This window comes from Mytilus trossulus, chromosome 2 (genome assembly GCF_036588685.1).
Source record: "Mytilus trossulus isolate FHL-02 chromosome 2, PNRI_Mtr1.1.1.hap1, whole genome shotgun sequence".
Classification (NCBI taxonomy): domain Eukaryota; kingdom Metazoa; phylum Mollusca; class Bivalvia; order Mytilida; family Mytilidae; genus Mytilus; species Mytilus trossulus.
The window spans coordinates 86,674,296-86,744,964 of record NC_086374.1 but is presented as its reverse complement, the minus strand read 5'-3'; the positions used below and the strand labels follow the sequence as shown (position 1 = coordinate 86,744,964).

At 31.4% G+C, this 70,669-nt stretch overlaps 1 protein-coding gene across 1 annotated transcript; it reads left to right on the top strand.

The window, feature by feature from the left end:
* Positions 1-43,546: 43,546 nt before the first annotated feature.
* LOC134706067 (uncharacterized) lies at positions 43,547-70,189 on the top strand. The gene is made up of 14 exons (XM_063564776.1): positions 43,547-43,639; positions 45,663-45,778; positions 49,468-49,554; positions 51,129-51,204; positions 52,644-52,708; positions 53,901-53,960; positions 55,129-55,219; positions 56,911-56,975; positions 58,170-58,229; positions 59,398-59,488; positions 61,310-61,347; positions 62,513-62,563; positions 67,812-67,935; positions 70,104-70,189. Exons 1-14 carry the CDS (start codon positions 43,606-43,608, stop codon positions 70,187-70,189), a joined length of 1,044 nt encoding a protein of 347 aa, XP_063420846.1. The 5' UTR covers positions 43,547-43,605.
* Positions 70,190-70,669: the final 480 nt, after the last annotated feature.

The following is a 70,669-nucleotide window of genomic DNA, read 5'->3' as shown; positions in this document are numbered from 1 at the left end:
TCAATGTTAAATGTATGAAAAATGTAGAGAAATTGATTTCCCTTCCAATTTTCTATGGCTTATATCTCGAAAACAAGCACACTGACCCAATTCACTTTTTCTGCTTTCATTGTTTCTTTATTTATATACTTTCAATTCATAATAGTCTTTTAAAAAGCTTGTTATTTTTAAACAAAGTTGAAAGAATGAGACTGCCAGTAAAATTAAATTTAGCCTGAATTTCTCAAAGCTCACTAAAATTGGTGAAGTCACCTATTAAAAATAAGACAAGGCATGTTTGTCTTGAACAAAAAACGTACTTAAGTTTTCATTTAATATCTGTTTTCGCTGTATAGATATCCAATGTCAATTGATTTAAAGAAAATGATTGAAGTCTTGTGTATTTTTTCAGTCATGATAGGTTTGTATGTAATGATGTTTCGAGCTAACACAAAACTCACCTGTGATGGATTACATGTCACATTGAGGCAATGGAGAGCTTGTAAACAAAACAAAACGTTGATTAACATCTAATTATTTAACTAAGTAAAATCACTCACATATTTCATGTCATCTTACGAGTTGTAATTGAAGACATCGCTGATAGTATTATATAAGATTACCTTTTCTCATAAGTCCATTATTTATTCAAAAAGCAAAACAACCACGAACTAGGGAAGGAAGTACATAGTGCCTTTTTAAATTTTTTCCACTTTCCCGGTTTGACAGTTTGCGTGTCAGCAGAACACATCTTTTCGTGGTGCTGACAGTTGAAGTGATTAGTTTGCATCGTTTTTCGGTGATTTTAATCGGAACATTTTTTTGGCATACAAATAAGGTTTTTGTTAAAAACTCAAAATTCGAAGTCCAACCTTTTGAACAGGTATATACCCTTTTATAAAACTTTAATTTCGCATCACTTCCGATTGAAAATAAGGGAAGGACCACATATATGTTATCGTGTTGATACATTGTAACTAAAAGTTTCTTATAAAGAATTTTTAGCTAAAGCATAACACTAAAAGACACATTCAATTAACTAATTTATACTTTTATTGAATCAGAACCTCGAGTTTCAAGAAAAAGAACTTCAAAGTAATTATATCCCAAACTGAGAACAGACAGTATGTATTTTGATCCTGTCATTGCAATCCGAAAAATAAACCAGTGTAATTAGATATAGTAATACATTTGGTTTTCCTCATACATTGAACAGATCCCAGAAAATACTTTTTGGTTGTTAGACAAGAAAGACATCCCAAACAAGTTTCAAAATTAAATAATTAACAAAAATTTTCTGTATACACATATGTTGAAAATGCAATTTGAAGATGATACAGAAAAAATAGAGATTTACCTGTTTTCTGCACACAATCAGCTGTATCACAATAACAGCCGCCATGTGATATGACAGAAGCATGATCGACACAATATTCATGACCGTGTGTCTGAAATAAAAATAGGAAAGATAGGAGTGAAAGCTGTTAGTAGATAAATATTCGAAATTGACAATACATACGCGACAAGGGAATATATCTACTACAGGATATATATCAATATCATCAATTCTTAGTAATTTTTCTATTATTCATTGGTACCAACTATTATCAATATTACGTAACGATCATTTAAAGAGTTAGAATTCACAAAGATGACAATTAAATAAACAAGTAAAATAAAACCTATTACAGCGTTCTGAATTTTTGTGATATTTGTTTTTATCTCAATTGAAGTACTCGTTAATTGGAAAATATACTATTCACAAGTTAAAATTTCTTAAAATGCGCATTTTTAAATAATACAATCGGAAAAATACCTATGTATAAAATCTAGAATGTTAAAAAAAATCAGTGCTCGTAAAATCACGAGTTTCTGTAAAAATCCGATCAAAGAATAATGAGCAGAAATGAACATTGATGTGTAGAAAACAAAATAGAGTTTAGGCTCAACATACTGATACACAAATTCGATTTGTATTGGTTATCAGGTATTAAAATAATAATAAGTCTATAGTTGAATCAGCAATCTTAATATATTTGAGATATGTCATTGAATGATTACTTATCATTTCTGTAAATGATTCCAAAAATTGAGGTTTATCTCTTTAGTTTGCATATCATACTGAGATAAACATAAACTATTTGATTTTTGAAGAACAAACATACCACATGATTAGCACTGCAAGAAGAGACAATCTTATGCTCTTCTCTTCTGAGATGACAGTGTTCCTAAATAGAATTTGAAAAAACATGATAAAACGATGTAAAATCTTGCATCAAGATTAAAATAACCTAAGCATGATGCATCTAAATGTAAATGTGTATAGCGGTACGGAAACTTTTGTGGAAAATAAAGAAACATGTATTGAATTAATTTTTTTTTTTGAGAAAATAACGAAAGACATATAAAGTCCATTTGTATGATCGAAATTGTTATCTCGTCCTAGTAAAGTTTTGACCAAAAGTTGATCTAAATCTGAACAACGCTCACTCATTCTGTACTTTACTTGGCCAAAGTTGAAATTGATGTAGGAATTCTCTTACTGAATAGAATAAAGAGTATTTGCAATGAAACTGTGAATGAATAACATAGTGTGTATCACTAAAAAATTGTGGAGAGCGAAGATTTACTTCCACCAAAAAACCCCGAGTATTTTAATATGAAATAGTAAAAATTCGGTTTAAAATGCCATTAACAGCTTGAAATGATAGCTTATGGTACGCTGATTCCAAAACTTTTTGGTTTCTTTACGATTTATTTTAATAAGGGAGATAATTTGTTACTTTTGAAAAAAGGTCAATTCGGTTGTATTTAACTGTTTGATTGACACTGATTCCACCAATATATGGTTCTATATATTTACACATTCAAATCGTACATAAACATAAATAATGAACAGGGTCACATCCGGTTCCTTTTTCATGGTCATATGGCTTGCAACTAAATGCAAAAAGTCCCATGGCTTAATCATGTATACATATAAGGTCAAAATCTAGAATGCCAATTTAACCTATGACCTTGAGCTTAATGTCAAGGTCATCACCCAATGGCCTCAAATCGAAACACCCTATATCTTAATAATATTTGGTTCATGAGTATTATCACCATATGCATATTTTTAAATAAAGAAAAAAACACGAATTAGATGTAAGCGTACGCTTTAAACCAATATATATGTGTTACGACATATCGCAACAAACAATTAAGCAAAATTATGTTGTGGATATCAAATATCGTAATTGAAAGTGGTAAAAATAAGCCAAAATCAAAACTTATGAATGACCTTGACTTTTGACCTTGACCTTATTTTCTTTTTACTAACCAAGGACCTCAAATCAAAAGACCTTAGGTCCTTATTATTTATGGTTTGAAAGCTATAACTACATTTTCTTGAAAAGGGGAAATAATTCAAATATGTAGTCTGCAGACCGCTTTGGTCAAAATTATTTAAAAGATCAAGAATATATACCGAGCAATTTGGTGAAACAATTTTGTCGTAATCAGTAACGGTTGGAAAGTAGATTTTTACAAAAGAAAAGACGTGTTTGATGAGATAACACTTCAATAAAAAGTGTTCGGCTTAACAGGATCAGTTTCAAAACCGTTATAACTGTTAAATATTATCCGCAAAAAAACATAAGCGAAATTTTGCGGGAAAAAATTCACCGTCAGAATAAACTGATAGCTTATTGTACGCTGATTTAAAAAATGTCTGGTTTCTATACATTTTTTTTCAATAGGGAAATTATTTGTTACTTCCTGTTTGAAAAATGTTACTTCAGGTATTATTTAAATGTTTCTTGACACTTCTTCCACAAAATGTTTGGATCTTAGTACTTTTATATTATTCCATACATGTCCTAGACCAAACAAGTTGTCGATTTCGATGATATCGACAATGGCGGTTCGATATCGAATTGCTGTCGACGAATGCAGAGAGAATGAAAACAAATACTGTCGATATTGTCGATATCGACAAGAACAACACGATATCGAATCGATACCGAAAAATTCTGAATATAAAAATATATGAACATATAAGACTTCGATATCGTCGATATCGACAACAGCGATACTTTTAAGTCTATCCCAGATGATATATGGTATATGGATATACATTAAAAGAGAAAAAACATAATCTTAAAAGAAGTGTTGACAATCAAGGACTCATTGTCCTTCTTCTTAGATAGTCCTGTCAGGACTATCTAAGAAGAAGGACAAACAGAGGAAAAAAGACAAACCCGGCAACAAATAATACATAAAAAAAGGACAAACAACATTTGACGTTGCAATTAAAATGAAATGAAAAACGCAGACTCCGAAATACTTGGGCGACCATACCATAAATTCTTATTGCATTAATATCTATGTATGGATGAAAGTCAATTTAAGATATTTTACATGATCTCTTAAACGCACGTCTGGCGTATATACTAAATTTAGTCCTGGTATCTATGATGAATTTATTTACAACCACTTGGTCGATGCCACTGCTGGTGGAGATTTATTTCCCCGACGGTATCACAAGCCCAGTAGTCAGCACTTTTTGTGCTGACATGGATTGTCATTGATATGGTTATATTTCGAAATTTACTGTCTGCAAAATATTGAATTTTTTGAAATACTAAGGTTTTTTACCTCAGACATAGATTACCTTAGCTGTATTTGGGAAACTTTTATGAATTTTGGTCCTCAATACTCTTCAACTTCGTACTTTATTTGGCCTTATTAACTTTTTTGAATTCGAGCGTCACTGATGAGTCTTTTGTAGACGAAATGCGCGTCTGGCGTATATACTAAATTTAGTCCTGGTATCTATGACGAGTTTATTTAAATGCGTTGCTAACATAGACAAAAATCGTACTTAAACTGGATATAATAAGAAAATTGATGGATTCACTTCTACCGGAGGAAAAACATATAATTGCACATAGTCCCCCATTCGAATGATACAATCAATAATAAAAGTATCCTCATGCGTTTTCAAAAGAAGATCGTCACAGTGTTAAATGCTTTATACGATGTAGTTTTAGTACTTGATTATCAATATAGAAAATGACATAAAACAACATCACAGAAAAAATGTCAATTGTGTCAAATTATTAAAAAAAAATCAAATTTCCTTTGCTCTTTTAGCTTTTGTCACCATTGTATCTTCATTGTATATATCACATATTGTTATATTCAGAATAATCGACAACAAAGAAAGAGATTCCGGGCCGTTATTCAACCTATAGAATGTTTCTCGATATCGACAACCAAGACAGAGGTTTCAGCCCATTGTTCAAGTGATGGAATGTTTGTCGATATCGACAACAAAGACAGATATTGCAGGCTGTTGTTGAAGTGATTGGATGTTTGTCGATATCGATTCGATCTCGTCGATAAAGTCGATATCGACAACAAAGACAGAGGTTTCAGCCCATTGTTCAAGTGATGGAATGTTTGTCGATATCTATTCGATATCGTCGATATCGACAACAAAGACAGATATTGCAGGCTGTTGTTGAAGTGATTGGATGTTTGTCGATATCGATTCGATCTCGTCGATAAAGTCGATATCGACAACAAAGACAGAGGTTTCAGAATATGAAATGCTTATCAATATCGATTCGGTATCAACATTCACGACAAAGGATTCAGACCACAATGACATAACAGCATACATACGAAAAGTCGTTTAACGTTATCGAATCAACATCGTGTCTTGGACATACCTCTATTTATTAGGTACAAAAAATAGCTACTTCCGGTTTACACAAGGTCATTTACCGTTGGCTTTAATAAGGTTAAATTACTTTAAATCTAATGCAAAAAGTCCCATGGCTTTATCATGTAATGTGAAAGCAAACGTCAAAATCTAGAACGACAAATTCAAGGTCATAAACCAAGGACACCAAATAGAAGGCCCATGTCTTAATTATATTTGGTAAATGATTTATATCACCATTCACACATTTCTAAATACAAGAAGGGAGAAACTTATAGATAGCAAATACACTTTATCTTTAATATAGGTATACCATTTTTTTTCAAAAATGATTTTATTCGAAGGGTTTAATATTTCGCAGTGGTGTCATGTCATGGCTTTGTTTGGACTTGTTTGTTTGTTTTTTGACCTTGAATGGTTGTCCCTTATATTATATTAAATGTGCATTTGCATTCAGATTTCGCAGATTCAATTTATTCGTTCATAGTGTATTAATTTACGTTTTTTGATTGAGTTAAGCCTGCCAATTGATATTTTATCGTGTGTTTTTCTATGTCGTGATGTTATGCTATTGTTTTAGAAAATGGGAAAAGGTTTGGTACCATTAAAACGTTTATTTCCGCTGCAAATGTTTGCACCTGTCCTTAGTCAGGAATCTGGTGTACAGAAGTTGTCGTTTGTTTATGTAATTTATACGTGTTTTTCGTTTCTCGTTTTTTTAGATAGATTAGACCATTGGTTTTCCCGTTTGAATGGTTTTACACAAGTAATTTTGGGGCCATTTATAGCTTGTTGTTCGGTGTGAGCCCAGGCTCCGTGTTGAAGGTTGTACATTGACATACTTATAATCGTTTACTGCTATAAATTGTTAATTGGATGGAGAGTTGTCTCATTGGCACTCACACCACATCTTATTATATCGATGTTCATAGTATACAGAAAAACAGAAAAACAAGCAACCAAGGACATAGTAAAAAGAGGGACGTAAATTCATCCCGCAACAGTATGCATACTTTAAACCACGCACTATCTGCCAGCGATTTCGCTGATGTGTTCTAGTAACATTTATGTCAAAATGAAAAGTCATGTTTGTTTTTCGTAAATTGATGGTCAAGATTGAGGTCGTTGGATTTTTTTGTTTTAAATGACATAGTACCCTACACCTTCTACCATTGCAGCATATACTATACATCATTACACCATTACACCTTACACGTTTCTGTAAAAAATTCTACCATTCAATGGCTGTATTATACGGTGCGGGTGTTCTTATAATCGAATACTGTACGTTGAATTATTATTGTTTATGTCTTCATCATTTGAACAGTGATGGATGGCATTTTCATTTGCCATAGCTCATAGCTCATTTTGCATAACTTGCAGTCATATTTTTCTAACATTACGAAGTAGCAGTTTTGCTTACTTACAGTGCCATGACAAAACTTATTGAGGCAAGGATACGTCATACTATCTACAAAAATATATATGATTTTAAATGATGACAATAAAAGAAAACGATTTAAAAAATATATAGCACCCCATTATTTTCAGTTTGAACCTTGAGGAAAATATCAAATCACCAAAGACATTATTATAACTACATGTTTTTTGTAATAAACTCCCTTGTACAAAGCCCCAAACAGAGGGTATGTTCACGAACAGCTTTAAATTTGTCATATTATAAATTTTTTTAAAAGTTTAAAATTCCAACACATCGTAGCTTAAACTATGCTTAAAAACCTTCTAAAAAATTCAAAAAATATTTTTCATTAATTCTACATTATTCAAACACTCCAAAATTTGAAAAATCGAAAGTATAAATGGTGTACGGTTATGTTCACTAATGTAAAGCTTGTAATTTGTGTAAAAGATAAATTAAGGTGATGGTGCACTACATGAGAAACACCACAATCTCTTCACTTTTGGAGTTTATATGGTTCCTTAATATTCTTTTTATTTTTGTTATCTTTTTTGGAATTTTGGCAAAGATTCCAACATCGGCGAACAACTGTTGTCAATTTAGATTACATACCACTTGAATACACAGTCATTTGCTTAACAATATTTAAGAATTGTGGTGTGGTGAGATTTGAAAACTGCTTATAAAAAATTCAACAAAAGAGAAAAAAAATGATAATCTTTCGGAGTATTTTATTCTTATGAAACTTAAAAAAACCGTTTAAACACATACATAAATAAAAAAAAAACTTACATTGTTGTAAGAAACCATCTATACATGACTGATTATAACATCTACATTTAGAGTCACTCAAATTTGGGCACACATTCTACAAGTATATTTAGATACCTTCACAATATGAAATAAAACATGAAATAAAAAGAAAAATCATGAATTATAAAATAAAAAAGTATAAATCGTCAAAAGCAATCTATTAATTATCAAAATAATAATTGATGACTTCACGTTAAAACCCCAATGAGACGCGACATTAAGTGATGTTCATTTCGGTCTATCAAATAGTCAATTCGTACGCCTCGTATCTATGATGACTTTATTATTTGTTCATTAAGCCCTGCTTGCGTCCGTCATACATTTGGTTAATATATACTCATTATCGTTTTACACAAAACATGTGAGATTTCAGTAAAGTATATATTCAATATTGGTGTCAATGGCATTTGTTGTTCAAAATATAGACATGTTATCGTATCGTATTTGTCACATTCCGATTTTGAACGACATATGAAGGTACAGATCCAGAAAACCTATAGGTTGCTTTTATGGGCTCTTTAACGTCTTCAGTTCTTATATAGCTCCTTATTTTTTCATGGCGTCGTCCTTATATTTTCGACCTTTGAGTTTGAATGTCCTTTGGTATATTTTGCCTTTCTTTCTTTTACACACTGCCATATAACATTGTAAAGTCCGATTTTGTCGACCTTCTGATCTGGTTCAACAGATGAATTAGCCATTATTTAACAACTTATTGAGTATAATTAGTGTTAATTGCGTATATTTGAGTTGGAATCCCGCTTGAAGTAGGTGTGTTTGACTCACATCTTGATAATGGACAACAATTGCCAGTTTTAATGCCGAAAGACCGTGGTTGACTCTGCGTATTAGAATTAAAACTGATACCAGGCGTATATTTTGCATTCGTTTTCGATAACGGTTGAAATGGAATTGACATTTTCTTTTCGTTAGCATTTGAGAAAGGAAAAAGCATCATAACCTATTATTTCCAGATTATTTAGATTATCATAAAGGATGAATTACTTATGACGATAAGACTACAATAAAGTTTACAGATTAGTTCTATTTTTTTAACAATTGCAAACAATTAGTTACATGTTCTAATGAAAGTAGGATTAGGCTTACAATATGATCATCATTTTGTTCACAACTGCCATGAAGTTCACCATCTGATGTGTCAATATCACAGTTAAGTCTATGTGTATGTTGATCACGTCGGTGGTTACCCTGCAATTTAAGAACATGCAAAATTGAGCGTGATACAGGAAAAAAATATATTCGACCTGTTTTTATAATTTTGTACCTAAAATAAAATACCAAAACGTAACAAAACAAAAAACATATGATTCAAAATGATAAAGGCCTGTACGTCAGGAATGTGACTGTTGATTTTTTATGTCACAGTTTCATGGTTTTTGGTATTGTTTGAACGTTTACCTACAATAAGGTGACTCGAGTTTCTTCCTCCATCTTGGATTTTGAAGAAGCAGATAATTTTGGTCTAGATTTTCAGAGTTGTATGTACTTTATGTAAAAGACTGTTGATACAAATATAGGAAAAAAATGTGTTTTATCATAATTACAGTTGTTATTTCTCAAAAACACCTTTTTGTGTTTGATAAGGTTTTTTTTTCAATTTTGCTAAATAAGGGGAGATAAGTCAGATAAAGTAACTTTTATAATAGGCAGTGTTGTGAATTTACCTATTTTGATATGTAGCAAGAAAACAATTCGGTGACTTCAATCTTTCTTTTTGATTATCTGCAAGCATGTTATCAGAGCAATCTTCTCACATTTCATCTTAAAGTTCTAATAGTACTTTTTTTCGCACAAAATTTGATTTTCCAAGCATTATCTTCACAAAATCTGACAACTTTGCACAACCTGTAGCGTTAAATAAGTCCGGTGACCTAAACTTTATAATATATTTTTTGTAAAAAACATGATAAAAACTTCATTTTGACAAGTTATCAAAACATTTTATCAATATTTATTAAACCACCCTAGCCACCGTAAGGACTCAAATAAACAAATATTATAGATAACAACAGAAAAATAATTGATCGTTAGTTTTGGCTGTAAAAATATTGGAAAGTTTTTTAATTATCTGATTTTTCTCAGCTGTAACATTCAGAGATCGTTTAATTGCTTTAAATATGATTTAAAAATAAATGATCAAAGCAAAAAGAAAATATCACCACAGAAATACATTTTTCAATATTTGGCAGTGTTTTCTCGTCGTATAAGCAAATATCCACATTTTTCATTTAAACTTACATGATGATGGTCATTGTTCTGAAACAAAAACAAATACGTTTGAAAGTGTAGTAAAAATATCAATTCATATTCAGAGATATCAGAAGATACATAATTTTTCAGGCATAGGCCATGATTTTTTTACGTTGAAGGCCGTACGATTGCCTATAATTACTCATATCAATTTTGGAAGATAGTTGTCTCATTGGAAATCACACATAATCCTACGGAAGCCGATAAAGGCCATTCAAAAAAAAAATTTATGTCATAATTACGACATAGCATGTCATAATTTCGACATAACATGTCGTTATTACGACATCGCTATGTCGTAATTTCAACATTAAATGTCGTATAACGACATCGCTATATATAAAAGAATATGTATTATGATTGCCAAGAGACTAAATGACACAGATATTAACTACTATACGTCATCATAATGCCCCAAATAATTATAAAAGCCCCCGCATATTCAGCTATAAAAGAGGGAGGAAAGATACCAGAGGAAGAGTCCCCGAAATGCTGTGTTGCCGACAGTGTTATTATTCACTTATTAACTCCCTTGGTAAAACTCCAAATTTCATATCTAATGCATTTTATTGTTAAATAATTTACATGAAGCTTAATAAGTATAATATGTGTTAATTGCATAACTTTTGCTTTTTGAATTCATTAGTTAAAGATATTTTTTTATATTGTAAAGTTTAATATTTGCATCGGCGCAAAATCTTTGGATACCTTCTTTGAAAACCTTCAGTGAGAAACTTATATATTTTATAAAAAAAATTCGTAAGGGTTCCGCGGAACCCAGTGTCTCGCCTACTTTTGCTGTAACTCCCAGGCTCAACAAAAATGAGGAAAACAATCAATAAAAATATTCCTACTGATACTATCTTTTGTTTGTAAGATGCTTCTGTCCAAGTTTGGTATACATTTCAGGATTGTTTATGAATCAAATAAATGTTTTAAAAACTTAAAGTGCATTTTATGTTAACTGGATTTATTTTTTTACAAAATTTACTTCTGGATACTACCTTATGATCATAAACCAGCTTCCGTCCAAGTTTGGTACAAACCCATGATAGTTAAAGAAAGTTATTAAAATTTTAAAAATTTAACCACAGAGTGAATGTAATTTTTCCCCGCAGAAAAAACAAAGTCCATTTATAAGCAAAAAACAAAAAAAAGGAATTTTATTTCTGCAAACTTTACTTCTGGATACTATCTTATGATCATAAACAAGCTTCTGTCCAAGTTTGGTAGAAATCCAGTATAGTTTAAGAAAGATATTCAAATTTTAAAAACTTTAACCACAGAGTAAATGTTATGTTTCCCTGCAGAAAACTAAGTCCATTTATAAGTAAAAAACAGAAAAAAATGGAATTTTATTTTTGAAAAATTTACTTCTAGATACTATCTTATGATCATAAACAAGCTTCTGTCCAAGTTTGGTAGAAATCCAGTTTAGTTTAAGAAAGTTATTAAATTTTCAAAAACTTTAACCACAGAGTGAATATTTGTGGACGCCGCCGACGACGACACCGACGACGACGGAATGTAGGATCGCTTAGTCTCGCTTTTTCGACTAAAGTCGAAGGCTCGACAAAAACCATTATGGTTAATTTATAAATATTTTTCAAATGGCTGTACAGACAGATTAAATAGATGATACCATGTGAATATGCGAGCCTAATTTGCCAGCTAAGCATCCCATCTCCCTAAAACGAAGCGCATACTACATGGCTTCTTGTAATAAGGGTGAATTAAAGTATCAATAGCTCTAATGCTACTTTCAAATGTTGGGCACGATATTCCTACAACACGTTACACTTAGAATGCGACGTCGAAGAGTGTCTTTGACTTCGATTAATTTTTGCAAGTTTCATTCGGTTTTTGTCGAGCCTTCGACTTTAGTCGAAAAAGCGAGACTAAGCGATCCTACATTCCGTCGTCGGCGGCGGCGTCCACAAATATTCACTCTGTGGTTAAAGTTTTTGAAATTTTAATAACTTTCTTAAACTATCCTGGATTTGTACCAAACTTGGACAGAAGCTTGTTTATGATCATAAGATAGTATTTAGATGTAAATTTTGTAAAAATAAAATTTTATTTTTTCTGTATTTTACTTTTAAATGGACTTAATTTTTTCTGCGGGGAAACATTACATTCACTCTGTGGTTAAAGTTTTTAGAATTTTAATAATTTTCTTAATTTATCCTTGGTTTGTACCAAACTTGGACAGATGCTTGTTTATGATCATAAGATAGTATCCAGAGGCAAAAATTATAAAATAATAAATCCATTTATTCCGTATTTTACCTTTAAATGGACTTATTTTTCTGCAGGGAAACATTACATTCACTCTGTGGTAAAAAAAAAAAATTGAATAACTTTCTTAAACTATCCTGGGTTTGTACCAAACTTGGACAGAAGCTTATTTATGATCATAAGTTAGGAAATTTTGTATAAAGATAACTCCATTTTTTCTGAATTTTACTTTTAAATTAACTTAGATTTTCTTCCAGTTAACATTACATACAGTCTGCAGTTAAAGTTTTCAACACATTTATTAGATTCATTAACTGTCCTAGATTTTTACGAAACTTGGACAGAACCGTCTTACAATCAAAGGATAGTATCAAGAGGAATATTTTTATTGATTTTTTGCCTCATTTTAGTTGAGCCTGCGATTTACAGCAAAAGTAGGCGAGACACTGGGTTCTGCGGAACCCTTACAAATTTTTTATATTGGTGGTTGATTCTGGTTCTGTTCGTTTTGTGATGTCATTTTTATCAAAAAATTACCTCGAGTTGTGGAAATCGATATAAATAAAGGCAACAGTAGTATACCGCTGTTCAAAACTCATAAATCCATGGACAAAAAATAAAATTGGGGCAACAAACCAAAACCGAGGGAAACGCATTAAATATAAGAGGAGAACAACGACACAACACCGAAACGGACCAAGCAATAGACAATACACCACGAGAATAACAAATATAACATCAAAACCAAATACATGAATATGGGATAGACAAGTACCGTGCCACGTCTTATCACAAAAATAAGAGAAAACAGAAACGACTCAACGTTAAAATGCAACACACACACAGAAACGAACAATATTATAACAATTGCCATCTTCCTGACTTGGTACAGGACACTTTTAAAGGGGAATAAAAGTGGTGGGTTGAACCTGGTTTTAAGGCATGCCAAACCTCGCACTTTAATGGCACAATTAAATATAACATTGAAATGAAAACAAAATATTACAGGACTACAATACAAATAAAAAGCAGAACATATTAGACAAAGAAAAGCATGATTAATAGATAACAAAAAGCATCAGGTTTAAAATTCAATACGCCAAAAACGCGTCTAGTCCACACGAGACTCACCAGTGACGAAAAAAATACAAAATTGTACAGCACTGAAGATCAAAAGTTGAAAAGGTTTTGCCAAATACGGCATTGTTTGTATGCCCAGGATAAGAACATTCATATTATATAAAACAATTCACACTATTGCAAACAGTAAATTTTAACAAATGAATATGAAAGAGATATACATAATGGAACTGAAGTAAAAACTAATTACAGAAAACTAAACCTGAATACATAACGTCCAGATATACAAGATCGAAAGTGAAAAAAGTACAAAATTGTACAGCACTGAAGATCAAAAGTTGAAAAGGTTTTGCTAAATACGGCATTGTATTATGCCCGGGATAAGAACACTATTATATAGAACGATTCATGCTATTGTAAACAGTAAATTTTAACAAATGAATGTGAAAGATATATTCATAATGAAACTAAAGTATTAACTTATTACAGAAAACTGAACCCGAATACATGATGCCAAGTTCAATACAGCATAGACACACCAGAATCAGTCCAGGCGTTAACGCAATTAAAAAAATGACGTCACATACGATGGCGAAAAGGCAAACGTTATGCTACATTGTTTATCCTTTAAGTTATTTCAACTATGCAGTACTGTCGCAAGTAATGTAGGAAGGAAAGATGGGACGGAAGTACATGTATACGGTTTTCATATTTTTTTTTATCATAGGATGCTTAACATTCAAGTTGCATATCATCTGTCATTGTAAAATTTCTATATCTTAATTCATCCCCAATACAAATATATCTGACACTCTGCAAGTAAATCGAACATTTTTACCCTTGGTTAAATTTGAATAGAATTGTATTTTCCCTGACACATAAGTTGTCGAAATACAACCCTTCAATTACTTGAACCTTGGCTTGAGAATTATTTCCCAAGTCATCTTCAGATATATACATGTTAAAATATAGTAATCTATTCCTGGGTCGTCCGCGAAAACGGCAAACAAAAATATAATCCCGTTTTTTTTTTAATTCGATGAAACGGTTTTCGTTGCTGCTTGGGATTCGTCTTTCAATTACCTCCATTTCATGCACAAGTTTATATTGACGAAAAGTTCCGGCTACGCTAGTACAGGAATTACTTTCATCACGAAATAGCAGGACAAATCGCGAAGTAAAACATTCCGTGAACTGGTATTAAGTGTTTTGATATCGGCGATTGCACCTAACTGAAGTGATGACTTTAAATGATCTATTTCGGAGTACTTCCATAACATTAATTTCAAATAATTTTACAAAATGGGATTTTCCCCCCATTTCCAAATTCCTTTAAATAAATCGTTAAAAGCTATACAATTAATAAAAAAAAATCCCCGGGAGGAGTCTTTAGCAACATGTACTATTTTTTTTAGCGGCAGCAATCATTAACTTCTTTCTCAAAATATCATAACACGATTTGTTTTGATTATCATAAACATTTCATTGAAACTTTAGCACATTTAACGTCGGAAATAAGCGTCTTTAGAATTTTAGACGTTTTCAGACATTTGGAAAAATTCGCTACCGTTTTGTAATGTATAGAAGCATTTTATTCCTTTAAGACCCAAATATGTAGTTAAGAAGGAAAGAATCTTGGCATTTTTTACTCTTCGTATATCTAACTTTTTTTTTGGTCAATTATACAAAAATACGCCTTAACTGCTTTGAAAAATAAAATATCAACTTTGACAAAATGGCTACCGTTTGAAAAACGACTGTGAAGAGAAGATTTTATTGAATCAGCAATATTTATCACATGAGGCAAATATATGTACTTTTGTTAGATATTATTATTGTCTTACTATTTTTATTCATTTTCTACTATAACATGCAGTCGAGTCAAATGAAATTTGGTAAATAACGGCTTTAACGCTTTAACGACACATGTCGTTGTTCCTGTCAAGAATCAAAAAGATCAGAGAATAAGAAATAGGATCACTATACATAAGAGTTAAAACAGTTTTTCACAAATGTAACGTTGGATGGGGACATCTTTTTTTTTTACAGAGCTTTCTTTTTTTAATCCTCATATATACTATACTGAACGGCTTTAGAAATGCAACACTAGATTATTTTTGTGTTATTTTTGAATGAATGTGTCAACGTCAAAAGCGATGACTGCATGTTACTAACTCCAAAATGATTGTCAGAAAGGTCAACAAATTCTGTCTGACATTTTTTGGGTTCTGTTTTACACCTTTTGATTTTGCATTTGTTCAACCCATTAATTGGTTTTGGCAATTATGCGGTTGGAACTTGAGGGCTTTACATGTTTTCCTTCAGTCAATTTTTTGGCAATGCAGTTCATGGGAAACATTTATGGCATGAATCTGTACTCAATGGCACTTGGCAATTTGGTTATCAGTTGACGTTACAGCCGTAAACATGATTGGCAAATGACGTTGCATAATCAAATTCTGTTGATGTTTCATTGTCACTACACGTTGATCTGATCATTGATGGCCAGCAACAAATCTTGTCTACTAGTATCGTTGTCGGAAGGACAGTAGAACGAGTTTCTGAAGTCATACGGTATGGTTGCAGCACATTTACGTTTTCATGGTTGCAGTATTCTAAAGGGCTAATTCAGTTCTTTGTTTGTTTTATTTCTCAGACTTGGCAAAATGGAGATGCAACATTTAAAAAAAAAACAAGTCACAGGCAAAGGATTGAAAGAACTGTTTCACAAAGCAAAAAAACTGAAACAATCTTTCATGTGACCAAAATTTCGCTTTAAGAAATTCGTGCGACTTCAAAAATTCGGTATGTTCAATAACCACAGGTAAGTCAGATTTTGATTTTTTGTAAGGAGAAAGAAGCATGATAAGCATGAAAAGTAGTTGTAAGAGAATCAAACAAATTTGGTAAAAATATTCAAAAAAATGAGTGTTGCGTTTCTAAAGCCGTTCAGTATAGATATTACTTAGGAGATGATCAAGAGCTGTAAAAACATAATTCAAAACATATATTGAATTTGTTTTAATATTGGTTCGTGTTTTCTAACATTTTCATTTTGTTTTGCGGGTGAAATTTCAAAGATTCTGTTTTAAATCCTAGAGGTTGTAGGAACATTGCGCGTGCCCAACGTTTGAAAGTAGAAAAAGAGCTATCAATACTTCAATACACCCTTATACCAAGAAGCCATGTAGTTCGCGCTTATTTAAAGGGAGATGGAAAGCTTGGCTTGACTTGGTTGTACAGTTTCAGTCCTTTAATAATTCCACATTCTTCCAACATATGTGACTGCATAGCTATTCTACGACCGGTAACTTTTTAATCTTAACGACTTTGTGTGACTGTACAGCCTATGGGCCTCGATAATCTAAATTGGTATCTATAACATATATAAGTTTCTCACTGAAGGTATCCAAAGAAGGTAACCAAAGATTTTGCGACGATGTAAATATTAAACTTTACAATATAAATAAATATCTTTAACCAATGAATTCAAATAGCAAAAGCTATGCAATTAACAAATATATACTTATCAAGCTTCATGTAAATTATTTAACAATAGAATACATTAAATATGAAATTTGGAGTTTACCAAGAGAGCTAATAATTGAATAATAACACTGTCTGCCACACAGCATTTCGGGGACTCTCCCTCTGGTAGCTTTCTTCCCTCTTTTATATAGCTGACCATGCGGGGGCTTTTATAATTATTGGGGACATTTTGATGACGTATAATTGTTAATTTCTTTGTCATTTAGTCTCTTGTCAATCATAATACATATTCTTTTAAATATAGCAATGTCGTTAGCTATGTGATGTCGTTATTACGACATGATATGTCGAAATTACGACATGATATGTCGAAATTACGACATAGCGATGTCGTTATAACGACATGTTCTGTCGAAATTACGACATAGCGATGTCGTAATAACGACATGTTATATAGCGATGTCGTAATAACGACATGTTATGTCGAAATTATTACATGCTATGTCATAATAACGACAGAAAATATTTTTTTTGAATGGCCCTTATCGGCTTCCGTATAATCCCCTTATTTTTATATAAAGACATATTAATATGCTGTCATACATCTGTTTGTATGGTAACTTAAAGCGTTATGCAACTTTATATTTTGATAATTGTAATAACTGTCATAGTTATTCATACATAAGTTAAAATATTGAGATTAAAGGAGTTATGTTTAAATCAATTTCGATCTCGAACATTTAAATTAACGACATTGAAAAAGTCACGGAGAGATAAAATATGGATCTGTTCTCGAATATCTTTACCGTGCAATTGTATCTAAGAAAAACAATGATTTTATAATGAATCGGATATACTCTTTTGCATTTATATGTTTGTTATTCAGCAGTTTCATGAGTAAAACGCACAAAACAAAAACAATTGATGTATTATCCCTCTTCTTGTTCCACTATTTGTTAACTTTGAGGATTTTTCTCTATTTCTATCATTAAGCATTGACACTATTTTAAAATGACTGAAATATGTTCCAAATAAAAAAACTTTAGTTTGCAATTTGTCAACATAACAAATAAAGGCAACAGTAGTATACTGCTGTTCGAAACTCATAAATCGATTGAGAAAAAAACCAACAAATCCAGGTTACAAACTAAAACTGAGGGAAACGCATGAATTATAAGTGGCGAAAAACGACACAACAGAAACACAACATTAACATGTAACCCAGACAGAAACCAACTATAATATAACAATGGCCATTTTCCTTTCTTGGTACAAGACATTTTAAGAAAAAAGGTTTGATTGAACCTGGTTTTGTGGCATGCCAAACCTCCCGCTATTATGGCAACTTAAATATAACATTTAAATGACAGGACAACATTATAAATAAATAGGAAAACATATAGATCAGAGAAACACACGAATAAAAGCTAACAAAAGGTACAGGTTTAAAAATTAATACGCCAGACGTATGTTTCGTCTACACAAGACTTCTGACACGCACATGAAAAAAGTTCGAAAGCCAAAACATGTAAAAAGTTGAAAAGCAATAAGGTTCAAAAGTTCCAAAAAGTTATGCCCATAAGTAAGTGTATTTGAATAACAAAGTTTTCAAAGGAATAAAAAACCAAAAGTTAACAACATTAAATGGTCTAAGTGGTCTGTGAAACATTAGGGGTTCAACATTGGTATGGGGGTCAAATTTGGATAGAAACAATAAATAAAAAAACTGTATAGAGGTTTGGAATTCAAGAGATCTCACATTTACTGGAAACGTTTTCGCTATAAGAATGTTTGTATGTCTATGCTTGGATACGATATTAAAATGAGAGGTATTCCAGATTTATACGAAAAACAAATAAATAGTGTTATATGGTCTTTTATTTGAGACGGGAAAACAAAACAAATCGCAAGAACAGTGTGCTGTTTTCCGAAAGAAAAGGGTGTGTAAAATATTAATATTAAGAGACTTTATGAAATCAAAGCAGAAAAGTATGTGCAGTATTTTTAACTAAAAACACAAAAATATAATGTAATAGGTAAATACTGGATAACGTAACATGAGGCAAAATATGATTTAGACTTTTTGAAGTGTTCTCGTTCGAACACTGCTGGTTTTAGTCAAATAAAAATGTCAAAATCTATAAAGAACTTTTAATTTCCTGGCCTGACTTACAGAAAACCCAAAATCTGTCACGAAAGAAGACCTTATAGAAGAAAACATTTTCGGCAATTGGTAATTCAAGTTCAAGGGCATGCCTTATATTATGCAAATTGTGCCTCTAATGGAATAAAAATAGAATAAAGATATACAGGACTTAAAAGATGAATACTTTAAAACTTCTTTCAAAATTTTTAACAACGTAAAAGATAAAAGGAACGGGATAACACAATAAGTATAGCCACATTACAGCTTCGTTAACGCCTCAACAATTGATTTTTAAAAACAGACCCTAAAATGTAAAGTCATTTTGATAGACCTATGAAAATAATAAATTCTTCTCGAATTTCAAAAGATGGAGTTGTCATTGATTCCCCCAAAAATGTGAATTAAGGATATTAGATACTAGTACTTTAATGAGAATAATATAACTCCAAATAGTCAGTTTTAAAAGTGGAATTTACACTTTCGGAAAGAACTACCGTAGGGAAATATCTGGAACAATGAATTAGAATTTGGCAAATAGGAAAACTAAACAACTTCAATGGACCTTTTTTCATATTTCATTTACACGGAATAAAAATTACAAAAAAAGAATCCGTCAAACGGAAAGTGTCACGTTTGTCATGAAAAAGAATCATTGTGTCATATTTTTATTAACTGTAAACTGGTGGATGACGTTTGGTGGAAAAGTTTTGATAAAAAATATGGGAATTTTGTTTAAAATTGAGTATCGAAAAATAACAAAAAACAAAATCTAGTATCATAAATGCCGATACATCATATTCTCACGGTGCTTCTTGTTAAAAATGGGATATTTAGAAAACTAGAAACATCGCAACATATCAAAAGAATGGGATAATTAATTCGATGATTTTCAATATGATAAAAATGAAATGTAATTTTTGTTAAAATCTCATTACCCAAATTTCGAACAGTAAAGCCTTTTCAACTATGTGCGACACTTTTTGTATATAAGTATATATCTTTCAGGGTCAGACCTAGTGTAATGACCTCTTCAATACCGAATAAAGTATCATACATTGCTCTAAACTGCCTTTATGTACATTGCATTTTCTATTGTGTATGTAAATTATGCATATTATATATACTGAGCTAAAAAAGTTAAGCAATTTTTTTTTTTCAATTTTTCTTCTTTTTTTCTGCATTTTTTTTCAAACATCATTGATTTAATCCTTAGTTTTACCTGTAATTTTTAACAGTCTTACTTTTTTTCTGGATGATTGAGTTCGCGCCATTTTAGCTTTCCACGTGTAATTGATGTTTTACCTTGTGTATCTGTACTTTAAAAACAAAATTTATTTTTTTTGTTTTACTAACGTTCAAAAACACACCATTGGTAAAAAAAAACACCAAAAAAAATGAAAAAATTGCATGTGGCGTCAATCTTGCCTCCCGGAAAATGACCGTCAGAAGGCTATTGCAATGGTTGATGTCAGAACGAGTGTTTGTGATGTCGTGGCTTGATTAAATGTGCATAAGTACACAGTTTAGTGACTAACAAACAGATATCGACAAATTGCAACTGCACGGGATAGGTCGATATTTCGTAGACCAAGAAAAACTATCGTCAAGGGAGGAGCGCCACTTTCGCTTTTCATCAACACGTGCTAAGTTTTTTCCGGCCACATGAGTAGTGCATTGACTAAGGGCAGCTGCGAGTGTGCCTGCCAATCCTTCATTGGTGCACTTAGAGCATGGCCGAGAAATTGATTTTGAATAACACTATACTCATTTTCGCATTTTGACCCTCCCGCGCTCCATACAAAGAAAATCCTAATGAATGTGAGTGATAAACATACATGATGCTTCTGACATAATATAATTATTTTTTTTATTATTTAAATCATATGTTCTTACAATTTTGTAATAAAATAAAATTTCATATTTTTTTGCTAAACTTTTTTGGCTCAGTATACTTGTAACAAGGACATATTGTATCAACAGGAACATATTATTTGCAAATAGTTACTCTTCATATCTTTGAAATAAACCCTTTTTGGGAAATAAAACCTTTAATCCAACTTTTATGAAAGAACTACACATTTTCTTAAAGTTAGTTTTTAACAAGCAGCACGTGGCCAAATATCACTCGAACAAAAAATCAATGTAATAGAATTAATATAACAAAACAACTGCTTAAAGTGCTATAAAATTGAAACTGCCTAATAAATACAGGTAGCTCTTTTGAGAGAAATAAAATCAAGAGAATTTAAATTTCATGTGAGTGATTCTACAACTGGCAGAGTTACCCCATTTAAAAGCAAACAGACTCATTCTTTATACTTACATGTACATGGGACGAAATCTGAAATAAACATTCAGTATAAAGTTCACTATACAGGTCAATACATAGATAAATGTTAGTTTTAATCACGTACATATAAAAAAACAACGTAGTTACAAAAACGTTGACTTAGGTTAATCTACCAAATAATGTTACGATGTAAAATCTCTTAAGTATTACAGAATGTAAGTATCAAACTACTGGGACGGAATTATTGAATTATCACAATTATGCAATTGAATTTAAATAAGGTCAAAACATTATGTTAAATTAAATGAACAATGATTAAAACTATTTTTTGTTTGATAATCGTATTTTACGGAATGCACAATTAGTTTAATTATTATTTCCATATGCTCAGCTAACGACGCTAGACATTTTAATGACCTCCAAAGCTTTTATTGCGATACATGTTTAGTTTATATGTACTTATTTCGAAATATTTGAAGTATTACTCGCTGCAGAAAAATCTTTCTATAAAATAAAGTTGTTTTAAAATAACTGATGTACTTGCGCATGTACATGTGTCTGAAGACATTTTATTGAAATTTTCAATAAAAGCTTTACAAAAATGAGTTGACCAAATTAACGTTGAATATGCTATGTCACTTTACAACCAAGGACCCATTTTAACAAGCGCATGCACTTTCTCAAATATATTTTTAAAATATTAACATTGTTCTCGGACAACATCCTTATGTTATCCGAAATAACAGGGTGCAATCAGATCCACTCTATTGATGTTTCCTTTCCATTAAAAAGAGTTTTTGAAGAACCAATAAGTAGGTATGTTTGGGACACTTGTATCATCGTTTTAAGAAATAATTATCATATATTTAAAATTCCTGTTTTTCTTCGAGCAAAATAAAAGTATTGACGAATTGTTTAATGGTGTATGGTAAGGTGTAAAATTTTCCATCATTCAAGATTTCAGTTAACGAATATAACAGATGACAAAATTGTAATTTGAGAGGTAATAATTTTGTTGTAAATAAGAAGATGTGGTATGAGTGTCAATGAGAAAATTCTCGTTTTAAGTCATCATATTTAAACTTAATTTTTAAAAAACGTCAAAGTACGGACTTCAACATGGAGCCTTGACTTATACCGATCAGCAAGCTATTTAGTGGCCTCAAAATGACTTATGTTAAAGAACAAGACAGAAAAATCAATGTTCCAATGTATATTAAAAAGCTAACTAAAAATTAGTTCAAATGTATATCTATTATCTGATTTCCAGTAAGTGGTAGCATTGAAAAATTGTTAGAATATTTTGAATATAAGTAGAAAAACCCGAAAGAAAGAAAAAATATCCAAGAATGAAAATTAGATAGAACTTGCAGTGTATTCTCTCCTAAAATAGTAATATAATGTGTGTCCATACTTAAATGTTATGGACTATGAAAGTGAAACATGGGTTGCTGACTAGGAATAGATAAATCCAACAGTAGTATACCGCTTTTCGAAAGTCATAAATCGATTGAGACAAAACATATCCAGTTTCCAAACTACAATCAAAGAAAGCACATCAGTTATAAGAGGAAAACAACGACGAACAAACAAAAAAAACCCCACCAAAAACGACAATGCAACACCCATAGAAATGAATTATAAGATAACAATTGTCATTTTCCTGACTTGATTCAGGACATGTGAAGCAAACATGGTGGGTTGAACTTAGTAAAATGGCTAGCCAAACCTCACGTTTGTATGGCAATGTTAAATAAAACAATAAAATGACAGCATTTCATGACACAAAAGCAATTGAAAAACTGAATGTGAATTCAAATATACAAAAAAAAAACAATGATCAAAACAAAAAGAAGACAAAAAAATAGAAGCACAAAAAGTTTTTTTTTTAATAATGTGTTAGTGTTATTTCGCCATATAAACTAACATACACATTTTTATATACTTACAGTAGTTTGACGCTGGGTCTGAAATAAAAGACATACGTTTAAAAGTTTAGAGAAAACATCAACTCATATGTTTCATATTTAAACTGCAAAAGACACATAAACGATAACTCCCGTTCACAGGTTTTAATCCATCACTTTCTACACAAGGAAATGCCTCTACGTCAGAAATATGACTTTTATTATCAATTTGTTTGATGTCTAAGTGAAATTGATATTGACATTTGCTATGACACTTTCCGTTAAGAATATTCCTATGAGTTCTTTTTTTTGGTTATTTAACTTTAACATAGTCTCATTACAGTTTGTATCTAATGATGTTTAGATGAAATACCTAGATAAAAAAATCTTAAAGTTGTGAAAATCTAAGAGTCCTTCTCCAGTAAAGCGACAAATCTTTGAGAAAAAATGAAAATTTGCAGCAAAACTTATGAATAAAAAACATAGAACATCCAAATAGTATATACTATATATCATATACACTTCAGCACGTAATGTTTGGTTATTTATGAATAATCGAGATAGTTAAGATGAAAAAATGTCAACAATATTTTAAACATCAATTTATTAGTTTTGAAGTCGTTATCCCATGGCGTGATTTCCAATATTAAAAATGATGAAACATTTTAAAACATTTCTTTTTGATGTTTTCGTTATCTTTAACGTTCGTTTTTTTTGTGAGTTGAAAATAAGGAAACGTACAAATCACAAAAACACGGAACTCCGAGGAAAATTTAAAATGGAAAGTGACTAATCAAATTGCAAAAAAAACAACGCCCAAAGACATCAAACAAAAGGATAACAACTTTCATATTCCTGACTTGGTACATGTTTTTTCTTAGGTAGAAAATGGTCGATTGAACCTAATTTTATAAATAGCTCAACTTCTCACTTGTAAGATTGTCACCTTATATTGACAACTATGCGTGAACAAATAAATCAGACAAAAAAAGGTAAAAATGCCAATCATAAAGATATAGCAGTTATTATTGCGTTATAATCTTAATTGCTATAAAATCAAACCAATATCTAACAAAGAAGCAAAAACAGGCATATATCGAATTAAACAACCTCATCGTTTTAACATGTATTCGACCTGAATATGCATAAATCCTCCTCCTCCTCCTCCTCCTCCTCCTCGTGATCATCATGATCATCATCATCATCATCATCATCATCATCATGATCATGATCATCATCATCATCATCATCATCATCATCATCATCATCATCATCATCATCATCATCATCATCATCATCATCATCATCATCATCATCATCATCATCATCATCATCATCATCATCATCATCATCATCATCATCATCATCATCATCATCATCATCATCATCATCATCATCATCATCATCATCATCATCATCATCATCATCATCATCATCATCATCATCATCATCATCATCATCATCAACGCATAAATGCAAAAACACTATGTCAATAAGTTGTCAAATATTTATTACCATGGATTATCCTTGTCATTATAATACAACTGTTTCAATATCAAATGCACGAGAATGCATTCATCTAGTGATTTGAATAGTTTGAATATGTAAGCATAAGTCATATTTTAAATATTGTATATAAGTATAGGTCATTCTTTCTTAAATATTCATATAACTATAGGTACTGAATTTTAGTGAATGTTATATTGAAATGGGTACGTTTTTAAGGCAAAAATGGCACACCCCTACCAAAAAAATATCGGAGTTACAAGGTGGAATCACTTAGAATGATATTTGTTAGAGAAAACACCCGTCTTGCGTGCAAAAACTACAAGCCTTGTATATAAAATGGGTGACTTATTCAGTATCTGTAATACTTTTTCCTTGTATCGAAAATAAATTCAATCAAAATCAAGAAGTGACGAGACGTGTTTAAATCGGACCAAAGGATTAAACACATCTTTTATCAATTGTTTGATACTTTTTAGTCACTACGTAAACAGTACTGCAATTTTTGAGAGGTATATTTGATAGGTTGTTGTTTTTAAACGTACAGTGGTAAATATTCAATGTATTCCTTTCTTGCTATCCCGTTTGAATAAGTTTTCTACAGGTACACCCAAACTTCAAAACCAAATCTTTATATCCATGGAAGAATTTAGTTAAGATTTTTTTTGTAATTTGTGGCAAAGAAATCCCTGGCTTAAGGGGCCTTCTGGGTATAAATGAATTTTTTTTCCTAATATAGGATTTCGCTATATTTTTTCATAAATGAACTTTATCATATACTTGAAATATGAAATAAAAAATTGGGTCACCGTTCATTTAAGCTAAAATCTGCCTCTGGAAGAAGCATACATTTTTGTTAATGTCATTTTTTTCTGTTGAACTAATAGGAGAAAAAGAGGAAATATCGAAATAAAAAAATAACCTAATATAAGGAATCGCTTAATTTTTACAATGTACAGCTTATTTGAAAACAATAATAAAAAATATAGGTCACCGATGAGTTAAGAAAGATATTTCAAATTTAAGGCCAAAAAATGGCATTTTTGCACCAAAGGGAGATAATTTGGAGCTTTTTCAATTTTTAAAGTCATCTGGGGCCAAACCAAATCAATTTTTTGGGTTGTTTTTTTGTACCATATCATAAAGTATCAACTAATAGTGTAATAAATAAAATGTGTACTGAAAAAATAAAGGTTTAATTTTTTGCTAAAATTTTTGTACCCACGAGCCACCTTAAGGATTAATCAGTAATACATAGTTTACTAGAATACTTCCGTAAAGATAAAAAAAAAAGACGTCACCACAGACACGGGCATAGCGAACGAGTGGTGAAATGTACACCGTAAGATGGTGTCAAAGGTAAATCAGCTTCCAAAATAGGAAAAATAACAATAGGGAACGAAACATCGTCCCTTTTGTCGTTAATTTTATTTTGGAGTTTCCAGCTTAAAACTAAAATATATAAATCTAGAAAATGACAGTTATTACAGTTTGAATTGGATTTAATTAAAGTAAGTTCCTTCTGGTAAATTCCGTCGGTATATTGAGAAAAAATCTTGATTATTCAACAAAAAAATATCATCAAAAAGCTATAAGTGTTGTTGAATTTATCAATTAAATATAATTTAGACGGCCTTTACTGATTTTGGTCATACACTGTGATTCATAACCGTACGACAACAAGTCTGCTATTAAAGGGCGTAATAACGGCAAATAGGAATACATGTCGATTAACTTTGTTGCCGAAACGTACAGGTCAAGGAGAAAATTATCAGCTTCAATCATCTCATCATACCTCCAGTAAGTATAACTAGCATATTTACCTTTCTCATTAGAGAAGAGCTTTAAATGAGTTGCAGCAAATATATTTGCATTCCGATTTACCAAACGACCATTTTATTAACTAGGAACACTTTTGTGTGTTCTGCAAGATTATAAAGAATATATTTCCTGGTAACTGACGGATTTTAAAACAGCATATACTGTAGAAACATTAACTTACTTTCCTGGGATTAAAGGTTAGTGGTTTTGCCTCTATATAATCTTCATGGGGATTTAGGTTCGTGGTTTGTAGTAAATTTGAAGTGATGTTATATGTAGGTTAAATTTTCGTAGGGGTTTTAATTTCATGGATTTTATCTTTTCATGAAATGAACGAAACTAAATCTTGCACGAAAATGTCTGCTTTTACAGAATAAATGTAAACCTCAGATATGTGTACGGCCTCAAATATGTGCCCGTTTCTTAAATATATGCCCCATCGTGACGTCAATCGCTAATCTATGTCCCTAAAATAATATTCTGCCTCAAACCTATGTCCGATTTTTAAACGTGACGTCATTCGCAAATCTGTGTCCGTTAAAAAAGGTAAGGCCTCAGATATGTGTTATGTTTGAAGTCTATTTCCAGTTTGTTTCGCCATGCGCAAATTTATGCCCGTCTCATAAGTTTAGCCTTATAATTTTTTTTGCTTTATTAAGTAATTTCCCATCAATCAATATTAAGTTGATATGTGTTCTCAATGCGTGTGCCATACCTCAAGTAAAGTATACGTTTAAGTAAATCCGGCTTAATTATTTCGCTGGTATTTATAATATTGTTTAAAGAATCTTTAAAGTACGGTCTTATATGATTTGCGTTTTATTAAGTCATTTCTACATGTTTGTGGTTAAAATCTTTACATACGTGCGATGCTATAGTTTGTCGTCTTTAAGAATGAAACTATACATATTTATTTGACTAAAAAGACAGTAGAGAATGAACATTTGTTTGCAACATCAACATTTTCATCATTTTGTTTTTGAATTCGTTCATATCTCTGTTTCATTGACATTCATACCACTTTATCTATGTTTTCTATTACAACAGGACATGGTGTACTTCTTTAACTGTCATAAATTACTCTATAGTTTCTATGGTCATACAGTTTTTGCTTTTCAATCAGTTGCTCCTTGTCCAAACATTTTCTATGAATTGCTTTTTAAGTTTTGAGATTTCTTGTATATAGTGCGTTTAGATTCTTGGTCATAAACGTAAAGCGACAAAAAACTCTTTATCATTCTGTCCTATCACGGCACTTTCAATTCGTCAACAATTTTCTATGATCCCCATTTTTGGTGTTCTTCTATGGCCTTCGCAATCTGTACAATGTGAAACATATTCGCTCAAAATACTTCTAGATTTTGATATTTTTTGTGCTTATTAGAATATAGAATATATTATTAGTATATCCCTCATTTGGAATAGTGTCCTGCTCCGCCATCATTCCATTTATACAGTAACGTCATATACTTGATGACGTTTTGTTATGTATTACGTCGACTGTGAAAGGACATAGATTTGAGTAAAAAAATGACATACATCTATCTGAGACAATGCAGAACATATATTTGAGAAAATAAAGGACATAGATTTGGAACGTATATGACGCAATATTAAAAAAGACATAGATTTGGGAAAGGACATAGATTTGAGGTCGGACATATATCTGAGGCTTACATATATAAATGAATATTTTGTCTCTAGAAAACTTGATGGATTTATTGTTTTGTTGTTATGTGAAGTAATTCACAAGTTCAATATAAAATAAAACTTTTTTTATAAAACGTTAGTTTATGAAACACGAAAAAGGGAAATGATTTTTACTAACAAAATCGACAATTCGAAAACATATAAATAAATTTACTTACTCTACTACCGCTGTGTTGCTTATGATAACACATGTGACCCAAACAATCTAAAGATATTTGATCAAAGGAGAATGGCGTCGATAATTCCAAAACTGCATTCACTACAAAGTATAAAAAAATAGTAAATGAATGATTATACAGTTGGGGGCAAACAAATCACTACACAGATTACGCGAAAAAGTATCTACGCGGGTTTCTACGGAAGTTCATTTAGAACCTTCCTAAAATAAAATTTAAATTCGGATTTACGAATTTAAATAGTTATCATGTAAAATTTGTTATAACAGATTAAGTTTGTTATAACAAATTGGTAAAAATCGTTTTAGTTTGTAATAACGAATTAAAATCGTAAAAACGAATTGTATAATTAGATATAACAGATAATATTTTTGATAACATATTTGTGGAAATCGTTATCCCAGTATTGTTGTAATAGGTTATTTCAGATTTAAATTTGTTATCATAGATTTTAGCTCACCTGACTCACAGGTTTAAATAAGCTTCATTACTTTTACTAATAACTTCAATGCTGAAACCTTTTTGGAAAAGTGAAACAAACTTGACCACCATCAATTTAGTTTCAACACACTTTTTCTTGCAAAATTAGCCAAAGGGATTGTACGGTATTTTCATTGACGATACACAGAAAGGAAATTGCCGGTCTGAAAAGACTTTCAATAAAAGTAATGAATAACAATGTATTGGTTACGAATTATGAGTATTTAACACATTTTATATGCCCACGCCGCTAGGTGATTTAGGGATTTATTTGTCTGTCAGTCCAGTCCGTCCGTCGCGTACGTTCCCATAACTGGTTTAATTTTGACTCAGCCAAATGTTACAAATTAAACTTATGCACAATGCTTATAACTACAAAACACAGACAAGACTTATTTTAAAATAAATGGTGGCTCTTTTACAGTTTGTGCGTCATGCCCCTTTACAAAGACTTAGTGCTAAATCTGTAGTTTCCATTCTTTATATTTAGTTTGCCTCAACCAAATGTTATTGAACTACATCACATTGTTTATTTACACTAGGCACATACGATTAAGTTTGAAATGGGGTGGCGTCACCTTTACTGTATATAAGTTGTGCCCTTTCAGCACTAGTAACAAAAAACATTTCCATAAGTGTCTAATCTCTTTTTCTAATTTTAAAAATAAAACTCATTATAGCTAAATTGTCTTGGTGAAGTTTGTTTCACCTTGGTCAAAACGTTTCAGTGAAGAAGACTTTAGTAATAAACTGCTAGGGACACAAAGTGAGAAGAAAAGCTCATTTAACCCATTGGCTCGGCCTGGCTAAACTTTTTTTTCTTGAGAGTTTTGATGTAGTCCTTGGCTAATAAACTTCAAATCAGTTTGCGAGTCTACACAGACGTTCACATTACAAAAACTAGAAGGTTTAGTGGTTTTTTTTGTTTATAATTGTACATTCAAAGGTCACTAATGTTGTTGCAGGTTTTGTCCAAGAACTTTTGCTAAAATGGCAAATAGAATGCGTTAAATGATTGTGGTCAAGTTTTAGTGTAGAAGACATTAGTTAAAGTAATGAAGCTCACTCAACCCTGTGATCCAGGTGAGCTAAACATCTGTGATACTGATACCACAAAGTCGTAATTAGTTATAACCAATTTCACAATTTCTTATAACGCTTTGTATTCGATATTGCAAATAACAAAATCTGTAATAACGATTACCACCAATTGGTTATAACAAAATTTATGTAACCTGTTATACAAAACTGTTCAAAACGTGAGTTCGCATTTTTATCTAAAATTTTATTAGTACAGACAAACATGTGCATCTAGGAAAGTTTAAAGCAATAGCATGTCCTTAATAAATAAATTTCAAATACGTTTCATGTTTTACAAAAAACTATTAACAAGATTTGCGGTGCACATATTTTTCGTTACCCCGGAAGATCCAAAGGAAACTAAGTTGGAAGCGAGTTTTGAGAACTTTCCAAAATGTTATAGTTGAAGTAAGCTGTATTGATTGGCATGGACAATAGACGGACAATAAATATCTGACAATAATTGGTAAATTAAACTGGGTATCTGAGAGGACGTTATCAAGTGAAACTCGACTGTTTTTATATTTTTGTTTTATCATCTTCTTTAATTAAATACAATTTTTGTTTTCAAACAAGCAAGCATATCCTTTTTAATGTACAAGTGCTGTTGTATAGATTAGGAATAAGAATTATTATTTTTGTTTGGATCGAGACAATATGTCAATTCTGATCTTAATTTTATGATAAAAGTGCAAAAAAATAAACGACAATGGAACATACATAGAAACGAACTATTAGATAACAACTACCATATTTCTGACACGCTCATCATAGATCTAGAGAAAGCACAAAAAAGACATCTAACCAGGTTTCGAGGGTAAATATTTTTCATTTTGTTCTGCATAAAATAAAAAAATAAAACACAAAATAATTGTCTTTGTACTTTAGTTTTTTCTTATTCACTGACAGATGTACCAATTGTAATTTTGTAATTATAGTTTAAGCCTCTTATCACTAATCTTACTATGTAGCTACGGAAGTAGACTTAACGAGGTCTGCTAGGGTGCACCTTGTAATAATGGAGATAAACTTATCATAGATACCAGGATTGTCTTTTATATTTACGTCAGTCTCGAGTCTGTAAATGGAGATATTATCTCTTTTTTTCTGTTAAACCAGTATACATACACATGTAAAACAGCTAAAATGATTTCTAAGGGATACTTTTATTTAAGGAATGATAAGATGAGACATTTCGTATAAGTATAATCTGAAAGACGGTCGAGGCATATAACTGTTGAAAAATATTCCATTCAGCCGTTTGTATTGACCATTAAAAAAATATTGTGCAAATGAATTTTCGAAACAAGAATATAATTTTGTACTAAAGCTCATTATCAAAGTCGCACAATTTTAGCCGTAAAAGGAGTTCCTATTGGAAATTGCATTGTCTATATTTTCAGAAGTGGCAGCTTTATATTATGGGATGCACAATGATGTATGAATAGTATTCTTTAAATGCTATATATAAATGGGTTTTTACAAAAAGACTAACGAAACTTTAGAATATGACTGCTTTGTATTCTAAAAGAGATCAATTTGAGATTGTCCGCCTGTTACTGAACATATTTGTTATCCTTTATGATATAATTTACCAAAAAGAAATATAAAAAAATGACATAATTTATGCAAAAGCAATCTAATATGACCAATAAATCTTCTATGTTAAAACTTTCAATATTTTCTATGAATGCAAAAGCGTATATTTGATATTAAAACCTGAACAAAATAGTATTTTATCGATGTTAAATTGTCAAACCGGTGCTTAAATTGAAACTCTTAACCATAAAATATTTGCTCACATCATCTAAGATGCAGTCGCTACCACTTAGAGTTCCAGACATAACGAAGATGAAACAGCAGCTGATGAAATAGTTATTTGATGTCATTTATTTAGATTCTGTACAGCTAGTTTCTATTCCAATACGAAATACATAGTGATCGTCGTTGTGTTCACTTCACTTATAAGTACCATTGTTGAGCTCTATCGTGGCGATCAGTTTAGTAGAAAACCACCGACCATAGATAAAAAAAAAACTGATATACCAATTCAACTATGGTCGGAGTCGAGTGCACCCGCACGAGCGGGGCTCTAACTCACAACCTCAGTGTTGACTGGCTAGTGAGTACGGTAGTAGAATTACAAAGACCACTAGGCCACCGAGACCTCTTAATCAATCAGAATTAAAGAAAAATACATTGTATTTTTTATAATGGATTGAGGTAATCGTTTGTAGTTGTCATGATTGATATAGATAAAGATAATGAGGCGATGGAAGTATCCTATTTTGATGTTTAATTGGCCAGTGATTGCATTTTGTTCTGTTTTTATGTTTATTAAAAACGGACAAAACTAATTAATCAATATTTTTGCTGTTTATTATCAATTGATTAAAAATGTCAATCCTTCCTTTACTTCTTTACCTGAAGTATTGATAGCATGAAATATTTCATGTTGATTATTCGTTTATTCTTGATAACAAACGTCCAGCGACCAATTTAAGTGTATTGACAGTTGAACCGTCAAATATGTCTTCAATTTAGCGAAACAGTAACTATTAAAAGTAAAAAAAATCTAGATAATAGTACAGAACAAAAACGTTAAAATTAAATATTGGTTGTGGGCATCCGTGTTGTACACGAAGACACACATTCCATCAATATATGTATTGTATATCAGGACAAATAAAGTTAAAGTTATACTCTATAAACCGATGTTTTACCTAAACAGAGCAGATGGTTATATACACAATTATTTTTAATTTCTTAAAATTAAAGCTGCATGTATTTATTATAACAAAACGATTGACTTATGTAAATGATTATTACAATTACACAATTGGTTGTTTGAAGGTCTTGGAAACTACACTAGTATCTTGTCTCGTTATCGATTCGTGCAAACGGACATACAGTTTCACTGAAGTATCAATCACCAAGTCCTGATTTTATATCTTGACTGGAACAGTCACGTTAAGTCATGATTTTTTTTGCTCATTCGATTTATTATTTTAAATAAAAACAATATTTCACATACATGATTATTGAAAAACTAATTTGTGTCTAGTTTATGAATGTGTTTCTATGCCTCGTATAAAGGTACCATTTATCAACATTATTTGCACTAAAAGGCTTATTTAGCCAGATGGTCAACTTCATGATCAAAATCAGAAAATATTCTTACCAAGAAGAAGTGCGAAGAGATAATTTACATCCATTCTAGTACGCAATATGCACATGAATGACCCGAATTCTGATCAAGGTTTGGTTCAAATGGCAAAACAATTCTTATCACGTCACAGGTAAGTATAGTAAAATCAAGTGTCAGCTTACATATCTAAAAGTGGACTATTTTAACATTTAGATATGTCATTCGAAATATAATCGAGCATAGAAATTCGATAATTTACAAACTTATCACGGTTTAAAGACACGATTGCTGATGCATGCATTGCATTCGACACTTCTCTTTAGAAACAAATTATCCCGCTTTTTTTAAGTGACCAGTCAGGGTTTTGGTACCTTGATTTTGTTTTTGAAGAATGAAAACTGCAATTGCCGATAACTAACTATAAAACAGTTGAAATGTGTTAGAAGGTTCATTCCTTTCAACTATAATATGATATGAGACAATAATAGATTATACATAGTTTCAATTTGTCGTAATTTTTCTCATCAGAAATTTTTAAATTCTATAAACAAATGGCCATCCAATGATGTTGTGAATGGTCTGATGGTGATTTTGTTTTCGGAAACACATGCATTAGTTAATTCCCTATTATTAAGCCTATGAGACCAACCTCTGATATTCTGCGTTTTTTGTTGCTTAATCCTTAATTGATTATTAATGTGTTTTTTGCATTCTGTTGAGCATCGTTTGGTCGTGGTTTAGATTTTGCAATGAAATTGCCAGTTCGTTTCTGACATATGAACTAGTATTCTATTGGTATCTTTTGTCCTCTATTATCTCCCAATCATAACGCTTAGAAATGCATTTAGAATTTGGCAAAAGGACAAAAGGTTTGTGAAAATGTGAGTTGTCAGAATATTATCAAGGCAATCACATATCAGTAGATTTAAAACGGTATTTGTTGTCAATTACACACAGGTAGATTGAGACTTTTAAGTGAAATTTGCTGTTTAATATCCATTTATCAACTAAAGTTAAAGGGCAATGATCAAAAAGCGATGAACAAAATCTATGATCAATATCAAGTACGTTAGTTTAATGAATATGATAGAAGTCGAGTCTGCAGCTTAAAAAGAAAATGTTTTTCGAAACGTTCTATCTATCTACTGATACAAACACAAAGAAAAGCACAAGGCAAATAATTTAAACACCAATAGAAACTTTGTCACGAATACTGCAAACAGTTACAGATAAATATGAATGACATTGAGACAGTCATGAACATAGCCTCAAACATGTTTGTTCAGATAACACTATTAATATTCAACTTGACAATGACCCGATAGCCTAGATTTATTTAGAGAAATTGTCAATAGTATCTGTAATTGTCTTTCTTATACATATAATAATATCGACCTCATTTCTCTATGCATTCAGGATGCCGGAGAGTTCTAGCAATTTGGGAAATATTTTTGCGACTGAAATCGTTTTATTCACCCTTTCTATTAAACGGTACAGGAGAGAAATGAAATTGCTTATAAAATTAAACATGACGACAAGAAAACATTTCCGAGTATGTGCCCGTATGTGCATTTTACTGCACCAAAGTATATAAAGTAAAATAACAGTTATACTGATATCCGTGCAAAATTTAAAACGGAATGTCCGTAATCTGACAGCAAAAACAAAAGTTCAAACATTAACGTAGGAATTTGTATCAAATGTCATATTCTTGACTGGGTACAAGAGTATTCATATGTCGAAAATGGTGGATTGTCAAAACGTATAACAGGCAATCGTTTAACTAGACATGGGTTACTTAGAGAATTGATAAAAAGTAATGGATTCGGAAATTATAACCAACTTGCGACTTAAGTCGATTCGTCGATTATCGTTAACAAATTTACTACTTCTTATCAATTATATACTACAGAAACACAAGAAGGCATACATTCATAGCACATTATCATACAGGAAAAAAAAACAAGAATATAATTATTTTTACAATAGAACAAAAACACAATCACGGGAAGTATAAGTACAGAGCCGCGTCAAATGAACATCATTACAGAATAATTAGAAAAACTTTTAAACTCTTATTCAGAAGACATAGGTAAGATACTCCTGTCAGGTCATTCAGGATTGCATATGTTGGTTTAAATATTGATTCACTTATAGGGTCTTCGGAAATAAAAACATAAAACAATTATTGGCATGCTACGTGTTATGTTCTTCTCGTATATTTTATAATAGGATCATACTAAACCCTAACGGTCTTGCTTGATTTGTATATGATGAAGACATTTTTCTTTAATCAGTTCAATTTAAGTCTGGGGCTGGCATGTCGATAACTGTTTGTAGTCCTACTTTGATTTACGTATCATTGTCATTTTGCGTAGTTTCTTGTTACCTGTTCTGACATCGAACTCGGAATTTTTTAAAGCTGCGTTTTTAAACTGTATGTTTCTTTATTTTACATTGGCTAAATGTACCAGGGGCGGTTGAGTTATCACAAAACATGTTTAAAAGATACCAGATGGACCGTCAAAACTTATCAATTGAAAATAAACTGATAACGTCATGGCTAAAAATGAAAAGACAAAATCGACAAGCAATAGTACACATGACACAACATAGGAAACTAAAGAATAAACAACACGAACCCCACCAAAAAATAGGGGTAAACTCAGGTGCTTTGGAAGGGTAAGCAGATCCTGCTCCAAATGTGGCACCCGTCGTGTTGCTTGTGTGATTACAAATGCGATAAATAGTCTTATTCGGTAGGTCACATTCATGAAATGGAAGGGGATTGTAGTAATGACGTAAAGAACATATCCGATATCATTTTTGAAACGGTTATCCCATAACGGTGAACCAATTTGTGATTGCGTCCGTAAAATATACGACCCTCATTGTCAATTTCTAGATGTAAGTCTAGATGTAAGATATGAGGCCGACTTTACAGTATCTGTTGTATCCTTTATCTCTAGTTCGATGGGTAAGATGCGTTCAGCATAGTCACTAAATTTTTAATAATACAGTGAAAGAACATCATCTATATAGCGGAAAGTAGAGTTATAGGATATATTTAACTTCTGATCTTTCTTCCTAAGAAGTTCCTGTAAGAAGTCAGTTTGGTATTAATAAAGAATCAAGTCGGCAAGAAGAGGAACACAATTTGTTCCCATTGGAATGCCGAAAGTCTGCTGAACAACACGTTCTCCGAAAGTAACAAATATGTTGTCAATAAAAAAATCAAGCATCTTGATAATGTCAGTTTCAGAGATTTTTTTGTTTGAATCAGAGTGATCCTTTGCAAAGTAGGATTTATTCCTCCCTAAGACAAGATACTTGTATCTTCGTTGGCCATTCTTTTTTATGAAACAAAGCAATACCAACTCTTTCAATTTGTCTTTTAGTCTTGAATGTGGAATACTTGTGTAAAGTGTAGAAAAGTCAAATGTTTTAATGCTACTACAAGATGAAAGAGAGTTATATTGTATATACTCTAAAAGATTTTTGGAATTTTTAAGTATCCACATTGATTCACGCCACGTCTAGAATAGGCAGTTTCACAATAACTTTGAAGCCCGTCTTTGATTGCTGATAAAATATATGTTAATAATTTAGAAAGAGGTTTCGTGGAGCACTTTGGTAGACCCAGCAATATACAGTTGTTTGCAAGGACATTTACATTGATGAAGTTATGATATCCAATACAGTGATGGAAGATCCAGTTCTTCATCTTTGGTTACCATTCCAAAGTAACATAGAACATTCCTATGATTATCAAGGATGTTCTCTATGGTAAGTGTCGTGAGGGTATATATTGAGTTTCCAAAAAGAGGGACGAAAGATACCAAAGGGACAGTCAAACTCGTAAATCTAAAACAAACTGACAACGCCATGGCTAAAAATGAAAAAGAAAAACAGAAAAACAGAAAAACAATAGTACACATGACACAACATAGAAACCTTAAGAATAAACAACACGAACCCCACCAAAAACTAGGGGTGATCTCAGGTGCTCCGGAAGGGTAAGCAGATCCTGCTCCACCTGCGGCACCCGTCGTGTTGCTTATGTGATTACAAATCCGGTAAATAGTCTAATTCGGTAGGTCAAATTCATGAAAGGGAAGGGGATTGTAGTTACGACGTAAGGAACATATCCGATATCATTTGTGAAACGGTTATTCCATAACGGTCAACCAACTCGTGATGGCGTCCGTAAAATTTACGAAGGGATGATTTCAACTTCACCATTTGGAACTCTTGGTTTAATAGCTTCCTTGTGAGCAGTAACCCTCTATCAAGAAAATCATGATAGGAAATGCAAGCACGGGAATATCGTATCAATTGGGAGATATATACTCCGTATGCAGGTGCTGCTGGAATGTTGCTACTTAGAAATGGAAAGTTCACAATTGGAAAGCTGAAATCATCTCTTTTGTCGTAAAGTTTTGTCTTCAACCGACCCTCATTGTCAATTTCTAGATGTAAGTCAAGATATGAAGCCGACTTAACTGTATCTGTAGTATCCTTTATCTCCAATTCGATGGGATAGATGCGATCCACATAGTCACCAAATTTTGAATTGTTTAGTGAAAGAACGTCATCTATATAGCGGAAAGTAGAGTTAAAGGATATTGCTAACTTCTTATCTTTCTTCCTAAGAAGTTCCAAGTGTATTGCAAATACCTAATTCGTTTATCAAGCAGTTTATGTAATGAGTTTTACACAAAACAACGACGTTATTTGGGGATTTATCTGGGGGGACATTAACATATTTGTCATGAAGGTAGGATAAGCGTTGAACACCCATTCGTGGATTTTGGCTGTTATTTACTGTTTTGTCGGATTGCTGTATCTTTCACATATTCTCTATTATTATTCTCAATTTTAATTTTATATTCAATAAACACAATATTATTAAAAAAACAAAAAAAAATGTTAATATAACAAGTTACTAAGATGATAAACAAAAAATCAGTCCCAAGAAGCTATACTTCAAGACCATTACGTATGTCAAACTCGAGGTATAACTTAATAAATGAGACAGAGGTGGAGGAAGTATGCTGTTTAATCAATTTCCAGTTATTTCTTATTTTATTTTTTATATCAATCAGAAAAGTTTGGATTTTTAATGGAAAGAGCATCATCAATATACCTGAATGTGAAATTAAAAGATCGGGCTTCCTTGATATTTTTGTTTTTGGCAAGTGTCTGAAGGAACTCTTACTCATATGAAATTAAATTTATTTTCAATTATTAAAGTAAAGCTATAATATTTGTAGAGTTAGAAAAACAAACGTATTTGAGCAGGAATCACTCATGTTAAGTGAACCAATACTGGTTATTCCATACCTAGTAGTTTAAAGGTTTGTCCTTCTCTCTAATACACATTAATCATATATACTTGGCTTATGATTGTGTACCCCAAGACGTGTATTGCTCATCAGTAACGTAACGATCAAATCGAAACAGTTAGAATGTTCAAACAAATACAAAGTTTAAGAATATCACAAAATCATGTCTTGTAAAAAAGAAGATGTGGTATGATTGCCAATTAGACAACTATCCACAAAAGATAAAAATGACACCGACATTAACAATTATAGGTCACCATGATTGCACTTAGGTGATTAAGAAACAGAGCCTTATCCTTTTGGTTGATTAGTGTTCATATACCATTTTTATTGAATTTAATAAATATGGACGAAACGCGCTTTTGGCGTTTTAAATTTTAAACGTATCACCTTTTGTTATTATCCGTGTGTTTCTCTGTTCTATATGTTCTACCACAATACTAGGTTCAATCCACCGATTTATTTTCTTAAAACGACCTGTACCAAGTCAGGATGGCCATTTTTATATTATAGTTCGTTTCTGTTTGTTTTACATTTAATGTTGTGGTTCTGTTGTGTCGTAGTTCTGTGCTTATACTTGTTGTGTTTCCCTCAGTTTTAGTTTGTAACCGGGACTTGGTTTTTTTCTCAATCAATTTATGAATTTCGAACAGCGGTATACTACTGTTGCTTTTATTATTCAGTTTAAAACACAAAAACATAAACGACTTTGTTTCGGTCGTAAAATGTTAACGATAAAACCTTTCATTAGGAAATTCTCTCAGTGATCAAATATTGAATATGTCGTGTCATTTACAAAGTGCACAATTGCAATGTTATCTATTCCTCACGCTTAAGGTCACTTCATGAGTGTACCAAGGCCTTGCATATTTATTGATGACCTTTTTTGTTATATTCCGTGACAGTTTGGCACCGTGATGTGATTGTTAGTAGTCAACCACAAGCAAGTTGGCATAACACACATTTTTATTTTTTTATTTTTATTCAACAACAAATTGCACTTTCTGCTGTTAACAATATACCTCACTATATAAAAAAGAAGATGTGGTATGATTGCCAATGAGACAAATATCCACAAAAGACCAAAATGACACAAACATTAACAATTATAGGTCACCGTACGGCCTTTAACAATGAGCAAAGCCCATACCGCATATAGTCAGCCAGCATACCAGTGAATCATCATTAGTCTTATAATCTAACAGCTAAGTTATAAAACTATCAGCAATGAAATAATAAACAAATAAATAAATATCAGCGAGACTTATTTGTTTACCTGTACATATAAATAGGAAAGAATACTATATGTATATCATCTGGCAAAAATGACTTTTGAGTATAGTTTCTGGAAATTTTCCATATTTTCTCCGTTAACGTGTGCATTGTTTTTCTATCGAATAACTTCCTGGTTTGAAACAAAATTTATATGACTTTAAAAATAGAACAAACAGAAGTGATGTAGCATTTTAACAGGTATGTCTAAATCAAAATGTATCAATAGTGTAAAGATGATCAAAAGTTAACACACATTTTTAAGTATATGTTAATTTATCAGCATTTCAATCAGCCCGAACATTCCATCGTTTCTATGACAGTTCGCATTATCGAAAAGATATACCATAACTCTAATAATCCTAATCTTTCAACGACTCTCCGTAGACAAATAGAAGACTACTAGATTAGACAATTTGGAACTGCAACACCCTATGGCTGCAATGACAAAATTGATGGTATAGGTATTCTATCTAGTCTTTCGCATAACTCGGTGAATGGGATGAATATTTTCAACTCGACTCCTCGACGTAGACGCAGTCATGGTCATCGTCATTATACATCACCTTCTCTGCATGATGTCTCTATTAATGACTTGCTGCCATTCATACAAAAGCCGTTAGGTATTCATCACATTCGCACGAAACTTTATTCATTACCCCTTTCAAAACTTCATTCTCTGATCAATTTATGTTTTGAATCCACTGTTACATTCCCTCATTCAAACCAATACAAACTTCAAGCTGTAATTTCGGATATTGCAAGTCACAGACTTTTCAAGCCAGTTCGCATTTGAAAAGATGTTAAAGAGAGAAGATCTTTTCTAAATCTTTCCTTTGCCAATAAAGGTCTCGATGGCGTCAACCTAGGCAATATTCTTCATCATAAGTTAGTTCAATCGAAAATACCTCCTTATTTCAAAGACCAGTCTGTACCAATAATTTCTTATACCTATAACAAACCTATTGCCACTCAAATTTTCAATTAAAAACGCGTTTTGCAAGATCTCGATATTGACGACGTCAAGTCTTACCTTCTGATTGCACTTGTGCTAGTTCCCAATTCACATATAATCCTGCTGGCCACGTTATTACCGGTGACCTTAATTATTGTTAATAACACTTCTCTACGAAATTTGTTATCGAAAGGTCCGAAATATCGTTAGCGTAAATCCATCAATTGGAAATACAACTTTAAAATTTTGATGGATGTAGTCGAGGATTATGCCAGGCAATGGGCTAAGCGCGAGAAGGAAGACGTAGACACTCTTTCCGAATGGATTAAGGCAGTGAGGTCGTTGATACAAATCAGAAATAAGAAATTGAATGGGTCCATCAGTGCCCATGCTACGTCAATCTTTAAAGACCCAAATGTTGCAAAAGACCTATCCGACCTCAATGACAAATATGTTGTTGTTCCCGCAGATAAAGCCCCAAATAACATCGTTTTTGTGTGTAAAAGTCATTACATTATCTGCTTAATAAACGAATAAGGTATTGACAATTCACTTGGAAACTCAACATATACCCTCACGACACTTACTAAAGAGGAAATTCTGGATAATCATAGGTCTGTTCTATGTTCCTTTGGAATTTCAACCAAACTCTACTTTCCGCTACTAGTATATAGGGGATGTTCTTTTACTAAACAATTAAAAATTTGGTAACTATGTGGAACGCATCTATCCCATCGAATTAGAGATAAAGGATACTACATATACAATTAAGTCGGCTTCATATCTTGACTTACATCTAGAAATTGACAGTTAGGGTCGGTTGAAAACAAAACTTTATGACAAAAGAGATGATTTTAGCTTTCCAATTGTTAACTTTCCATTTCTAAGTAGCAACATCCCAGCAGCACCTGCATACGGGGTATATATCTCCCAATTGATAAGATATTCCCGTGCTTGCATTTCCTATCACGATTTTCATGATAGAGGGTTGCTGCTCACAAGGAAACTATTAAACCAAGAGTTCCAAATGTTGAAGTTGAAATCATCCCTTCGTAAATTTTACGGACGCTATCACGAGTTGGTTGACCGTTATGGAATAACCGTTTCACAAATGATATCGGATATGTTCCTTACGTCGTAACTACAATCCCCTTCCCTTTCATGAATGTGACCTACCGAATTAGACTATTTACCGGATTTGTAATCACATGAGCAACACGACAGATGTCACATGTGGAGCAGGATCTGCTTACCCTTACAGAGCACCTGAGATCACCCCTAGTCTTTGGTGGGGTTCGTGTTGTTTATTCTTTAGTTTTCTATGTTGTGTCATGTATACTATTGTTTTTCTGTTTGTCTTTTTCATTTTTAGCCATGGCGTTGTCAGTTTGTTTTAGATTAATTAGTTTGACTTTTTTGATTTAAGCTGTATTACATTTGAATATAACAAAAAGTAAAAAAAAAAAAAAGAATTCCAAGAGAAATTCAAAAAAAATATATCCCTTACTCAATTGCAAAATTAAACCCCCAACACATCTAAAAAGTAAAAACAACAAGCTCCAACAATGATAATCCGTTATCAAATTGCAAAATCCAAAGCCGAAACACCTTCAACATTTAAAACGATTGAATAAATACTCGGTCATATTCATGACTTGCTACAGGCCTTTTCTCATGGAGAAAAAGGGGGAGTAAACATCCTTTTTGTATTAGATCTGTGCAGAATTCCATGCTTTATGGTGAGGCATTATCCCTTTTTAGACTTTTTATTAATAAATATCATTATGTTTATGAATATTTCTTTCCTCGGACCACTTGCGGAATTGGTATAAGATATGCATATCTTGCATTTTGTTTTTCCTGCAATCATAGAGTATTCAAAATAACGGGAAATCCCGCCCCCTAAGGTGGGCTTCTTTTAAAGTAAGAAAAGCTTATGTTTATACTATAAAAAATGTTTTCGAGTGGCAAATCATTTAAACGCATACCTTTAAACCGGAACCAGAAAATAATCATAACATTTCTAAACATGGTAAAGACATCCATAATTTCATGAAAACTTTTATTCTGATATACCGTGCTTCATCGTTTTGTAAACAAAAGGATGATACAATTCACAAATATATCTATACTTGGGGTTTGTGTTGCTTAATGTTTATAGTTTTGTTTGATTGTTTGTTTTATGTCTTTTTAGCCATGGAGTTGTCAGTTTAATTTCGATTGATGAGTGTATGAGTTCGAAAGTCCTCTAGTATCTTTTTCCTCTTTTTTATAGCACAGACTAAGCGATATAAATATCAATTGATATTTTTATATTACCAGTGTGCAATTGTCCTAATATTGAAAATGAAACTATATAATCGTTAATTCTATTCTTACGTTAAAAAAGTAATGCAATCAAAATAAAGTAAAATTCGGCGATATTTCATGAATAATCTTGGCGCATATTTACGACATACGAAAACTTTAAAACTGTTTTTAGATTTAAAACAGTTCTGATTAAAATGCTTCTGTATATGTATAGTGGTATTAAATTTTTCATTAATTTTCATCTATTCATCTTGAAGAAGCCCTAAAGTTTTCTGAAATTTACCAGTGTTGTTGAACACCTTTCCGAAAACATTTTTTTTAAGTCAACACTTTAAAAGATATTTTAGTTCGAAGCTCTCATTGAACTGTTACCACTTTCCGTTCACGATAAGAATATTGCTATAACCTGAATACCTGACAAAGGCGTTGTTCAGTGCATTGTGATCTTGAGTGTCGAAAATGGATGTAAATAGTATCCTTCTAATATGTGTTGGTAAGTTTTATTTATACTTTGATATATAGATGTTTATATAATGTAATTACGGTTCATCGTGACCTTGTATCAAATATGCCCGTATTTACACAACACATTTACTCTAAGTATAGACAAACCTGTGCATCTTTATACGTTTTGAAGCATGTCAGACCCTACAGAAGGTACCAAAATACAAAATAACTAATTTGAGAGAAATGGTTGCTAAGATCCCCTTATATAATGATTTTTTGTTAGTTGTATTGATTTAAATGGAAAGTAGATTGACAGTAGCTAAAGACACCTGCAAACAAAAGGTGATTTAAAATGTGTAGCTGAGTGGACCGTATCAATTGAAAGTCATTTGTTAGTTTTTATGTATGCATCAGTTTGTCTGCCATTACAGACGAATTTATTGTGAAAATTCAGCTATATTTTTCAGCGCCTGTTCATGAACCTTAATACAGATAGCTTCAATGAAAAATTAGGGTTTAATGGTTTTGGTGTGGATTGTTCTTATGTTAGTTGATATAAGTGCCAATAAAACAAAGTTTCATTCTAGTCACAATGTGTAAACAGTAAACTGTCATTTCGTATAATTTAATTCTAAATTACTTTTTAAACCGTAGAAAACCATGAAAAACGTTGATGACGTCACGGTCACATGACTAGATTATGTCTATGTGCTGATAACTACATAACGTCAGCAAATCAGAAGACGTGTTACATCCAAAATTAAATTATTGAAGATTCTGGATACTGACGTTTATTATTATCTTAATAACGTGTTATAGTATACAATTATATCTCTTAATGACTATTACTTTTTCTGTTAAGTCGATTTTGGGTGATAATAGAAAAAAAGATGTGGTATAAATGCCAATGACACAGCTCTCCACAAGAGACCAAATGACAAAGAAATTATCAACTATAGGTTAATGTACGGCCGTGAACATTGAGCAAAGTCCATAACTCATAATCGGCTACAACAGGCCCCAAAATGACAAATGTAAAACAATTCAAACAAGACAACTAACGGCCTAAGTTGTGTCAAAACAATGAATAAAAAACAAATATGTAACATTTAAACAAACGAAAATCACTGATTTACATGCAGGATCCTGACTTGGGATGTCAATTTGACTTGTTTCTATACATATACATTCCGTCATTGTGTTATTGTGCTACATATATAATGTATTTTTTTTTGTGTTCTTGTGTTTTTGTTTATTTTGAAAAAGAAGATGTGTATATAATTGCCAATCAGACACCTCTCAAAAAGAGACCAAAATGACACAGATATTGACAGCTATAGGTAACCGTAGACCTTCAACAATGAGCAAAGACCGTATTTTTTGCTTTGTCTTTACACATTTTTGTTTTTTTGTTTTTTGCATATATGTTTTATCGTTTATAGTGGTGAAGATTATAACTCAATGTTGACAGTTGTACCCCTATTTTTGACATTTTTTCAATTTCTCAATTTATAGTTTTATAAGTCTTGGGTTAGAAGAATACCATAACATAGATTTGCAATCTTAATTAAAAATAAATTGTAAAACATCGGAGACAAATGTACATTAATTTTAAAAGAAACAAAAAAAACCCACCCAAAAATGGTAAATGTATAGACCAATATTCCAGCTGTCCCGTCATATATAGTATTTATTTTAAAGTCGATATGTTATGTCAGAGTTTGAGTTTACACTAAAATTTACGCTCGAATTAAAAAGTAAAAGGCAAATAAAAAACAAAGTATGATGGCATTAATAATTTAGAAAGGTTCTGCCAAATACAGCTAGGTAAAATCCTTGGATAGACAATCATTCTTATTTCGAAAAAGTTTTGTAAACAGTTAATATATGATTATGACCATAATTAATGTCAACACAGGATAGCTGCTAGGCCTACAATACTTGAAATGTACTGACATCGACCCAACACTCGTATGGCGTTCGTATTATACGTCTGTTATCTTTTCAAAACATAAATAGCTTTCCGTTAATCATACAATCAGCAGATTTACTATTGGTTTTTTTTACAGTTTGTTTAAGTTTTAGATTATCATCTCCGTTCGTGGTTAGTGGATTAAATGTAATTGTTTCATCCCTGCAATGTGTTGACGAAGTATGTGAACAACGTGCAACAAGATATGGAAATGTAAGTTTAGTAATACAAATGTGTAACAAAAAATACCAAACTAAAATATGTTTTAAAAAGTGGAATAAAATTGAGAATAGAAATGGGGAATGTGTCAAAGAGACAACAACCCGACCAAATATAAAACAACAGCAGAAGTTCACCAACAGGGTTTCAATGTAGCGAGAAATTCCCGCACCTGGAGGCGTCTTTCAGCTGGCCCCTAAACAAATATATACTAGTCCAGTGATAATGAACGCCATACTAATTTCCAAATTGTACACAAGAAACTAAAATTTAAATAATACAAGACTAACAAAGGACAGAGGCTCCTGAATTGGGACAGGCGCAAAAATCCGGCGGGGGTTAAACATGTTTGTGAGATCTCAACCCTCCCCCTATACCTCTAACCAATGTAGAAAAGTAAACGCATAACAATACGCACATTAAAATTCAGTTCAACTGAAGTCCGAGTCTGATGTCAGAAGATGTAACCAAAGAAAATAAACAAAATGACAATAATACATAAATAACAACAGACTACTAGCAGTTAACTGACATGCCAGCTCCAGACTTCAATTAAACTGACTGAAAGATTATGATTTCATCATATGAACATCTGAAACAATCCCTCCCCTTAGGGGTTCAGTATCATACCATCATAACATATATGAGAAGAACATAACCCGTGTTATTACTGACTCAATCGAATGTTGAGGTGTAATACCACCATTGATTTTTCCCTGTTAGTCTTTGTTAAATTGGTACTTTTAAAAAAATTGTACAGTATTTACCTTTATTTCAACCAAAGAAATACTTTGCATGTGTAAAGTTTAATCCTTTCCAGTGATACAGTGAAAATTTCACACAACATTTCATTGCATATAAGAAAATTCTCATCACCGGAAGTAAAGAACCCAATTTTTACACTATTATTTACTGGTTACCTGCTTTGGTAGCTATGTAACCTCAACGTTCCAAAATATTTTATAAGACCATCAAATAAAAAAAGAAGGATGCTTTCAGACATCCAACATACATATTTACGACTCAGAAAAATTTAAGTGCGTTGAAATGCAGGGTTAATTTTCTACAACTGTCAAATTCAAGGGAATATTTTTTTAGGCCTACTTTTGTATGCAACCGGATGTGACGTACCATGATTTGGTGGTATTACACCTAAAGAACACCTAAATGTCAAATAAACTTAATGTAATTTTTCCCCTCCAATTGCAAGTTATTTCAAGCATAACTGTCAAGTTTTGTCTCAGTCAGAGCTATAGTTTCAGAGAAAATCACTATAATGTAAGGCCATATCCTACGGCAATTTCAGTCTAATTTCTTCGACAAATCCTAATTTCAGTGTATCATTATAAAATGCAGTGTTGACTTACATCTGATCAGAAATTCATGATCTATGCATTCAAACAATTAAATAGAATACATAAGACAACTTTTAGATGATAAACAATTTTATTGCACCTTTTAGAGTTCATTTGAAGGTCTGTTTAGGTCTGTTTTGGTCCATTTTTCCTTCTTCCTTCCTTTTTCATTAAAACTTGATATCTTTTGTCTAAAAAATAAAACAAATGTGATTATTTCCCCACAGAAATGATATAAATGTAATGTTAAATCAATAATTAAAGTGTTTTAGCTGAAAAAACTGTCTCTATAAATGTTAACAGTCTACACGGAAGTTTCTAGAAGCCCCTATGTGTAACTCGAGTTTTTAGTCTGTTCGTCTAGTGTGACAAATAACGGTTCCCTTTCAGTCAATCATTTATTGTTACTGGTATCAAAGTCTTTTTATTTACTCATAACAGTATATTTCTAATAGATTTACACAAAGAGTCCACTTTCTTGTATTTTACATTAGAAAATGGGGAGAAAGAGTAATAAAAAATACCTCAAAATGTTTTTAAAAAGGGTTATGTCCCTTGGAATGCTGGTACAAAAAATAATTGGTAAGATTGATAAAGTTTAAGTATGTGAGACTAGATTCTGATGTGTATAAATCCAGGGCAAATAAGTGTTTAGATGATTTGTTGTCTGTGCAAAATGTAGATGGCACAATGGCAAGTTGTAAACTTTTGCGGCAAAAAAAAACCCCCAAAAACATGATGATGGTTGATACTTACTTTAATGCTGAAGTGGCATCTGCAGACCATTTCACATATAAGATTTTTCAACAGAATGCTCTTCAGAACATGTTGTACTAAACAAAACTGTTAGGGTATAATTTAAAATTCAACACAGTAAACTAAATACAGCTTTGTCTGTCCACCCATTTGACTTAGAAAACACCCGTAAACCCCCATTTCAAGGCAATTTTACCTCAAACGTGCTTTCTGTGTCTCAATCCATTCCGAATAGTCCATGTTTACAATGTATGAACTGGTTTATTAATAACTTTAAAAAATGAAAGTACAATAAGGTCACGAGTGCACATGTAGTTTCCCTAAATAGGTGTAATACCACCATTGATTTTTCCCTATTAGTCTTTGTTAAATTGGTACTTTTAAAAAAATTGTACAGTATTTACCTTTATTTCAACCAAAGAAATACTTTGCATGTGTAAAGTTTAATCCTTTCCAGTGATACAGTGAAAATTTCACACAACATTTCATTGCATATAAGAAAATAATCATCACCGGAAGTAAACACCCCAATTTTTACACTATTATTTACTGGTTACCTGCTTTGGTAGCTATGTAACCTCAACGTTCCAAAATATTTTATAAGACCATCAAATAAAAAAAGAAGGATGCTTTCAGACATCCAACATACATATTTACGACTCAGAAAAATTTAAGTGCGTTGAAATGCAGGGTTAATTTTCTACAACTGTCAAATTCAAGGGAATATTTTTTTAGGCCTACTTTTGTATGCAACCGGATGTGACGTACCATGATTTGGTGGTATTACACCTTGAACATAATCAACAAACGAAACGAATGAAAATCAAAATCAAAGTCACATGGTAGACTATCCAAAATTAAAATGGTGGTATTAGTTCAACAGTTTGTTTAACATCCTGCATGTTTGTTAGTTGTTTATCGTTCTGTTATTTTGACAAAATTTGGTAGGCAAAAAGTAATCATAGATTAATTTTAAATTAATCGGGATTTAATGTAAGCTAATTTAATGACAATTAAAATCACAAAAATACTGAACTCCGAGAAAATGTCAAAACGGAAAGTCCCTAATCAAATGGCAAATTAAAATTGTATAACACATCAAACGAATGAACAACAACTGTCATATTCCTAATTTGGTGCAGGCATTTCCAAATGTAGAAAATGGTGGATTGGACCTTTTTTAAAGCGCTTAACCTGTCGCCCTTATATGACAGTCGCATCAAATTCCCTCATACTGACAACATTGTGTGAACGAAACAAACACAATAGGTAAAAATGTCACAAATGTCATGAAACATATTCCGAATAATGATCGTGTAATCTAATGTAAATCAAAATGCTAACATGAATATAGACGGAAAGATTTTTCTTACATTAATGTGATATGCAATCTTTGTTAAAACAATAGCTTCAATGTATTTTGCCACTTGATTAGGGACTTTTCGTTTCGAATTTTCCTCGGAGTTCAGTATTGGTGATATTTTACGCTTCACCTACTAATATAATAAAAAAATGTATGTGTATTAGTTTAAAATATATTAATAGTATACTGATATCAACATACATTTTCAGGAACAATCAGGTGTGCATCCTTACTGTGAAATGGAAATCAGGCGTGGTAGACTCAGGGGAGATTGTGAAGAAAGTGCAAATATTCATGTAAGACAAATCATGTATCTACATACTTGTCATTTATGACAAAAGAACACTTATGTATTTATGTAATTCTTTAAGTACCCTTTTCCAAACAATTTAGGCAAACTTGTTAATAACTTAGTCGGAAAGCCCATCCGGAGAGTACTTTGGTAAATATATATTGTTTCTTGATGATGTTCTTTGTCGATATGCTGTTCTGTTTTTCTTTTTTTGTTTGTTTTAAGGGTAATTTATATTATAAAAAATGTCGTCGGCGGTATGTTTGACAGTTTTACCCAATTTGTCTGATGTTTAAGTTTAAATGCAATTGAAAGGGTCATTTTATAAGAAGGAAATAGTACTTATTATCTGTCTTATTTTTGCCGAAATTATACAGAAAAAATAAAGTTCAAAAAACAACTTTTCCTTAACACTATAATGGATATTCTAACCTGGATGTGACTATTTTACCGAAAAAAAGTATTTAAAGATCAAACTTCATTGTTGAAATTGTAACATTATTTGTTATATAAAATGATTTGTTCCAAATTTGCTCAAAAACATCGTTGATATATGCTTGCAAGTGAAAAAAGTAACCAGTTCATTCCGTATTGTAATGACCTTCAAAAATATTTTTACTCCTTGGTGTTGATTGTTATTGCCTCTGATTCGGGTCTGAAAAATAATATGGAAAAAATGGAAACGCGAAATGAAAAAAACTTTCGGTATATTATATACCGAAACAATTGATGACAACAAAACACAACAGACAAGAACCAATGACCACCAGTCTCACACAATTATACAGCCAGATACAGAATGTGGCGAAATTGACTTGTTATGAGTATCAACTTTTTTAAAACTTTAGACAAAACGATACAACATTAGAACAACCTGTTAAATCCGAAGTAATTGATTTACAAATGATAAATACGTTGATAATCAACAAATAACAAAATAGGTACAAAACACCGAGAAAATAAAATTCGCTATATAGAGACCCATCCAAAAGCTCTTACAGTTAAGTGAATTTTGTTGGATAATTGTTTGATTTTTCTTTGAATATTTGATTTCTTCTTATTACAATTATCGTTAATATTAAAATGATATTTGAATGTAAGCATAACCATTTTTCTTTATTCTGAAGAAATGCGCAACAGTGTCAGAAAGCAAAAAAATACAATCCTGAAACGTAAATTTGTGTTATATACTAGACTAATCTGTTAAGCTGTGAAAAAAAAACCTATCGTTTATTTGAGAATATAGGTTGCTACTCAATATACTTTACAGGGAACAAAGAAGACAACACTTTTCTATAAATCAATTTTGTTGTCATGTGCAATTTCTGTAGAAACCTTCATAAAAGGTTATCCAAGAATTTTGTTGTTGTGAAAGCTGTGTTTTCTATCGTAATCCGGCTAAACAGATTCAAATTCGATAATAACTCGAGGTGTTTCAATATAATCATTGATGTCTGTGCGGAGATGTGAGGTATTAACCAGTCGCATCATATCACATTATAACTTTTTTTTTCACCAATGTCATTTAGTCGTTTAAGTTTTATTCCATCATGCGATTTTTAAATACCACTTTTGCAGAATGTGTGCCCTCAACAAGATGATTCATCGTGTAGATGTTATAATCAGTCCTGTATAGATGGTGTTGTAGAAAAATGTAAGAGTGATGTATTTTTAAATCGATTATTCCTGTGAAAAACTTCCTTTAAAACTGTGTTTTAAATATCTTAAGATCGCCAATTAAACTATTCACAACTAGCAAAAACAAGTGACGTAGAAATAGAAATTTTATATCACCGTTCGTTCTTCTATTTTATGAAAATTCAAGATTTAAACAATTCAAATTATTACATTTACGGACAGAATCCGTCTGAATGAACATTTTTAACCTTGAACAATGGTGTAACAGCACAAAAAATGGCAAACAATAAACACCCTTTGAGAAGGGCGTTATTTACCTTATCTTCATAAATACAAAATCACCAAAGACACAGAGTTCAAATATAACTGAACAAGCAGTTCCTTAAAGGTCATACTTAATAATTAACGGTTTACAAAACTTTTAACTTTTGAAATACTCAGGCTTTTCTACCTAAGGATTAGACTATCTCTGCTGTATTTGACAAAACTTTCAGGAAACTTTGGTCCTCAATGCCCTTCAATTAAGTACTTCATGGAATCTTTTTAACACTTTTTGGATTCGAGTGTCACTAATGAGTCTGTTGAAAACAAGACGCGCGTGTAGCTCAAAACACTATTTTATTCTGGTATTTATGATGTCTTTATTTAAAGCATGATCGAAATCAATAATAACTACTTAATAAAACAACGAACTTGTATTCAAGACTAACATATCAATCAGATTTGAAGAAATTATATTGATATGGGATCTAATTTATTGATTACAAAAATAAATTCTTTACCGAAAATAGAGTATTCAAAGATCATGTCGCAGTCTTGAATTTGTAACAATATTTGCTTGATACAATAAATTGCTCAAAAACATCGTTTATATATGCGTGCAAGTCAATATTATAACTCATTAAATCCGTATTGTAATGAACTTTAATTTGTGTCACATAACTGTGTTCGTATTTTGTTATTGGCAGTAAATTTTTAAAGAACAGAACAGATGTTTATATCAGATTTTGTCAAAGGGGCATTTGTTACGATTTCGACAAAAATTTAAAAACGATTTATTTTTTATCTAATGTATAAATGTAAGTTTAATAATTCAGAATCAGTTTTAAAGGATATACGTTTTTCAAAATCATATCCAAAGTGACGGTTTTAGTTATAACTTTTGTAATGTGCTATCCCGATACTAGTTAGCTGTTCATAAATTCAACAAATTGTGACTTGGATAAAGAGTTGTCTCATTGGCATTCATACCACATGGGGGTTATCTCATGGTCTTATATCTGTTGAATCATCTGTTGAAGGCCGTACTTTAACCTATAATGGATTAATTTTTAAATTGATATTTGGATGGAGAGTTGTCTCATTGGCACTCACACCACATCTTCCTATATCTAAACAGCAAAACTGTGCAAATCATAATATGATTATTACATAGGCGTTCATATTTTTATGTAGATAGACAACAATTACAACTTCATAGGATGACGTATACTTGCCTGAAGGAAACTTGTCACGGAGATGTAAGTTGGAAATAATTATTCTTTTAAAAATAAAGTAAATCTAAATAGCATCCCTACATTTTTAACGAAAAATATTAAAAAATTTAATGAATTTGCAATTTGGTACAAAGATGTTACAGTCCCCTTATGAAGACTGTGTTTAAAACTTCAAGTTATGAAAACAACAATTTTTGTTATTGGCCACGTGTTAAAACAAACAAATTATCGGAGTTGATTGTTAAACAGTTTTTGTTGACTTTTATTTGTATTTTCTCTTTCGATATCTAAGTTTTGACTTCCCTTTGTTATATTTTCTTTTCTTTTTTTTCCAGTTTTTTTAATATTCAAGTTTGTTTCCATTCTTTAAATTTTATAATTCATAATTTCATGTGGTACCGTCGGTTAATTGTTATACGTGGGATACTATAACGTTCGTTGATTTCATGGGTAAAGCTCATCAACAAATTGATGTGTTCAACGAAGTATACATTTTCTCTGGGCTCGTATACAGACTTTACTATAACCATATCGTGAATATATAATTGTCTTAAATGCAGGAAAAACTGGCAGCAATGAAAATAACTGAACATGCCGTATTTGACCGTACCTTAACCTATCATGGTTTACTTTTATGAATTGCGAACTGGATGGAGAGTTGTCTCTTTGGCACTCTGACCACACCTTCCTATATATATATATATATATATATACAGTATACAGAATTGCAGACAAATTATGTTTTTGTACGATGTATTTGGGTAATATGCCATATAAAATAAATTGACTTCTGACATAATTTTTGCATTTTAATTTGTATTTTCTGATCCCGATTAAGATATTTCTTCATATGTCAATTTGACATTTGACACAGACTAAAACCAAAAAAATGCCATATTTTTGTAACGTCTCCTTTTCTCTCATTGGTTTTTGCAAACGAATGTTGCGACCAAGTGCTGATATATCGCTGAAAATTACTATTTTCTTTTGAAATAAAATCAAAATTGAAATAATTTGAAAGGGCCTTATATTTTTAAAAACTCTCAACAAAATTATAATTCATTCAGGAATAACAGCAAATTTAACGATTATAAAGCATATACGTTTCTTGATCATCTAATTTCATCACAATTTCGAATACCTGTTACTTGGTCCTTTTCGGTAAAGAAATATGACGGTGATCTTTATATGATTAAAAACATATTCTCTGTTTTAGGAACATTGTCATATTCACAAGGAATACAATGAAATTGTGTCGTCTTGCCATGGTGATATGGTATGTAACTTTCATTTGTTATATACAATTTCATATTATTATAGGTTATATAACTCATAATTATTGTTAATATCCAAGATGGTAATATCTATTCAATCTAATAAAGGGAACATATACTACATTTAAAAGTGTCTGTACCAAGTCAGGAATATGACAGTTGTTGTCCATTCGTTTGATGTGTTTTATCATTTGATTTTGTCATTTGATTCGGGACTATTTGTTTCTGAATTTCCTCCGAGTTTTTTTGTGAATTTACTTTTTATGCTATGAATATTCAGCGTCATAGATAATTTGATCAGCGCAGTCAGGGTTAGAAAACCAACAAAAAGTCTCCAATCCAACAGTTTTAAATCTGTGTGAAAGGGATAATGACTCTCAACAACTTGCTGAAAATTTTGGATTAGATTCTACTTAGAGTTAACAGAGAAAACACATATTTTTATGCATGCAAATGGCATGGATAACATTAAAGAGTTATTCAATTCATTGATCGCAGCTAAACCGACAGTTGGTAAAATAATAGCTTAAATTAACTTTTTATTGGGTGTCCATGAAAGTTAAATTTTATCCACTATACTAGTTGCAAGGCTATTTTCTCGAGTGAAATTCAATATTAAAATAGTACAGGAGAATGATATTTTTTTTTCACGGAACTGAAGTTCAGAAGATACATGTTTTCCCAGAAGGACCTCATTTACTTGTGAATTCTTTGTTACTGTTTTAAGTCCGGTCTTGTCATTAAGCTTTTCACGTCTTTTAGTACTTATCTAGTCTTGTCTATCAAATATATAGTTTTAATCCTTTTTTAATTTTAAAAGAAACAACCGACGTTTAAAGGTGTAAAAGCGTATGATCATAGAATGTTACGTCTTTGGGATTAAAAAAAAACCAAACAAATTGGATGTGATATGAGTGCCAATAGATAGGCCAAAATACTGTCTTCAACACAGATCCTTGGCTCACACCGAAAAGAAAGCACTAGAGGCCCCCAAATAGTGTAAAACCATTCAAAAGGGAAAACACTTATAAACCATATCAACAAATGACAACCAATGAACATCATATTCAAGCGTAGTATGTTTTGTTTGCTTGATTTAAAAAAAAAATAACGTTCATATTTATATATCAAATATGTTAACCTTTAATTAAATAGTATGCTTTATTTTAGCACACTGATCATATAATGTGTGTAGATCATGACTCTGTGACATCATCAAGAGGATGTTATTGTAGTACAGCTGAATGTGTGCAGAGAACAGGTAAGGTAAATTAATACTAAATACATGTACACTATAATTGATTGGTTTTCGCCAGTTTTTATTTCCAAGATTCATTTGGGATATTTTCAACGGTGATTACTTTTATCGTGCTACATATTAAATGTATTACGAACTATTGTGATAATAATTCAAAGCTGAAAAAACCTGAGATGAATTGTAAAATATCGACAAATATAATGAAGGAATTATTTCTTAAATAGCTTCAACACCACGTCTTTTTATCAAATATTATCAATTGATTTCTTTTTTTATTCATGTGAGTTAAGGTGTAATACCACCAAATCTTGGTACGTCGCATCCGGTTGTATACGAAAGTAGGTCAAAAAAATATATTCCTTTGAATTTGGTTATTATTCCTACGTTTTATTGCAGTAAAAACATGTCTGTGTCATAAACATATGCCTGTGGTATTTCAAAACACCATTACTTTTTATTTGGGATTTCTATAGAAAATTTTGTAATCATGAGGTTGCTGGTGACTAAACTTTGTACACAGATAAAATAAGGGGAGAAATTTGATTGGTTAACTTCCAATGATGGTTATTAACTTATATGCAATGAAAAGTTATGTGAATTTTTTTCTATAGTACTGGACAGTATAAAAACTTTACTCATGCCAAATATTTCTTTATTTGAAACAAAGATAAATTCTGCTAATTTTTTTGAAAAGTGTAAATTTAACAAAGACTAATAGGAAAAATCAATGGTGGTATCACACTTAATATGGGAAGCTGTACATGCACCTTTGACCTTGTGAGTAATATCTTTTTGGATTCGAGTGTCACTAATGAGTCTGTTGAAAACAAGACGCGCGTGTAGCTCAAAACACTATTTTATTCTGGTATTTATGATGTCTTTATTTAAAGCATGATCGAAATCAATAATAACTACTTAATAAAACAACGAACTTGTATTCAAGACTAACATATCAATCAGATTTGAAGAAATTATATTGATATGGGATCTAATTTATTGATTACAAAAATAAATTCTTTACCGAAAATAGAGTATTCAAAGATCATGTCGCAGTCTTGAATTTGTAACAATATTTGCTTGATACAATAAATTGCTCAAAAACATCGTTTATATATGCGTGCAAGTCAATATTATAACTCATTAAATCCGTATTGTAATGAACTTTAATTTGTGTCACATAACTGTGTTCGTATTTTGTTATTGGCAGTAAATTTTTAAAGAACAGAACAGATGTTTATATCAGATTTTGTCAAAGGGGCATTTGTTACGATTTCGACAAAAATTTAAAAACGATTTATTTTTTATCTAATGTATAAATGTAAGTTTAATAATTCAGAATCAGTTTTAAAGGATATACGTTTTTCAAAATCATATCCAAAGTGACGGTTTTAGTTATAACTTTTGTAATGTGCTATCCCGATACTAGTTAGCTGTTCATAAATTCAACAAATTGTGACTTGGATAAAGAGTTGTCTCATTGGCATTCATACCACATGGGGGTTATCTCATGGTCTTATATCTGTTGAATCATCTGTTGAAGGCCGTACTTTAACCTATAATGGATTAATTTTTAAATTGATATTTGGATGGAGAGTTGTCTCATTGGCACTCACACCACATCTTCCTATATCTAAACAGCAAAACTGTGCAAATCATAATATGATTATTACATAGGCGTTCATATTTTTATGTAGATAGACAACAATTACAACTTCATAGGATGACGTATACTTGCCTGAAGGAAACTTGTCACGGAGATGTAAGTTGGAAATAATTATTCTTTTAAAAATAAAGTAAATCTAAATAGCATCCCTACATTTTTAACGAAAAATATTAAAAAATTTAATGAATTTGCAATTTGGTACAAAGATGTTACAGTCCCCTTATGAAGACTGTGTTTAAAACTTCAAGTTATGAAAACAACAATTTTTGTTATTGGCCACGTGTTAAAACAAACAAATTATCGGAGTTGATTGTTAAACAGTTTTTGTTGACTTTTATTTGTATTTTCTCTTTCGATATCTAAGTTTTGACTTCCCTTTGTTATATTTTCTTTTCTTTTTTTTCCAGTTTTTTTAATATTCAAGTTTGTTTCCATTCTTTAAATTTTATAATTCATAATTTCATGTGGTACCGTCGGTTAATTGTTATACGTGGGATACTATAACGTTCGTTGATTTCATGGGTAAAGCTCATCAACAAATTGATGTGTTCAACGAAGTATACATTTTCTCTGGGCTCGTATACAGACTTTACTATAACCATATCGTGAATATATAATTGTCTTAAATGCAGGAAAAACTGGCAGCAATGAAAATAACTGAACATGCCGTATTTGACCGTACCTTAACCTATCATGGTTTACTTTTATGAATTGCGAACTGGATGGAGAGTTGTCTCTTTGGCACTCTGACCACACCTTCCTATATATATATATATATATATATATACAGTATACAGAATTGCAGACAAATTATGTTTTTGTACGATGTATTTGGGTAATATGCCATATAAAATAAATTGACTTCTGACATAATTTTTGCATTTTAATTTGTATTTTCTGATCCCGATTAAGATATTTCTTCATATGTCAATTTGACATTTGACACAGACTAAAACCAAAAAAATGCCATATTTTTGTAACGTCTCCTTTTCTCTCATTGGTTTTTGCAAACGAATGTTGCGACCAAGTGCTGATATATCGCTGAAAATTACTATTTTCTTTTGAAATAAAATCAAAATTGAAATAATTTGAAAGGGCCTTATATTTTTAAAAACTCTCAACAAAATTATAATTCATTCAGGAATAACAGCAAATTTAACGATTATAAAGCATATACGTTTCTTGATCATCTAATTTCATCACAATTTCGAATACCTGTTACTTGGTCCTTTTCGGTAAAGAAATATGACGGTGATCTTTATATGATTAAAAACATATTCTCTGTTTTAGGAACATTGTCATATTCACAAGGAATACAATGAAATTGTGTCGTCTTGCCATGGTGATATGGTATGTAACTTTCATTTGTTATATACAATTTCATATTATTATAGGTTATATAACTCATAATTATTGTTAATATCCAAGATGGTAATATCTATTCAATCTAATAAAGGGAACATATACTACATTTAAAAGTGTCTGTACCAAGTCAGGAATATGACAGTTGTTGTCCATTCGTTTGATGTGTTTTATCATTTGATTTTGTCATTTGATTCGGGACTATTTGTTTCTGAATTTCCTCCGAGTTTTTTTGTGAATTTACTTTTTATGCTATGAATATTCAGCGTCATAGATAATTTGATCAGCGCAGTCAGGGTTAGAAAACCAACAAAAAGTCTCCAATCCAACAGTTTTAAATCTGTGTGAAAGGGATAATGACTCTCAACAACTTGCTGAAAATTTTGGATTAGATTCTACTTAGAGTTAACAGAGAAAACACATATTTTTATGCATGCAAATGGCATGGATAACATTAAAGAGTTATTCAATTCATTGATCGCAGCTAAACCGACAGTTGGTAAAATAATAGCTTAAATTAACTTTTTATTGGGTGTCCATGAAAGTTAAATTTTATCCACTATACTAGTTGCAAGGCTATTTTCTCGAGTGAAATTCAATATTAAAATAGTACAGGAGAATGATATTTTTTTTTCACGGAACTGAAGTTCAGAAGATACATGTTTTCCCAGAAGGACCTCATTTACTTGTGAATTCTTTGTTACTGTTTTAAGTCCGGTCTTGTCATTAAGCTTTTCACGTCTTTTAGTACTTATCTAGTCTTGTCTATCAAATATATAGTTTTAATCCTTTTTTAATTTTAAAAGAAACAACCGACGTTTAAAGGTGTAAAAGCGTATGATCATAGAATGTTACGTCTTTGGGATTAAAAAAAAACCAAACAAATTGGATGTGATATGAGTGCCAATAGATAGGCCAAAATACTGTCTTCAACACAGATCCTTGGCTCACACCGAAAAGAAAGCACTAGAGGCCCCCAAATAGTGTAAAACCATTCAAAAGGGAAAACACTTATAAACCATATCAACAAATGACAACCAATGAACATCATATTCAAGCGTAGTATGTTTTGTTTGCTTGATTTAAAAAAAAAATAACGTTCATATTTATATATCAAATATGTTAACCTTTAATTAAATAGTATGCTTTATTTTAGCACACTGATCATATAATGTGTGTAGATCATGACTCTGTGACATCATCAAGAGGATGTTATTGTAGTACAGCTGAATGTGTGCAGAGAACAGGTAAGGTAAATTAATACTAAATACATGTACACTATAATTGATTGGTTTTCGCCAGTTTTTATTTCCAAGATTCATTTGGGATATTTTCAACGGTGATTACTTTTATCGTGCTACATATTAAATGTATTACGAACTATTGTGATAATAATTCAAAGCTGAAAAAACCTGAGATGAATTGTAAAATATCGACAAATATAATGAAGGAATTATTTCTTAAATAGCTTCAACACCACGTCTTTTTATCAAATATTATCAATTGATTTCTTTTTTTATTCATGTGAGTTAAGGTGTAATACCACCAAATCTTGGTACGTCGCATCCGGTTGTATACGAAAGTAGGTCAAAAAAATATATTCCTTTGAATTTGGTTATTATTCCTACGTTTTATTGCAGTAAAAACATGTCTGTGTCATAAACATATGCCTGTGGTATTTCAAAACACCATTACTTTTTATTTGGGATTTCTATAGAAAATTTTGTAATCATGAGGTTGCTGGTGACTAAACTTTGTACACAGATAAAATAAGGGGAGAAATTTGATTGGTTAACTTCCAATGATGGTTATTAACTTATATGCAATGAAAAGTTATGTGAATTTTTTTCTATAGTACTGGACAGTATAAAAACTTTACTCATGCCAAATATTTCTTTATTTGAAACAAAGATAAATTCTGCTAATTTTTTTGAAAAGTGTAAATTTAACAAAGACTAATAGGAAAAATCAATGGTGGTATCACACTTAATATGGGAAGCTGTACATGCACCTTTGACCTTGTGAGTAATATCATGTGTTTAAATTTCTTGCTATTTAATTAAGTTAAATATTACTAAAAATGAAATATTCTGAGTGCATTGAGTCACCAAAACACATTGCATGTGAAAATTGTCTTGAAATAGGCAACACGCCAAACTATTTTTTTTGTTTTTTTTAAGGGGGAGCTTTTTCTCCTTATTTCTTTTATTCTGCTATGATGGAACATTTTCCTAGGAAATACTTCAAAAAATATATAGTTATAAGTAGATGAAATTATTTTTAATGCTATAACGGCAAATTAGTCACCAAAAGAATTTCTGGAACGAGGCGTAAATTTTATTTTTACGTAAGGACTTATTGAAACCTCCTTGGAGACAGTAAACATATATATGGATTGTTCATTCTGCTAAAATGCTTTAATTACTCATTTCTTATAACATTTCTACCATAACTGAGTGACAGTTACCCTATTATTATCATTTATTGGTCATAAAAGTTGAAAATTTGAGGAAATGAGAGGTATAAATTGACCAAAAGAGACCTTATATAGAAGACAGAGAGATCCATTAGTGGTATTTATCTTCATAAAATCATCTTGTGTATCAAATTAAACTGTTTATAGGCAAATAAGATAGATATTTGATCATTTATTGGTCCACACTCTATTCTATCTTGATGTGGCTTGGTTTGGATTTGTCAAAGAAATTTTGCACGATTTGCTGTAGATGTCGTCTTTCAATATACTAGATTTTTCTCAAACTATTGAACTGTGTAGGACAAAACTTGATAGAAATGCATGAAATAGCCAGTATAACAAAAGAAAAAAGTTTTATTCAGTTTATTAAACATTATTGTCTTCTTTATATTTGATGTGTTTTCCTCAATTTTTGTTGTGTTCAGAAATTGTTGCAGTTTGTAATGGATTTACGACTATTGAACAATAATCAAAGTCACTACTCACCTAAATACATCACAACTCTTCTTCTGCATTTTCTTATGATAGAAGTTTTGAATTTAAATAAATTAATTTTGTATTGTAAAGAAAAAGATTGTCCTTGTAATTTTAGCCCTCCACTGCTTGGGAGTTAACTGTCAATTTACAGAGGTGAGTTGCATATTAAAGAAAACACCTTATATATAAAAACAAGGATGTTTGGTATGAATTCCGACGACTGTCTACCAAAGTTCCCAAAAAGTACGAATGTTAATTTAATGAGGCAACCAATACTGCCTAATTGGCTATACAATGCCCTTAACATTACAAAACACGAAACAATTGAATTGCAAAAAAGTAAAGGCCTTATGTACAATTCATGAAAACAAAAATGGCAGACACAAACCAACGACAACTAACACTGTCGTCTGACTTGGAACAGGCAAATAAAGGATGTGGCTTGGTTTAACATATTTAGAAGCGATTAATCCTTCCCTAACATAGAATAATTGTCCGGACGTGGCAGAGTATTTATCCATCACTCATTCCACTTTCCCAACCAATTCATATCAGAGCGTACTCGCAGTTACTGACATGTTGTTGAAATTCAATAACCACTAACAAAACAACATTTTATATCGTATTTTGTACCAACAGTAAAACTACTCAGTGTTCTCAACCATAATTTCAACATACTTAAAATCATTATTTCAAAATACTACTATAACACTTAAACTATGTCTTTAAACATGTTTTTTTACTCATTCTGTATTTCTATATTTTTTTTTAATTTTCTTTACCAATTTTCTTTATGTATTTATCTATTTTTTGTAAGGATGCTTTTTAACTTCTCTATAACCTTTGTATTGTATGGTTTTATGAGAATTGAGCCATTTATCGACAATAAAATATCAATAAATAAACATCCAACAGCCATATTATTTAGTGAAAAGACGTCAATAACAGTCAGTCAAAAACATAGACAAACCTACACAGAGCATCTTTAGACTACACTTGCAAATTTTCCAATACTGGTACTAATCATTTTTAATTGATTGACTCCATTACCTTTAACCCTATGATTTATATATTAAGTCACAGGATAAACCTTATGTTAATAAAAAGTAATTCTTTATTAAATTTGAAAGACGAACGTCGAAAAACAACCAGTTTAAAACTCAAAATAGAGATTAAAACAGGAGCACGGAAAATGTGTTTTGATTTGGTTTATTTATCATCAGTTTGGGTTGTGAATATAATAGGTGTTTTTTTGTTTGTGTCAGCGTTATCAAGTAAGTAAGTTTCTAACACAAATATTAATTATATTTTATAACAGGGCTGCCGCATTGATCAATATAGTGGTCAATTTCAAGCAAGTTGTTATACGGTAGGTTTTCCTTCATTAATGATTTTTCAAAATTGATATTTTTAATCTAAACTGTTTATATTTTTCCGCGACATTGTATCATTATTGAGGTATAACAACGTATCGTTGGTTTTTTTTAGAGTACAAATGCAAAATTGTACCGATCTTCAACATGTCAATGTTCTTGTATGAATATTGTTGTTTTTAATTTTTTCTTCCTGATTTAATGTAGTCCTATACAAGAGATGTGGTATAATTGCCAATGAGAAAACTATCCATCAACGTATTATAAAGTGGATGTAATGATAATTTAACTAAATTTAACGAAATAAAGAAAAAGTAATGAAAGCAACTAATAGTAAACAATTCTTTCATAAGCAAAACATATTACTGTTAACTATAACACACACACGCACAGCAACACATTGTTAAGCATGCATACAGCTACATTTATGACACATACTGTTTCTTTACTTACGTGTGCTGCTTTTCTCCCCAAAATTAACATATTTCAGATGTTCCGTTAATTTCATATCATTTGCCTGATAAATCATAAAATAATATTCTGTTTATATTAATTAGTATAGTTTTAAACAAAGTTCCGTCGTTTGCTATATTTGTACATTTACATACCAATTCACATCCTCTGTCATCTGAAGAAAAAAATGCATTGTCAAATACTGGTGGTATTTGTTATAAAAAAACCAACAGTATTATACCGCAATTCGAAAGTCATAAACCGATTGAGAGAAAAAAAATCCGGGTTACAAACTTAAACTTCGGCAAACATTTCAGCTATCTATAAGAGTAAAAAAACGAAACTCTAAAGTGCAGCAAAATACTAACCGACAATGTAACACAAGTTATAAGTTATCATAAGTTATCTTGAGCAAGCATACCACTATACAAATGTTAGTGCGGATAAGATACTTTAGCAGTGATTGATGTCCGACGTATCGTCATCATTTTGTCAATGAATAATCAGTGTTTTTATACCTCAGTATGTTTTTTCTATATAAAAAATAATGAAATAGTTGTGCAATTTCATTCCAAAGAACCATTTGCCAGTCAATAGTTTCAAAGACTATTGCCCTGGTTAATAGTTTCATAATAATCTTTCCCGTACTTTTTATGCTTATTTTTCATTGAACGATAATGATGTCATTTGCTACTCTGCTTGGTTACGTATGCTTTGCAACGTCAAACTCATTCTGGTATTGTAAACGGTGGAATCTTTTTGTGTTTATTGTAATTTCACTTACAAGAAGCAATCATAAAAAAGAAAAAAAATCACGGGAATTTTTGAAGGATTTAAATATAGTACCGTATTCATAATATGGGTTCGCTCTCTGTATATTAAAAGTGAATTTGCGTTTGGTGTACTTTAGCTAGAATTTATTATAAGCACGGAAAGTTTAAAACGAGTAATTCTAGTCTTCATTGAAATTAATGAAATATTTATAAATATAAAACGAATTATAAAAAAAAGTATAATTCATAATGTGCATCTAAGTTATGTGACATTTTTCTTTTCTTTCAGATGATATATTATATGACTGGTTGTGCGGGTAATAGCAAGTTTGTTGTCCCTTCGCATACCAACTATTGCTCTCGGCTTTGGGACAACAAACTTGCTATTACCCTCACATTCAGTCAATAGGTGTATAAAAGTCTATGTTTTAAAAACTATTCCCTCTTTGAAACTCCTGTTTGGATTACATATTAATTAAGAAATAATTCATGAAAGCCATAGATTTGTGAGGGTTAGCCCAACATTTGCCATTCTTAATTTGCATGGTTTTCCCGTAAGCTACCGTCAAATATACGGTTGACATTTCGTAACTGAGGAGCCGTTATTGATGTATGTATGTACAAAGATTCCTCCGTAAACGGAGCACCCCTCGATTGCTGCGAGGGTACAGTGGAATCCGTGTACACTCCCTATCAGGATTTATGGAGATGTGTCATCCAACCGACCACCAGGACAATCCCAAACCCAACACAGAGGGAGTATTAGGAAACACAGGGAAGTCTGTTAATATGGTGGAGGAAACAGAAGAACTCAGAGAAAACCACCGGGCTTCTCGGCGGGAACAGACAAAACTATAGATAGATCTCCAGGTCAAATTCGGGGACCACTTTGACCAACCAAGGCCCCCAAAGTACCCATTCTAGTTTAATCTCCGGTCTAGGTCACAAAGATGTGTGTGGAAGGGCGAAAATCACCTTACTAATAGTACTTAATTTCCAGCGCCCCGAGTCAGGATCGAACCCGGAACCTTTAGCAATGAAGCCATAGGTCTTAACCGCTAAACCATGAACCCACGACGATGTTGACTTGCTGAAATCAGTTATTATGTTATTAACGCGACAGAAGGGAAAATCAAACATCACCCACCTGAAGAAATCATTTAAATGTAATATTACAAGTATTTCGATGGTTCACGTAACGGAAAAACCTTCAGCTTTAACGTTTTCTTTGTATGACGTCACTTTTTTAATGGACTTTCGCGGATTTTTATTTATTTTTTTTGGTCGATTTCTCCGAGCTCTTTAGTAGAACAATATAGGATTAGGATATACATCCATGACACAAATCAGTATTTGAAAATAAATAACGCACAAGTACAGGCACATCCCTTTAATATTTATATCGTTTTGAATTTAGATGGTCATGCCTGTATTTATCTTATAAACATTTCCAAGGACCGAAAATTATGAAATTGTTTTTTACACGTACATACATATTTGCACATTTCACATCATTCCGTGATAAAAGTAAAGACCACCAATATTCTAAATTAATGATCCACATGACTTTTTTACCTTTAAAAACATTTTGCAGGGACAAATGTATGTCGTCAATCAGAAATAATATTATATTCGGAAAAATTCAAGCATTTGCATGTAACTGATCGAATTGTGTTACATAGAGGACCAGGCCAAAGTCAAGGCACACAAAAGAGATAATTTTTCATTTCCTTTTGTCAAATATTCAATTTTAAATAGTGAAGATTCCTAGGTCACATCGTATAGTGTAAATATCTCAACTTGTTCGATTCGATCGTGTATGTAACAACGTATTTGACTTTAATGAAATAAATCTCTGTATTACAGATTATTCACACAAGGGTTTTTGCACAAACTAGTCAAAAATTTAATAAATCTTATCATCGGTTCAACATGTTTAAGGTCCTTGTGCGTCAATATAAATCAACAGGCAGATATATTATACGTTAAGGAATTTCACTTTTCAAATCACAAAAATATCGGTATTCACCTAAAAACCTAACAAATACAGACTTATTTAGAGGAAAAACTGTTGTCAGGTCATTTAAGATGGCATTTAAAAAAAAAATAATATTGAATTCTTCATAGGGATTTCTAAAACCAGTTGTTTGCATGACATGGGTTATCTTATTCTCTTATATTTTATGATGGTACAATACTAGACGACTAACGGAAGGGGTTGAGCTTGATTTTCATATGATGAAGAAATAATCTTTCAATTATTTTATTTGATGTTTGTAGCTGACGTGTTAGTAACTGCAAGTACACGGTAGGTATAGTGTCCGGCTAGGATCGTGGTTATCGAGTGATTTGATCGGTCTTTTTTGGGTGGGACCACTTTTTTTCGAGTTAATATGATCAAAAAAGTAAACAAACAGACTTCTTTTTTGAAAAGACGTGATACAGAAGCTTGAGTTTGATATACAAGGTTATACATGGTATGTTTGTATTTGAGATATAAAATATTATCATTTTGACATTGATCTTCGTTAAAAAAGTTTAATTTAGCCTTATAATGCTTTTATTTCAAAATACCAAATAAAGCCGTTTTCATATACATACCAATGCAAATGTCGACGAAAATGCAAACATGGAATCAATATATCCTTCGAAATATATATACAGACATTTGACAAAAACTATTGTTTTTTCATTGAAAACGACATTTTGAGACTAAATACTTTTTTTATGTCTGTTTTTTTTTTCGAGAGCAGTTCGGGCTTTTTCGAGTGTGTCCTTTTTTATCGAGTGATTATACACATTTCTTACAGCTAAACATGCTAAGTGTTGGTGTTTTAACGTTTAAAAACTTTAAAACAAAGGCTCAAATTAAGTACTTGCAAGGCACATGGTGTATTAACACTTACATTTTATAAACAAGTATCGTTCATTTGTATATGTTCTTATATATTGCATGTACAGTATATATTCGTGATGTCAACAATCTAATGTTAGTGTTCCGGACCATATGAGTATTTGAACCATACGCGTATGTTCAGAAAAAGATACACCAGATTAAGGCCATTGATTGAAAGAAAACGGTTTTCGACTTTTAACTTGAGCTGTTCTGGATAACCTTTGAATTATATAAGATTAATAATATATTTATTGTAACTGTCATTGTTATATAAAAGTTTATTATTTAATTGAATCGTTTCTAATGTATACTTGTATGGTACAAAGAATTTGTGTTCAATTGCTTTAAAAAAAAAGAGGTGGATTAAAAAACGTTTTTTTTATAAATGGATTTTTTATGAGGATGGGGGCAGGCCTCTTTTCGTAGGATATCTTTTACTACAAAGCATGTTTCTAATTCTTCACTGCTGTCTTTTTTAATGTCCGGAGTTCACCACAAGAAACACTAGAATACAAGGACATTGGGCTTCTTGTTGATCAAACTATGTTTTGTATTTAATATAAGATGTGTAGAAATGTAAAAACGATTATAATTACTAAATAGCTGGTTATTGAACTTATCGCATGTTTTGTCACTCGAAAAAGCCCGAACTACACTCGACAAAAATGGACCGAATCACTCGAAAAAACACGATCCTTGACGGACACTATACCTACCGTGTAGTAGTCCTTTTTAAATTTATGTATCATTATCTTTTTTTACCTATTCTAATATCGAATTCGTACTTCCTTTGAACTGAGTGTTACTTTGTGTACTGCTGTGTATATTCTAATCTACATTGGTTAGAGATATAGGGGAGGGTAGAGATATCACAAAACATTTTAACACCGCCGTATTGGTGCGCTTGTCCAAAGTCTGGAGCCTCTTACCTTTGTTAGTCTTAAATTTTGTTTTAATTGTAGTTCATTTATATGAATTGGAGTTAGATACGACGTCCTCTTTTGCTGAACTAGTAGTTACTTTTGTTCAAATTTAAAACCATATGTTATGCAAGACAGGGCAAAATAGTATTGTATTGTACCGCCATATCTGTTTTAATTACTTCTGTATTTAAAATTACAGCTGCACTCATGCCACCATTGGCAAGATAGAGACGCCTGTATACCTCACTGTCCTGTGCCATTAATATTTGGTTCTGGACATGAACCATGTCACTGCAATTCTCAATACTGTGCGGATAACATTCGTAAGAACTTTACATGTTTTATTGATTTAAATGCAAAAAATTACATAGTAAAACAAAAAGGTTAACATTTTTTGTTATTCATTTTTTTCCGCTGAAGACCAAATAGCTCTAGGCAGTTTCAATCTTATCCATATCTTCATATGTAAAGCATACATAATTTCTTTAAGTTTATTTTGATATATGCGGTCAAAAAAACCATAAACAACTGTAAAAAAAATAATTGTTTTGATGAATCAAATAGAGCTAGACCCGATATCGGGATGTCCAAATATCAAGTCACGTCATAGTTCATTTAAATGAAACAAAAAGATTAATGTAGGAGAAATTGTGAAGTAAAAAAATAAATAACAAGACTTCAAGACATAGAATCTTCAACTCGGAACTATCTTGTATACTGTGGATTCATTATTATTCGTTGGATACCAATTTTTGTGGATTTCGTTGGTACAGGTGAACCCCGAATTCAAATGTTCAACGACAAATATATATCCAATAGGATTTGAATACAAAGATTGACAAAACCAAGAAATTGAATGTCCACGAAAATGCAAATGTTCAGCAATCCACGAAAATTGACACCCTCGAAAATAAATGAATTCACAGTAATTCATGAAGTAGATTAAAAGGAGTAGGTCCAGTAAGGACCGATTTTGGCCTGAAATTTCAGGTTCATCTGACGAAAGATTTTAACCTCTTTTTAAACACTTAAGTGTCTATTTCATTTGTTTCATTTGAATTTATTAGTTTATGTGAAAAGTTTTAACGGATTTAGTTATTAAAAATGATCTGATTCAAGCTCAAGTATGAAAAATCTACCAAATATGCCAAAATATGTCACATTCAGATGATTTATGTCAAAAATGAAAGTGGCCGCATCCATGTTCATCCTCAACCTTTATATATGTTATGTTATTTCATAAAATATCACTTAATTTCAATATTAAGGATGAACACGAATGCGGCCACCTTCGTTTTACACGAAAACCGTCTAAAATTTGACTAAAATGCTAGAATTGTGAAGGTTTCGAAATTTAGCATGACTTTATGGTACTAGTACCCGATATATGTGCATTGTATTGTCAAAACAGCCCATTTTTATGTGCCGGAAGCATTCTACTGTTCAATAAAGGAATAAAAATTTACATTTTAACAATTTCGTAAAACTGCTATATTTTGGGGCCAAAAACGGGTCATACTGGACCTACTCCTTTGCCGTAATAGATTTTTTAAAATCATTTAGAAGACGGAATATTTCTCCCTTAAGCAAAGCTCTGAATCCTTTTCCGGATTTGACCTTATACTATGTCTTATTTGTTTTGATAAGTTCTATCAACGATTGTATAACTGTAGGTTTTGAAGATTCAAGTGTGTTGGCCTCTCGCACCACACAGGATACATTATTTGCCACAATACAAATTTGGTGCATTCTAATTACTACTTTTGATGACATTAAACACATTTATCTTGAAGTCTTTGTGGTAAATTTTTAGAGAAAAACAAATATTTAACAAAGTCAGCGAAGCAGCTGCAAGCACTCAAAACATAGTATAATTCAGAAAATGAATACATGTAATTCATACACAATTAAAATTTTGTATATTGCTGCTAAGGTGAGAGAAACAAATTGAAACTTGTTTTGTATGTCATATATTACTGAGATGACCGCTGTTGTCAAATTCTAGGTAAATGAGGCGGGGAAGCTGTATCAGTGATCAGTGATAACTTTAATCTATAGTTTGAGTTATAATAATGAAATCTAATCTGACAAGTTTGCATTGTTTGTGTACATAACATTGAAAAATGGAAATGTACTGATCTAGCATTGTGAAAGGCGTTTTTATCAAAATTGGTACGTGGTTTTACTTACCTTCCTTTTTCGTTTCTTTTTCTTATTACAAGTAGATGTTGATAAACAACTTTAAGTGTATGAACATTTATCACCATTTGTTCAACTGAACTACCTATAGTTGTTAATGTCTGTGTCATTTTGGTCTTTTGTGGATAGTTGTATTGGCAATCAAACCACATTTTCTTTTTTGTATATTGATTTACTTATACTATGTTACTAGCATGTATGAATATCATTTGTTTTCCTTGGTGAAAGCTTGAAGTCTAACATTTAACAATGTCGTTATACCATCCTAATTCTAATTTCTTTTATTGAATAGAAGTATACAAACCAACAACAAGCACACCTACTACAACAGATTTTGTTTTACGTATGTACATAACATATCATCTTTTATTTGTTTAGCTAGGACTTCAATATTGTATATTTACTCATTTGCTTTGTTTTATATTCTTACCAATGAGCAAGGACTATACGGCATATTCGTCGAAAAACAACACATGTCTTAATAAGAATCAGGAATTTGAATCTGTGATTCCAATATTTTTTTCAGGAGAAATGCAAATGTTTCAATATAACTGCAAAGTGAAAAGACTGTAGATTTGGAGTAGATATTTACAAACGCAATGAATCAATGTTTGATTTTTTCCACTGGTTAAATAATCCGAATTTAAATATATCTGAATTTAATCTTTTGCTGTCAAGAAAATGATAAAAACAATAAAATGAATGCTATGATTTTTGAATATAATGAACCATAAAGTAACCTTATCATATCTCTTCCTTAACAAGGACGGAGCAATTTGTTTCATCCACAGTAAGGTCATTCAATTGGTTAAATTTAATTGTCATGAATATTGAAATAAATCAAGTATTCCACAAAAT

Excerpts from the sequence above, each read along its gene's own strand:
- LOC134706067 (XM_063564776.1), top strand. The coding sequence starts at position 43,606 with ATGGATGTAAATAGTATCCTTCTAATATGTGTTG. Across the intron at positions 43,640-45,662 it reads TATCCTTCTAATATGTGTTG|TTTGTTTAAGTTTTAGATTA; the intron begins GTAAGTTTTATT and ends TTTTTTTTACAG. Across the intron at positions 61,348-62,512 it reads TTAACTGTCAATTTACAGAG|GGCTGCCGCATTGATCAATA; the intron begins GTGAGTTGCATA and ends ATTTTATAACAG.